Here is a 72,089-nt window from a genome sequence, read left to right as displayed (position 1 = left end):
TAAAATATCAGAAAACCGGTGTTAAAAATAACCAAATTTAACTTACTAGCCACTACATTCCTGTGCTAAGTAATTGTGCAAGACACAATTACTAAACGTAAATAAAGAAGTTATACAATTATGTATATTATGTATAATAGTAAAAATCTCAGCATTCTGAAAAATATTATAATTTTTTTTTTTATATAAACAAGTCCTTAAAAATGAGTTTATATTTTATAAATATGGTTTTTTTTGTTGCCCAAAATTTAAGGATTTTCTTTAGAAACCTGAAAAAAAATTACATTTTATGTGTATATTTCAAACCAGGGTCTCCACAAACACGCTTAAAACACCAAAAATCGTGGGAAAAATTCATGGAAAAGTCAAAAAAACGGGAAAAAGCGACCACAGTAATCAAAATAGTTGAAATAATTGTGAGTTAAAAAAAGATAATTTCCCGTTCAAGATAATTTTGAGGGATCGATAACTATTTATTTTTAAATTAAAGAAAAATCACAAAATATAAAGTAGATAAAAAACTTTTGTTCTATTATCCATTATGAATGTGAAAAATAGATGTTATTAATTAAATAGCATTAATACTCTATATTTATAATTACCTAGCTTTTGGGTAAGTACTTTTATTATAGCTTTTCCTGTAAGAAGTCTCCTCGCCTTTCCAAGTTCGGTCAATTTTAAAGTTTCAGTACCTGTATAAATGTATATATGAATAACTTGTTTGAAAATATGATATTAATTAATATATTCGTATTTATTTTGTTATTTTAAAATTGAATGCCATATTTAATACAGAGTGGTAGGAAAAAGAAAAGATATGGCAATTAAAATAACAGGAGCATTGATAGAGCCTAAAAAGGTTGAACAAATAAAATAGAGATCAGATTAAAAAAAAAAGGAGCTTAAGCTCAAAATGTAATACTTATTCGCCCAGTTCTTATCTAGTCCTTTGTTTGGTATAGCTGACCAATGACTAATCCATTCTAGAACCCTTAAAAGAAGTCTCCCTTACTTAAAGTAAATTGTTGTTTGAAAAAATATATAAAGCAGTTTTTATCTTTCAAACAAGCCATAAGTTCCATTTACTACTAACTTGTAGCTTTGTAAATTCTTTTATGTTCATTATCATGCGCAGTACTACCTGTAACAAAAAAACAAATAAATTATATAGTTAATCTCACCTGTTTGGTATATTTATCCATAACAGTAACTCTAAAAATAAGATTTATTTGACCAATTAATGAATGCAAAATATAGTATTAACATAATACCCACGTCTTTTAAAACCTTTTGTAGCTACCGCATTTAGTGAGCTTTAAAATGTAGAAAAGGCGTAAATAGGATGTTAAGATCTTAATTAGAAAAAACTCGTTTCAGTGGAATGCCACGAAGTAAATAACCATGTAAAAGAGAATTACAGCTTCAAGCTGTAATTCAGTTTATCAATTACAGCAACACGAACTAGTATAGCATATTATCTATCGAGTCACAAGTATTTGTTACATTGAAACGTCAACAAATAGTAAGAAAAAACAGTTTTAAACTAATTTATTATATTTATCCATAACAGTTACTCAAAAAATGAGATAACTCTGACCAAATCATAAATTAAGTGTTTTTTAAATTTTTTGTCATTATGGTGTAAACAAAATAATATATAAAGAAAATTTTATCGTTCAATCAAATCATAAGTTCTATTTACTACTAATGAATAACGTTGTAAATACTTTGGTTTTCATCTTTAGCCGCCGGAATACCTGTAAAAATAATTTTAAAAATAATTTAGTTATTTAAACTCGGTTTGTTTATTTACAAAATTATAAGTAAATGCAAAATGTTTTATTTACATAAAATTAATCTCTAGCAAGTAGCAACGTTCTTCACAATGAATTTAATAATATTCTATTTTTTTTTTGTAATTGCAATAAAGTTGTATAATTGTATTTTATTATTATTTTTAATTTAAATTAATTCTGTCTTCCACAAAATTTCTCGTGAACTGTTATTTCTTGATGAACCTAATTATATTCAGAACACTTTGAAATCTTTTAAAAATGTTGTTTGAAATACCTAGGATATGTAATAATCTAATATTTTTTTAGTTAGTTTCCATTTACGTTTTAAGATGCTATTGGCCTTAGAAAGTTGATTATTAAAAAACAGATAATTTTATATTCACCTATTATATTAAAAATTTGTTGTTGCAATCGATCTTTTTCTGTCATAATGAATTCTAAATTTGAAAATAAAATTAAGTTGCATGTATCCCTATATTTTCTTGTAATAGAAACTAATATTGTACATATAATTCTTTGTGAAGCATAATAAATATAAAAATTATAATAAATAGTAGTGCTAATCGATTACCTTGTAGTAAGTCAAAGTTGAGAGTTTTTGCATGTTCTGAAATTAAAACGAAAAATTTGTATACTTAATGATTATCAAATGACTGTGCAAAAATATGTTTAAAAAATTCGATGTAAAGTATTACCCGGTACAGTGAACATTTGGTTTAAATAATCTGAAATTAGCAATATAAAAATTGTTGGTTATATATATATATATATATAAATTGTTGGTTATATAAATTGAATTGAATTTATGTTCTATCATAAGTTAGAGAAGAAAAGTAAAGAAAAAATATATGTGTATTAGTAATTCGGAACAAAAAACTTAGCTAAAATAAATTCAAAATCTAATAAAATTACTATGTATTAATTGAATCATATGGCGGAGTAGAATAAGATAAAATAAGTTTATTATCACTGAACATTATCCTTAACCCTTTCACTGTCCTGGGCATGCTTTTATGCTACAATTAATTAAATAATAACGAAACCTTTTTCCAGTATGACGATGGTTGTGACATGTTGCAGTGTGTAAAACACAATAGCAGTGAAAAGGTTAAGATACATTTTTGTTGTTAATTGTACACATTTCTTTTATAACCAAGATTTTTTTTTTGTTATCACATAATTATTATTACTTATTGCCCAGTGATCTGCATTTATCATGACTGTAAGTACATGCACCAATCCATCTAGAACAAATAAAAAAAGGTTTGACTTATAGAAAAGTGCCAAATAAAATCAAAATAAATATAAAAATCATTAGAAAAAATTACACTATACATTAGGCAACTACCCTTATTGGGATAATTAGCCAATTCCTAGAGTCAGGTGAGCTCATAGCAAAAATGCATAGGCGGCCTCCTCTTAAATATAAAAATAAACTTATATTTTCTTTACAAATAATTTGACACTTAGGCAATCATTATAATACAATTATATATTAGCACATTGGTTATTATCTTACTTTCTATATGATCATCTTTATAGTTTGAAGCTTTCAAGATTTGTAAGTCTGTAATAAATGTTTTAAAAAAAAAGTATGTATAAAATGAGTAAAATTTAAAAACTCACAAAGTTAGTCTATATGATTATAAAATATAGCTTACTTGAAATTTCCACCAACTCTATATATTTCACTGTAATGAATAGTTCAATATTAATTTTTTTTAGAGTTTCATCTACCTTGTGTACTTAAGTATAAGACAAAATACTTACTTATACTTATATCTGCCAAAACATTTACGCAGATTAATGACATTAAAACATAGGACATTTTCATTTTTATCTAAAAGAATTAATAAATATAAATGCAATTTATATAAGGCTCGGGTCTTTCGGAATGGTTGAGATGAAAATGTTTTGGTTTTAAAATTGTTTAAATGTATTGTTTTTTTTTTTTTTAGTTATCTTTTAAGAATATGTTTTACGCTAAATTTCCCATTTGCAAAACTTGACTAAGCTATGTTTTCATAAACCATTTGTGTTAGTCCAACTAAATTTGAAAAAATAGGCTCCACTTTTTTGACTCACGGTTAATATACTCGTAATATATTATAATATATTACAGGGTGATCGAACTGGTGATGACACTAATTTTTTTGGAAAATATAAAATGTTTGAAAATTATTTTTTCCTATAATTTAGTTGCTTGTATTTTTTATTATAGTTTTCAATAATTATAGAATTTTTTTGATTTGTCTCTTATACGATAAGAAGATGGACTTCGTTTTTTCCATATGAGAACATAATATGGTTTTTATTCCATAGAAATGTAGTAAAAAAATTACATAAGGTGGATCACTGGGTATAATGTTTATTCAAAGTATTTGTGATATGGATGAACACTTTTATCATAAACAAAGCAGCAAGAAACTACGAAAAACATTCTACTTCTAAGTACATTTTGATTGTCCATATTTCGGCAATACAGATAAGTAAAAACATATTTTCCAGCGCATCGTTGTTAGTTTATTTACAAAGCTGTTTTTTAGCATCGATACTGAGCTAGTACTCCCGTTATGTGTGTTTTTTTTTTGAATCTACAAACACGATTACATGCTTTAATATGGCCCGATTTACTTTAGGTATCCAAAATTATATATGATTTGGTAACTTTGGTGGGTCAAAAGGGGAAATAGTCAACTTCTTCACCCCCAGAACCATAAAAAACCTAAAAATAAATTGTCGGTCAATTTTTAACTTTCTATAACATAGCGAAAAATAATATAATCGAGTCAAAATTGTAATATAATGTTAATCTGACCATGCTCCTATTTACAAATATATTTACTATACTCCCCTGTAGGATTAAATTTCTTAAAAATGGTAAATAAAATATTCAATATCAATTTCGGCTTGAGAGCATATTTACCAGTGCCGTATTTCCCAGTAAACACTATAAGCTAGTGCTTAGGGCGGCAATTTCTCAAGGGCGACAAATAATTTTTAATATTACAATATTTTACTATATATAACTAGAACTGAAAGAAATGCAACTATTTATAAAATGTTTTTAGACTAACGGGATTGTAGTAATATTTATTGTTAAGGTGATTTTCAATTTCAAAATCGTAGTCTATCGCCCTATTATAGCATTGCTGCACTATTTATAAATTTTCCGTTGTCATGTTGTTTTTATACGACTTGACAACAGACAAGTGAATACGACGATCGTAAAATAAGTTAATGGTAATAAATTAGAAAAATATAACATGGGTTGACCGTTGACGATTGTGGGTTTATCTGTATCTAATCATGAAATCAGTTTTTATTTTTAAGTCTATACAATATGCCTATTTCTATAAGTGTGTATACTGGGAAATGGCACTGTGTCTATATCACAAAATATAATATTTAATAAAAACCCAATCATTAGTCGATGCAATCGCGAACGAGCTCATGTGGCATGTTCTATAGTATTATAGTAACGTACGTGTTCGGTGTTAATTTTTTTAGTGCAGATGAAGTTCACACTCCTAATTTGTATGAATATTTGATTTTTTTTATTTTGATTTGTGACTTTTTTAATAAAACTAGTAAAATGAGTGACGGTTGATCACGTTTGAGTGGCTATAAGTATAAAAAAATCGCGGAAGAAAAAAAAATTAAACTAAATAACTTAGTGCAAAAAACCCCAAAAATAGATTCTTTTTTTAAACCAAACATTATTTTAAATGAAGTTGACACTACACAAAAAACGCTCGCTAGTTGCTCAAACTCGGGTACCAGTACTACGGACATCACTTATATTCAAAACGTCACATCCTCAGAAAGTTTTTCAAATAATGATATTGAGAAAGATGATGTACCAATAGTCGATTTAATCAGCGAGGATCCTGCAGAATGGGTAATTAATGATTTAGCAATTGATCGCTTATTACTAAAAGAAATAAAACAAAATATTGACTATGATTTATCGCCAACAAAAGTAAAGTTTGGGAATAAAACGCGATACTTAAAAAAAAGTGTATTTTATCGGAAACTTTTAAATGGAGAACAACAGCTTCGAAAATTTTTAATTTATTCTCGTAGTAAAAATGCATTGTTTTGTATTCCCTTTCGAATGTTTGGAGGTTCTACCAAACTTGCTACAGAAGGTTTAACGGACTGGAGAAATGTTATTAAGGTTGTAAAACAACATGAAGTGTCTAACGAACATACTAACTGTCAAATAGTATTTTTACGTAGGAGTAATAATATTGGGAGAATATATAGTGATCTCTGTGTTCAAATAACCAATGAAATAGATTATTGGAAAAATGTGTTGAAACGGGTTATTGCTGTTATAAAAAAACTGGGAAGTCGCGGTCTTCCATTTAGAGGTTCCATGGAAAAATTTGGAAGCCAAAATAATGGTAATTTTATGATGTGTTTAGAATTAATATCTGAATTTGACCCTTTTCTAAGCAATCATATAGTTCAACATGGAAACCCGGGTAGTGGCCATACATCTTACCTTTCTTCTACGACATGTGTTGAAATAATTACATTAATGACAACACAAGTTACTAATGTAATTATAAAAGAAATTAAAAGTGCAAAATATTTTTCGATTGTGATAGACTCAACTCCTGATATCAGCCACACAGACCAGTTAGCATACGTTATTCGTTACGTTAGAGATGACGGTTTTCCTGTCGAACGCTTCATGTGTTTTTTACCAAATGTTGGGCATAAGTCTGAAGCACTTGAAATGGCTGTAATGTCTTTTTTAACTAAAAATGATATTGATATAAACAATTGTAGAGGCCAGTCGTACGAAAACGCCGCCAATATGTCTGGAATTTACTCGGGTTTACAGGCAAGGATAGTAAAAAAAAACCCTTACGCGTATTACGTACCATGTGCTGCTCACTCGCTAAACTTGGTTGGGACTTGTGTAGCTGAATGCGTGAAAGAAGGTTTATCGTTTTTTAACACAATTCAACATCTTTATTCTTTTTTTTCTGCATCTGCTAAACGATGGGATATTTTAAAGTCTAGCCTAACGCTCGGTAAAAAAGTTGTCAAAAAAGCAGACGGAACTCGGTGGTCTGCTCGGCATGAAGCTTGTGACAGCTTATATCAAAACTATGACGGTGTTATGAGAAGTTTAAGTTTATTAGAAGAAGATGATTTTGAAAAGGCGACGACGCGTTGTGAAACAGCTGGCTTAAGACGTCAACTTGACCGTTTTGAAACAGTTTTTATGACTGTATTTTGGAATGCTATTTTGGAGCGTTTTAATAGCACAAGTAAAGAGCTTCAAAAAGTAAACACAGATTTGGGAAAAGTAGTCGAACTCTATAAATCTTTAATTATCTTCATAACATCTATTCGAAATGATGAATGTTTTAATGAATATGTAATTTTGACAAAAAAAATAAAGAGTGAAGAGTACGAGTTTGATAAAGTAAGGACTAAAAAATGCAAACTTCAAGCAGGCGAGACAAGAGAAAATGAAGTCCATATGACTGGAAGTGATAAATTAAGAATAGAAACATATTTTTCCATACTGGATCGTGTGAAGAGTGAAATTGAAAAGAGATGCGCTGCTTATATTAATACATTTGGCAAATATGACTTTTTGACTAATTTAATACTACTTTCACATGAAGAAATAACTCAAAAAGCTAATAAGCTTCAAGAATTTTATAACGTTGATTTAGAAAAATCATTTGCTTGTGAATGTGTTCATTTTCGAGCATATCTTCAAAGTATAAATAAAAATATTGATGGAGTTAACGAGTTATCAATACTCTTACGCGGTAATAATTTATATACAGTTTTTCCTAATGTAGATATTGTTCTGCGTATGATTTTATGTATGGCAATAACTAACTGTTCAGCCGAGAGTTCTTTTTCTGCGTTAAAACGCATAAAAAATTATTTGAGAGCAAGTATGGAAGGAGATAAACTAAATTCACTGAGTTTATTGACAATTGAAACTGAACTAGTGAACAAAATGGACTTCGATGTCATAGTAGATGATTATGCGACTCAAAAGTCGCGCAGAAAGCCGATAAGTACTAGGCACTAACTATTTCATTTTGAATATAATTTAAAAATTAATTATTTAAGCATTTTTTACTTCCATATTTTTTATTATTATGTTTTATATCATATTTTTTATAATTAAGTTTTTCATATGAACGTATGTAAACATTTTTATAACAGCTGTATATTTTTATTTTACACCAATAAAATTTTAAGTAGTAAAGGAAACAACTATATTTGTATGCTTTAATAACATTTAGACTAGAAAAATATTTATATTAAAAGGCGGCAATTTGTTTAGGGCTTAAAGCGGCACAATGGTTAAATCCGGCACTGATATTTACAACTTTTGAATTCTTACTTATGACCTTGATGTATAATGAAATACGACAAGTAGATTATATGTAATCGAATGTCTATTATGCGAATAAATAAGAAAATTAGAAAAAAATATTGAAAATGTACAATTTTAGTACTTTTGAAGTTTTGAGAGCAATACTTACTTAAACAATATCAACGATAGTTAAACCGACTGCTTCAAGGTTTTTATGACGACTTTTCGAATAGAATCTGCTATGTCGACCAATACAGTGCAATGTAAATATGTTTTTTTAAATTGTTTATGCGAATTTATTAACATAAGCAACATAGTTTTATTTTGATGACAAACATATTTACGTTATTTAGAGGAGTTAAAATTTTTGCTAACCTGTTATTTAATTTACCAAAACAAAAGCAATCGTAGATGCGGTGAGGCATATTAAACATGGTGAGTATTAGGTATGAATCATTTTATTTTCAATACATATATTTTATAAACGTGTTATTTGATTTTATAGGTTTCTCGGATAAAAAAACAGTACTAAACATTTATATTATATAGGGTGATTTACTTATCGTGTACCACTCAACATCTCACTGGGTTTAATTATAAATTGCATTTTTTTTTCCAAAATGTTTTTATAATGTGATCTCAATTCTTCAAAAAATGTTTTGGTTTTACCCCCTCTCAAATTATATGACTTAAAGATTTAATATATATATACCAAAAAAAAAAAAATATAAATATATAGCAACCTATTTTGTAATCAATTAGTTATAATGTATTGATTAGTCATCCATACCTACAAAATATTAACTATTTTTGTAAGCGTTGCATAAGTATTTTAAGTTGTGTTGAAAATTTTGATTTTAAATTATAATAATAATAATCTTTATTTGCTAGTAGTAGAAATGATACAAGGTAGATTAAATAGATAATGAAATTACTAGCTTTGCTCGACACTGAGGTAGAACCTTTTATCGTAGAGCAGAGATACGTATCAAGATGTTAAATAATTATGTAAAATAACAACAACAAAAATACAATTAAACTAGGGAATATGATTATAACAAACTGAAAAAAAGTAATCATAATAATAATAATAAAAAGCAATAAACTGTTTTGGAGTATAGAGGGTATACAATAAGAATAATAATAGTATAATAACCAATATATAGAAATTTTGAAATAAGACATTTTCACAAATTATCATAGAACCAATTTTTTACTCTTTCACTGTAACTTTGGTGGGTCAAAAGTAAAAAAAGTCAACTTCTTGAACCCCAGAACCGAAATAACCTACAAAAAGAATTGGCAGTTTTGCAACTTTCAACTTTATTTTTCTATAGCTTAATAAAAAACTGTCGAATTAAGTCAAAACTGTAATAGAATGTTTAGCAGGCACATCCCTATACACCAATATCCTCAAATCAAAATTTCAATAATTCTACACTCCCCCACAGGACTTATTTTCTTAAAAATGGTATTTGATTTTTAAATTGATATAAAATAAAAAAAATATAATGAAACATGGATTCATATAATTAATACACCAAATATAAAATATAGTTTTAAGAACGGAGAGGTCACAGGTTTACAGGAATTATTATAAATAAAAGTGATAAAATTGAATAAAATCACTTTCAAATAAACGCTTTGATGCTCATTTGTAAATACAGAAACTTAATTTAAAACTTTCTAACTTTTCTGGTTTATTCTGTACTGGCTTGAAAATACTAACTACCGATTTGCATAGAAACGTTTTTCGAAAGTAATTTTATCACTTTCAGATTTAAAAATTCTTGTAAAACTATAACATCCCCGTCCCCACAATTCCCCGACCCAACTATGCTCCGTCCCCACTATGCCCCGACCTCACTGTACTGTTTTTTTCATTTAAATTGTATAGGTACTTATTATAACTACCGAACATAAAACTACCACATTTTTTAAATCATCTAGAAATAATTAACAAAAAATCGCAAAATAAAATCTGTACTGATTTAGGAAACATGTATTTTCTCAAACAGTGATTCAAAGTTAGTAGGATCCGGTTATAATATTCTGTGCTGTAGTCACTAATCACAGTAATGTTGTCTATAAGAATCAGTTAAAATGAATTGTAATTTATATGTTGTCTATTTTTGGATATAACTATGAATTTTGAATATGTTTGTCTAAGAATAATGAATAAAACTATATTTTATATTTGGTATATTTGTGGTGAGCGCTGATTTGAGGTTATTGGTGTATAGGGATATGCCTGCTAAACATTCTATTACAGTTTTGACTCAATTCGATAGTTTTTCGCTATGATAGAAAGTTAAATATTGACCGAAAATTTATTTTTAGGTTTTTGTGGTTCTGGGGGTGAAGAAGTTGGCTTTTTCCCTTTTTGAGTTACCAATCACATATAACTTTGGATACCTAAAGTAAATCGGGCCATAGTAAAACATGTAATCGTTTTTGTAGATACAAAAAAAACAAACATTATGGGAATACTAGCTCGGCGTCGATGCTAAAAAACAGCTTTGTAAATAAACGAACAACGTTGCTATAACGCTGAATGTATCCCCGGGCAAAATGCACCTAAAAATAATCCACAAAAAATTGAACTTCAGAAAAATTTTAGTACATTATTCTCAATTTGAAAAGTTTATGAAATATATGCGTTAAATTTTAAAAGTTGTTATCAGAAAAACGTGAGCTGGAAGGGGGTTAAAACAAAAAAAAAAGTAAGGAAAAACTGAGACCCCATTGCATAAAAACACTACGTTAAGAATAAATATAATTTCTTTCAATATAAACAATGTTATTTCAACCCAGTAATATATTGAGTGGTTTAAGATAAGCTAATCACCCCTGTACTATCACATAACATAACAGTGTAAATAATGTTATTTCACCCTTTTAGTCATACAAATGCATGCAGAACCCTTATAACTTTAATTATTAATATAATATGCATTCAACTTGCGTTATAAAGTTTATTTCAACCTTATGTTAATTCAAATTGTTACCGATTTTTTGTTCTACATGATAATTTACTTGTTATAAATATAACAAACTGGTTTAACTATATAATTTGTATTAAATCTTTTCGCGTTTCTTCCTACTTATTTAATACTAATATCCTATTCCAAGTTCTTGCTCTCACTCCCTCCATTGGCCGCAACCATTATATCCATAGAAAAGTCTAAACAATCAAGAACTTAGTTTTAAAAAAAATTTCCAAACGTGAATATTGTTTTGTATCTATAAATTTAAATCATAATTACCCAGACAACAAAAAAATTCAAAACTCCTGAGTATATTAAAATCGATTTTCACTATTCAAAGAGCTACCCATCAATTAAAGTATTTAAAGTTCAACCATTCATTTTAAAATAAATTTTTGGGCTTATGTTTAAGAAAGTTCAAAAATATCATAGTTTGATGAATTGTGGAATTTAAGTCATTGTTAAATCATTGTCATTAAAAACAAAAAAATTTCATTAGATTTGTCCGCTAATATCAATTACATTTTGAGCATAATATCAAAAATTTACTAAACGTTAGTTTAGATTTTATATTTATGTTATAGAGAAAAAACACGAACACTTACAAAGTATAATATTTGTACGACATTCAATTGATAGAATAACATAAACGCTACAATGTGAATCTGTGGATAGTAGGGTCAAACCAGTATAGTCCAAACACAGTAAGAAAGTAAGAATGTAAGTGAGTATTACCTAGTAGTAGTATTTCATTAGATTGGTCCTCTTACATCAATACCTTATAGATTACATTATTAAAAAAACGTTCATTTAGATTATATTTTTATGTTTCAGAGAAAAATAATGGATGTTCATAGATAAAAAAGACTTATGTCAATATACAAATAACAACAAAAACATTGTACCTAATGACCATTATGTGCTTAGAAATTATTTTTTGGACTAAGGTAGACACGATAAGATTGATCGCCATAATATCAATAATAATTCGCAACAAATGTGTTTAAAATCGTGAACAAAAGCGTTTATTTTATCATTTATTTATTTTATTTTACATATGACAATCGGCTGATAATTATAATGATAATAATGGGAATACTAATGATAATGAAACTACATAATAATAACAATTAATAAGCATATATCAAATAAACTAATTTAGTGCAATATGCAAACTTTAATTATTTATTTAAATCTAATTTTAAAATAAATAAACGATTGATATCTAGTATTATTCGCTACTTAACTCAAGCGGAGTACTGATATCCTCGCGTAGTTGTACATTTAGTTTTTTTTTTGTAACGGCATTTACTTGCCAATATTCGCCTTCAAGTGATTTGTATTTTACAACACCCCCTTTTAGTGTTACCTTACATACATTATCATATGGAATTAAAAAATAAGACGTGTTTGAAGAAATTTTAAGACTAACCCACATTGCTATCAAAGTACAAATCCTATAAACAGGAGACTCCTTGTCAACTTCATCAATCGAGGTGATTTCAGCTAAAAAATCAAAAAGCAGTTGTTAAAAATAAAATCCTTTCAGTGCAAGACACAATTACTAAACGTAAATAAAACAAGTTATACAAATATATTTACTATGTAAAATAGTAAAAATCTCAGCTTTCTGAAAAAAATTATAATTTTTTTTTGTTTACTATTTACACTCAATTAAAATGAGTTTATAATTTATAAATATGTTTTTTTTGTTGCCCAAAATTTAAGAATTTTCTTTAGAAACCTGAAAAATTGTACATTAAATGTGTGAATAGAACACTTCTTGTCAGCTAAAAAAACAGAATACAGTTGTTAAAAATTGCCAAAATTAACAATTATTAGCCACTATTTTTCTTATTTGTGCAATTGATGTTAATTAATTTGACAAAATTATTAAACGTAAATGAAATAAGTAATACAATTATATAAAACATGTATAATTGTAAAAAATCTCAGTAATAAAAAAAAAAATTAAGCATTTTTTTGTATTAATAGTTATTTAAAATGAGTTTGTAATTTATAAAGGTAATTTTTTTGTGTTGTCCAAAATTTTTAAATTATTTAAATATTTTTTTTTAGAAAGCTGAAAAGTTTTACATGTGAACACTTTAAACAGGGGTCACTATAAACACGATTAGAACAAAAGAGCTGAAATTAAAAATTTTATAATAAATATTAAGTATATTTGTAAAAATTATAAATAAACAAAAAATTAAATTTTGTTTAAGTTGTGTTAAGTAGTCTATAAAATACTGTGTTATTGAAAATGAATCATGATGTAAAAATAAATGTTATTAAAAAAAAAAAATAATATTAAATCTTTTTATTTATAATCACCTAATTTTTTGGTAAGCACATTTATAATAGCATCTCCAGTAAGATCTCTTCTCGCCTTTCCAAGTTTGGTCAATTTTAAAGTTTCAGTATCTGCATAAGTGTATAAATAGCTGGTTTGAAAATATAATATTTATTAATATATTCGTATGTATTCTGATTTTTTTAATTTAACACCCTAATAAGTACAAGCAGAGTGGGAAGGAACGCAAAAAATTATGGTAATTGTTAGTTTCGGTACCTACATAAATGTTTATATTAATAACTGGTTCAAAAAGATTAATGTATTCGTAATTATATGTTTTATTTTTAATATTTAATGTCCTAATAAGTACAAACAGAGGGAAGGAACTTACAAAAATTTGAAAATTATAATATCAGGATGAAGCCTAAAATTGATGGAGCCTAGAAGGGGTGAACAAATAAAATAGAGATCAGATTTTAGTAAAAAGGCGCGTATGCTGAAAATGTATTATGTATTCGTTCAATTTTTATCTGATTCTAAGTTTAGTAAGGTTGCAAAAATTACTATTTCATTCTAGAACCCTTAAAACAAGTCTCCCAAACTTATAGTAAATTGTTATGTGAACAATATAATAATATATAAAGCAAATTTTATCTTTCAAATAAGTCATATGTTCTGATTAATACTAACTAGTAGCTTTGTAAATTCTATTGTATTCATCATTATGCACAGTACTACCTCTAACATAATTTCCTGTAACAAATAAATTATATAGTTAGTCAAACCGTGATGTTGTATGTATCCATAGTAGTAACTCAAAAATGAGAATCATTTGACCAATTAATGAATGCAAAATATAATATTAACACAAAACCTATGACTTTTAAAGCCTTTTTAGCTACCGCGTTTATGTGATCTCTAAAATGTAGAGAAGGCGTACATAGGGTGTTAAGATCATTAATAGAAAAAACTCGATGGAGTTGAAGACCATGAAGAAAGAAATCGTGCAGCAGCGGAATACGGTTCCAGGAAAATGACAAAATATGACATTTTTCAACATACAGTGCCAGACCATGGAGATGAGCCAAATACAGAAAAAACCTAAGTTCAATATGTAGTAGGCAACCATCCACTGATAAGGTAATACTAAAAAAATGTTTAGGTCGTAATAGAAGGATCAGAAACCGCTTCTTGAGCATAAGTGTATTCTTAAAAATTGATACACGCCGTTTAAAATAATAACCTAAATATAATAGTGGTAAAATGTTATTAAGGCTCCCCAACTAAAATTTAACTTTTTAGTTATTATTGTGTGAACAAAAGAATTTGATAAGCAAATTGTATTTTTCAAACAAGCAATACTATATATTTACTACCATCTTTGTAAATGTTATTGTTTTCATCAGCATGCGCAGGAGTACCTGTAAAACAAATATTAAAACATTTTTTAGTTAATTAAACCCGGTCTGTTGTATTTATTCATCTCAGTTTCAATTAATCAATGCCAAATATAGTGTTGATTTTAAGTCGATAAAGTCCCTTTCCCCCCTACGCTCAAGAAATAAATTAAAATATATGTGTAATACTGTTACACAAAAAATTTAATTATCTCTAAAAAAAAACCTCAAATTATCAATATAGTACAAAATAAATTGATTATGTAAAAAGTAATACATTAAAATTGTATATTTATATTTACAACAAAGTTTTCTTGTAAGAATTTTTCTCGCATTATTAAATGTGGTACATTTCGAAATTCCATCACCTGCATAAATTTATAAATAAACTGGTTTATAATACAGTATTTAATAATATAATCGTATTTATATTTTATTTTGATATTTAAATCACTAATACGCATTTTTTTCACAAATGTACAAAAATATCGCATACAAAGTACAATATAGAAGTGCAATAATCAGTCAAACAATAATATCTTAAACAATGAACAAAAAACTATACAGTATAGTTCAAATTATAGTATTAGCATTAAGCCAATGGCTCTTAAGGTCCTGATAGCTACCGCATTTATACACAAAGTATAGTGAAGGCCAAGATCTTTAATAGAAAATACTCGTTTCAGTGGAATACTACGAAGTACATAAACCACGTAGAAGAGAATTATAGCGCCTAAATTTTTCATAATAACCAAGGAGATGAGCTCAGTCAAGAAATAAAATAACTTCAGCTTGTAGGTTTCAATAATCCGCGGAAAAAGCAATACTAATGAAAATATATATCATGTCGTCTGCAAAAAAAAAAAACTTCTTGTTTTTGCAAAAGTCCCTCTAATGAGCTAACGAAATAAAGAGGACTAAGGTGGTCCCATTGATAGACGCTTGAGGAGATAGTAGAAGGTTCAGAAACTGCTCTGTTCACTTAAGTGCAATGTTTCCTATCGGAAAGGTAAGATGTGAGGGGTTTCCAATGTCAATTGTTAGCGAAGAGTACAATGATAAATGAAGCGTCATTAGTGCTACGAGTGCTATGATTCAACCAGCTCTTGATAGTATATCAAACAACAAGAACTAGTATCGTATTTTGTCTGTCGAGTCATAAGTATTTGTTAACATAAAACGTCAACAATCTATTACGTTAAAAATGGTATTTTGTGGTAAAATGTTAAAAATTGATAAACGCTGTTCCAAAAATTACTCTAAAAATAATAGTTGTTAAAATTATTATAACAGTAAGTCTCCCCAACTAAACTTTACTAAATTTTTTGTAATTAACTTTGTAATTACTTTTGGTAGTATCTGCAGGATTAGGAATACCTGTAAAAATAATTTTAAAAATAATTTAGTTATTTAAACTCGGTTTGCTGTATTTATCCATAACAGTTTCAATTAATCAATTCTAAATATAGTATTGATATTAAATAAATATTGAATAACTTCATAATTACTTATGGGTTTATCAGCACGGATACCTGAAACAAGAATATAATACAGCTACGTAAACCAGGTTGTTATATTTTTATAAAAGTCACTCAAATAATTGAACTACTTTGACTAATAAGTCAATGAAAAATGTTTTATTAACATAAAATTAATCTCTGGCAAGTAGTAACGTTTGAAAAAATACTTTCTTCACAATGAATTTAATAATAATCTAATTTTTTTATGTGTATTAATTCTGTCTTCGACAAAATTTTTTGTGACCTGTTATTCCTTGATGAACCTAACTATATTCAGTACACTTTGAAATTGTTTAAACATGTATTTGAAATACCTAACATATGTAATAATTTTGTAGCTTGTAGCTTACATTTTCAGGAGCTTATTGGTTCAGAAAGCTGTTTATTAAAAAACTGATCATTTTGTGTTCACCTGTTATCTTAAAAATTTCCCCGTTGCAACCTTTGTTATATTGTTATTAATGTACCATGGGGCATTTGTAATCATTCGTATTGATATATTTTGGAGCGCCTATATTGGTCTTATTGTTAAATGTCTAGCTGGTCCTCCCCCCATATTTGAATTCCATTTGCCCATATTAGTCGTATTATTGACTTAAATATAAGTAATTTAATCTTGAGTGGCAGGTTGAATTTATGATTCAAGTTTATTTGATTTTTTTCTTTTTTCTTTGAAGTGAGGTCCCCAGGTAAGACGTATGTCTAATATTAAATTAACATATTTTGTCTCATTTTGAGTAGTGATAACTGTATTGTTGAGTATTACTGCAGGATATGTTTTAGGACGGAGAGCAAAGGTAACGTGACTGGATTTATTTTTATTTTCCAATTCCTAAACCATGTCTCACAGATGTTAATGTGTTATTGTAAATAGTGAGCCACGTCATTTACACTACTTAAATGCCTTGTGAACATGCAAGTGTTTCGACACGTTGCCGAACCAGTCAAGACATTCAAATAGGAGTAACCATAAGGCTTGTAAAAAGTGTAAAAATGTATCTTTTAAACAAGCCGTAAGTTCTAATTATAACTGGGAGGGGTTTCCAATGTCAATTATTAGCGAAGAGTACAATGATAAATGAAGATAAATGAAGCGTCATTAGTGCTACGAGTGCTATGATTCAACCAGCTCTTGATAGTATATCAAACAACAAGAACTAGTATCGTATTTTGTCTGTCGAGTCATAAGTATTTGTTAACATAAAACGTCAACAATCTATTACGTTAAAAATGGTATTTTGTGGTAAAATTGATAAACGCTGTTCCAAAAATTACTCTAAAAATAATAGTTGTTAAAATTATTATAACAGTAAGTCTCCCCAACTAAACTTTACTAAATTTTTTGTAATTAACTTTGTAATTACTTTTGGTAGTATCTGCAGGATTAGGAATACCTGTAAAAATAATTTTAAAAATAATTTAGTTATTCGAACTCGGTTTGCTGTATTTATCCATAACAGTTTCAATTAATTAATTCTAAATATAGTATTGATATTAAATAAATATTGAATAACTTCATAATTACTTATGGGTTTATCAGCACTTATCCCTGAAACAAGAATATAATACAGCTACGTAAACCAGGTTGTTATATTTTTATAAAAGTCACTCAAATAATTGAACTACTTTGACTAATAAGCCAATGCAAAATGTTTTATTAACATAAAATTAATCTGTGGCAAGTAGTAACGTTTGAAAATAACCAGTACAGTGGGGTCGGGGCAAATTGGGGACGGGGAGGTCAGAGGTTTACAGGAATTTTTAAATCTAAAAGTGATAAAATCACTTTCGAAAAAACGCTTTGATGCAAATCGGTAGTTAGTATTTTCAAGCCAGTACAGTCCAAACCAAGCACAGTATAAACCAGCAAAGTTAGAAAGTTTTAAATGAAGATTCTGTAATCAAAGCAATGAGGAAACGGAGAGGTCACAGGTCTACAAGAATTATAATAAATAAAAGTGATAAAATTGAATAAAATCGCTTTCAAATAAATGCTTTGATGCTCATTTGTAAATACAAAATCTTCATTTAAGACTTTCTAACTTTGCTGGTTTATACTGTGCTTGGTTTGGACTGTACTGGCTTGAAAATACTAACTACCGATTTGCATCGAAGCGTTTTTTCGAAAGTGATTTTATCACTTTCAGATTTAAAAATTCCTGTAAACCTGTGACCTCCCCGTCCCCAATATGCCCCGACCCAACTATGTTCCGTCCCCACTATGCCCCGACCCCACTGTACTGGTTTTTTTTTTTTTGCATAATTTTAGTGGACTAAATAAGAAATATACAATGACTTGTTATATTTTGTTGGAATGGTCGACGATTCATATTCCAATCGTTTGTACTCCATAGTTTAAATTATAATCGCTTATTCTCAATAAAATTAATATTTATGTATTATGTACTTCCATTAAAGCAATCTCACACAAACTATTTATACTTCATAGATTATATTATTTCAAAGCTATATTATACTTCTATTTTACTAGATTGACAGTGTACAAAATAAAATGCAACTAAAAAAACCTTTTCATAGATCCTTAAAATGTAAAGGGTGGGATAGTGAAACGGGTTTTACCATTTAAATACATTAGAAAATCGCCGTTTTACTGCCTCATCCTGTATATTAAATTCTGGTTATTTTCTAAAGAAAAATCTATTTTCTTACATTTAAATTAAAATAAATCGTATACTGGTACTGTGATGGAGAAAACAACAAATTTTACCTACATATATTACTTATTAGTTAAATATTACTAACGTGTATAACCACTAGCAATCGGATGTTCCCTGTTATTTAACAATAACCTTTTATGGAGATTTTAAAAATTGTGTTTTTTTAATAATAGCATAGGAGCAGTATCATGATGTTAAATGTTCACGAGATTTGATCTAGTCATATAATAAAGTATTATCATTTATGACTTAATTATTATTAAAATTTATCTTAATAGTAATAGTACATAGTAATAAAATAATGAAATATTTTTTACAAAATTAGAGCTACAAGTTGATAAACTAAAAAATTAAAATTAGCACGAAGCAGATTATTTAATATTAGACAATTTAAACAATCAAGCGTGAATCTCTTTAAATGAATAACAGTATAACAATATACAAAACATTAGTTTTCCTTTAAAAAAATTGTATAATAAAAAAAACATTTTGAGGCGGTATACTGCATAAAAACCAACACTTAATCTGAATCCAAAAAACAACAGTCCTCTTCATTATTTGCAGGTAGTTGGACATTATATACTCATAGTTACACTTCGGTAAGGTTATATAACGCAGGCTATAAAATAACGAGATAACGACAGTGGTTTTGTCGTATCAGAATCATTAAGTGTCTTAATAAGTACACGGATAGGTTTTTTTCCCAATAAATCGAGTTTCTACTATAATCAGTTACACGATTTAGTCGCCTGTGATATCATGTAATAAACACAATATTATGATACCGATCATTGGGCACTAAACTAATCTAACACGGATAGACGTTACCAACTGAAAAATTTTAGTGTCTGTTCGTTTCTCACATCTGGTACACCGGGTTTTGAGTAAAAAAAAAAAAAAATTGAATTTGTGTAAGCTTAAAGTCAAAAGTGGTACTTGAGCACAAAACCTAATAGTATCATTCTGCATAGATATAAATAAAATTGTTTTAATGATTTGATCAATTTTTTTTAAAGATTTTAGGTGTTTTTGTTAAAATATACGAAATCTGCGAAAACACAGTTTCCCGGCAATTAAAAAAAAACTGTAGTGCCGAATTTTTTTCCCGTTTAATATGTTATGGGTACATATGAGTTCCAACTACTAGCAAATTTTCAACCCAAAAGTTTCAAAATTACCGCTAAAAACCCCAAAAAACAAAAAAAAATGTACCCCCCCTAGGGGGGTGGGAAATGGGTATAGTTTAAGTTTGACACAACTGACGTGTGCGGGCATACCAAATAATTATTTCTTATACATTTCAACTCGATCCGACTCTTTTTCTCGATACTATAGCCAGTAAAAGTTCTAACTTAAAAACTCGTACGGTTTTTTTTTTGTTTTTTCATTTTTCGTCTGTGAAGACTTAAACTTTTTCAACTTTTACCCCCCCAAAGTACAAACTAGACAAAATTTGTGATTTATAGAGTTGCTACTCGAAGGAATTGGTCTAGTATTAAAAAAGTTACAGTGTATACAGCGAAAAAGAAAGCCCACATCAGAGTAAAACCAATACCTTCTCGCTTTGCATCGAAGCTAAAATACTTTCTTCACAATGAATTTAATATTAATCTAATTTTTTTATGTGTATTAATTCTGTCTTCTACAAAATTTTTTGTGTCCTATTATTCCTTGATGAACCTAACTATATTCAGTACACTTTGAAATTGTTTAAACATGTGTTTGAAAAACCTAAGATATGTAACAATCTATTATATTTGTAGTTTGTTTACATTTACGTTTTAAGGGGCTTATTGGCCTTAGAAAGTTGTTATTAAAAAACTAATAATTTTATATTCACCTAATATGTCAAAAATATCCCGTTGCAAAAAATGTTCTTCTGTCACTATGGAATCTAAATTTGAAAATAAAACCAATATTTTACAATATATAATTCTTTGTATTATATTAAAGTGTTAATTGATTACGTTGTAGTTAGTCAAAATTGTGAGTTTCTGCATGTTCTGAAATTAAATCGAAAAATGTATAAACTTATTGATTATCAAGCGACTATGTGAAAATATGTTAAAAAAGTATTACCCGGTACAGTGAACATTTGATTAAAATATTCTGAAAATATCAATAAAAAAATTGTTGGTATTGAATTTAATACTGTATTCTATCATAAACTAGAGTAGAGAAGAATTTTAATATCACATAATTATTATTACTCGTTAAATATTCATCTTTATCTATCATGACTGTAAGTACATGCTCCAATCCATCTAGAACAAACAAATACAAGATCGACCACATTTTGAAGATGCCACTCCCCCCACGTATTAAGAAGTTTTGTGCTGGCAATTTTTTACAAAATATTAAATTAAAGACAATTTTAAGTTTCATAACTTTCAGGTAATAAAGGTAACGAATTTGTAAGACAATATTTGGAGGCGCTGTATCGTGAAAGCCAAACTCGTATTATTATAACATAAATTTGCATGGGCGGCATCCTCTTAAATATAAAAATTAATTTATATTTTTTTTACAAGTAATTTGACACCTAGGCAATCATTGTAATACAATTATATATTAGTACATTGATTATTATCTTACTTTCTATATGATCATCTTTATATTCAGAAGCTTTCTTGATTTGTATGTCTGTAGTAAATGTTTTAAAAAAATAGGTATGTATAAAATTAGTGAAATTTAAAAACTCTCAAAGTTAGTCTATATGATTATAAAATATAACTCACTTGAAATTTCAACCATCTCTATATATTCCACTGTAAAGATTAGTTAAATATTAATTTTTTTAGATTTTCATCTTCGTTGTGTGCTTAAGTATAAATAAAATACTTACTTATACTTATATCTGCCAAAACATTTACGCAGATTAGTGATATTAAAACATAGGCAATTTTCATTTTTATCTAGAAAAATTAATAAATATAAATGCAATTTATATAAGGCTCGGGTCTTCCGGAGTAGTCGAGATGAGAAAGTTTTGGTTTTAAAATTTGTTTTATACATATTTTATGATTTTTGACTAGAGATAACTTAACCTAACCGAAAAATAGTTTTTTTTTATTTATCTAATTCATGTCTTTTAGGATTATTTGAGTTAATTTGAATTACTTGAGTGGGATATTGACATTTTTTTGTCTTAGCATATACACGGAAAAATCGACACCATTTACAATAGACTCCGGTTATCATAACGAAAAAATCAGCTGATTTATCCGATTAGATAGGAGAGATAAGAGATAAGATATTAGCGATATGTTTTTACCAAATACTATACATTACAATACGGGACAGTCAATGATAAGAAATCGCGACATAGCCCCACGAAATCGTAGTGGTTAAACGTTTAGCACACCTCGGATAAATGTCTACCTCGTTGGACCAACAAGTAAACCTTGAGAGAGATGTGTGTTATTGATTAAGTAGCGATTTATGGCAGCTGGTCAAAGTTTAAAATCGCTCCCCTGTAAAATCACTGAAATCGACTTACACACTTATTTACAGTTGTTACACATATATCCTTCTAATGAGGGTGGGGATGGGGATGGGGATGGGATGGGGATGTGGCTGGCAATGGTGGCGGGGATGTTAAATTTTTTAAATTATGTGTTGTTTTCACAACGAACAAACTTTAATAAATAGTAAAATAGATTCAAAAAAACCAAGTGAATGTTTTGCCGATTAAGGCCAATTATTAACATTCTCGTTTTGGTTTTAAAATTGTTTTAGATGTATGGTTTTTTTTTATAGTTATCTTTTAAGAATACGTTTTGCACTAAATTTCCCATTGCAAAACGTGACTAAGCAAAATGCTTGTTACTCTCAATCCATGCTTTTATAGCAAACATTTTTATGATATAATCGAAAAAGAATAATATATTTGGATGAAACATTCTTAGAAAATGTATATTTTAAATTAATAAAAGTACAAGATAAAAAATAGCTTAAACTTGAGGTGTATTTTAAAGATACAATTTTAAAAAAATGTTTCATCATAAATGCTCATTTAAATTTCAAAAACATTATGTTTGTCCATATTTCGGCAATACAGAAAAATAAACTTGTTAGTTTATTTACAAATCTGTTTTTAGCATCGATGCCGAGCTAGTATTCTTATGGTATGTGTTTTTTTTTGTATCTGCAAACACGATACCATGTGTGACTATGACCCGATTTTCATTAGATACTTGAAATTATATGTGATTGGGTCAAAAGTACAACAAAATCTAAAGATCCGTCTTTTATTTGATACACTAACAATTTTGATAATGGTAATCATTTTTTTTTTTTTTTTATACTAATTTTAACTTGTGTTAATATATAATTGATACCACAGAATATCAACATTGGCTTGTGCTTATATATTTACTTTTAGTCTACATTTATTCGAAGAAATGCAAACCAGTAGATAATTTGTTCTGATATTATTATTTTTCAAAATTTGTACTTATATTTTTAATAAAATTATATTTGGTACTTCAACGAGATATGAAAATGCTCTTTCGTGGTTGCAGACTTGGATGAAAAATGTTTCCTATAATTTTAGGTGCTTGTATATTCTACTATAGTTTTTAACACATAGAGAATTGTTATAATAATTTAATATGGTTTTAAATAAATAACTACATAACATGTATCTCACATAAGATGGATCACCCGGTATAAGGTTTATTTAGAGTATCTGCGGTATAGATGAAAACTTTTACCATAAACAAAGCAACAAGAAACTACGAATAATGGTAAATTTTTTTAAAATTACAACTACGTTCTAAGTACATTTTGTTTGTCCATATATTGGCAATACAGTAAAATAAAAACATATTTTGCAGTGCATCTTTGTTAGTTTATTTACAAAACAGTTTTTTAGCATCGACGCCAAGCTAGTATTCCTATGGTGTGTTTTTTTTTGTACCTGCAAACACGATACTATGTTTTTCTATGGCCTGATTTTCATTAGATACTCGAAATTATATGTGATTGGGTCAAAAGTACAAAAAAATCTAACGATCCGGCTTTTATTTGATACTTTAATAACTTTGATAATGATAATTATTTATTTTTTAATACTAATTTTAACTAGTGTTATTATATAATTGATACCACAGAATATGAACATTGGCTTGTGCATATACATTTGATTTTAGTCTAAATTTATTCGAAAAAATGCAAACCAGAAGTAATTTGTTCTGATATTATTATTTTTCGAAATTTATACTTATATTTTTAATAAATAAAAAATATGAGGTAAAAATAAATCTTGAACTTTAAAAAAATTTGCATCATGGACACAAATTTAAAATAAAGATACATATTATGTTTGTATTTAAACGACAATTATTATATCTATTCAAACAATTTATCATAAACTAAGCAACAAGAAACTACGAAAAAACGGTTTTTTTTATTTAAAATTACAACTTTATTCAACTTCTAAGTACATTTTGTTTAGCCATATTTCGGCAATGCAGTAAAATAAAAACATATATTGCAGCGCAATGTTGTTAATTTATTTACAAAACAGTTTTTTAGCACCGATGCCGAGCTAGTATTCCTATGGTGTGTGTTTTTTTAACTGTAAACACGATAATATGTTATTCTATGGCCCGATTTTTATAAGATACTCGAAATTATATGTGATTGGTTCAATAGTAGAAAAAGTCTACTTAATCACGCACAGAATCGATAAAAATCTAAAAAAAAAATGATTAGTTTTTCAACTTTTGACGTTAGCTTTCTATAAAATAGCGGAAAACTATCGAATTAAGACAACATTTTAATAGAATGTTTATCAGGCATGTCCCTATTCTCAGATATCCTTAAATCCAAATTTAAATAATTCTGCACTCCCTGCAGGATTTAATTTTAAAAAAAATGGTATTTAGTTTTAAAACTGATTTAAAATAAAAAAATTTAAAGAAATTTGGATTTATATGTTTAATATAACAAGAATAAATTATAATTTTGTATAATATTATTAGATAAACGTGTTTAAAATTCATCTATTTCTTTTTGAATGCGTACTTACAGCTTTTGAAGTCTGATAGTATTACTTGGAATAGTTGATTAAATGTTATCGAAGGTCTAATGCGGAAAAATAATTAAAATTCATTAAAACATATTAAAAGTTTACAGTTTTACCATTTTTAACATTTTGGTAGTATTACTTACTTAAAAAACTGCAACGATAGTCAAGCCTGCTGCTGCAAAGGTTTACTTACGACTTGCCGAATGGCCTTTATTGTGTCGTCCAAAAAAATAAAATCTAGAAATGTTTTTCAAAATTGTTTATGCGAATTTATTTACACAAGCAACATTCGATATTTACATTAATCTTAAGCGGAATATAACTGAGTTTGCATCAACAGTAACTTTGCATCAACATGTTTTTGTGTGACTCAGAATAATAAACCAACAAGCACCAATGCATACAGTGTGAATCACTTTGTCAGTAATACTTTAGTAACCATTTTAGTAGCTCGGTGACGTTATTTCTGGGATTCATTTTGTTTACATTAATCTGAAGCGGAATATAACTTATGTATATATATATAAAGTATATGAGTACTGAAAAATGTATGGTGATACTATTGAGTTTGCAACAACATGTTTTTATGTGATTCAGAATAATAACACAACAAGTACCTATGCATACGGTGTGAATTGTTATATATAATATATAATTATAGCACAAAACACTTGTTTAACAAACAAATCGTTTTTATGTATACAACGTTTAACCCTTATTAAAATTAAAGTATAAACCTAAGACTGACTCTTTAAGTGTGAGGGGTAAAAAACAATAATATGAACAGTTGAGATCACATTCTTATTAAACCCTATGAAATATTCAGTGGTTCACGATGAAATCATTACCCTGAATTGGACATTATTTGACATTGGTCAAACTTTTTTCCTTAAGGGGAAAAAAATCTGAAAATTAATTTTGACGGTAGTAAATTTTAAGTTTAACCAAACCACAACAAAAACTAAAACATCTATATATAATTTTTATTAAAAAGTTAATTTCGGGCTGATGTGTAAGAAAGGTTAAGAATATCATCATTTGATAAAGTAAGGCAAAAGTAGAGAGAAATAAGGTCCAGTGTTTACAGATACATATACAAGTATCGATAAAATCTTTGTAACTAATGACAATTATTATTTGAATGAAAATTATTTTTTAATATTAGGTTGGATTCGTTTAGGGTTAATCGTCTGTCTATGAAAATGTATTACCATAGACACCCATGTATGGTAATTAACAATATGATGACAATATTTTCAATATCTGTGAGTTCATCACTTTGTCAGTAATACCATAGTATTCATTTTAGGAGCTCGGGGACGTTATTTATGGGGTTCATTTTTCTGAGTTTCAATTTTCTGTGGATAATTTTTAGGTGATATTTTGCCCAAGGATATATTCAGCGTTATAGCAACGTTGTTAGTTTATTTACAAAGCTGTTTTTTAGCATCGATACCGAGCTGGTATTCCTATGATGCGTGATTTTTTTATCTACATTATTATATGTAACTTTGGTGGTTCAAAAGTAAAAAAAAGTCAACTTCTTGAATCCCAGAACCGTAATAACCTACAAAACGAATTGGCGGTTTTGCAATTTTAAATTTTAACTTTCTATAACTTAATAAAAAACTGTCGAATTAAGTCAAAACTGTAATAGAATGTTTAGCAGGCACATCCCTATACACCAATATCCTCAAATCAAAATTTCAATTATTCTACACTCCCCCACAGGACTTATTTTCTTAAAAATGGTATTTTTAAAGATTTGAGTAATCGAATAGTTGTATAATAATATACACTTCGAGTTAGATTGTAATTTCTACTTTTATTCTGATCCAATTTAACGAAAAAACCTAAAGATAGAAAATAAAATTATAGAAAAAGTAGGAATTGTAAAGTATAATGTAGAAAAACAAATCGTTAACAATTTGTAATAACATAAGGTTGAAATAAACTTTATAACGCAAGTTGAATGGATATTATATTAATAATACAAGTTATAAGTGTTCTGCATGCATTTGTATGACTAAAAGGGTAAAATAACATTGTTTATATTGAAAGAAATTATGATTTATTCTTTACGTAGTGTTTTTATGCAATGGGGTCTCAATTTTTCCTTACTTTTTTTTTTGTTTTAACCCCCTTCCAGCTCACGTTTTTCTGATAACAACTTTTAAAATTTAACGCATATATTTCATAAACTTTTCAAATTGAGAATAATGTACTAAAATTTTTCTGAAGTTCAATTTTTTGTGGATTATTTTTAGGTATATTTTTCCCGGGATACATTCAGCGTTATAGCAACGTTGTACGTTTATTTACAAAGCTGTTTTTTAGCATCGAAGCCGAGCTAGTATTCCCATAATGTTTGTTTTTTTTGTATCTACAAAAACGATTACATGTTTTACTATGGCCCGATTTACTTTAGGTATCCAAAATTATATGTGATTGGTAACTCAAAAAGGGAAAAAGCCAACTTCTTCACCCCCAGAACCACAAAAACCTAAAAATAAATTGTCGGTCAATATTTAACTTTCTATAACATAGCGAAAAACTATCGAATTGAGTCAAAACTGTAATAGAATGTTTAGCAGTTATATCCCTATACACCAATATCCTCAAATCAGCGCTCACCACAAATATACCAAATATTAAATATAGTTTTATTCATTATTCTTAGACAAACATATTCAAAATTCATAGTTATATCCAAAAATAGACAACATATAAATTACAATTCATTTTAACTGGTTCTTATAGACAACATTACTGTGATTAGTGACTACAGCACAGAATATTATAACCGGATCCTACTAACTTTGAATCACTGTTTGAGAAAATACATATTTCCTAAATCAGTACAGATTTTATTTGTAATTTTTTGTTAATTATTTCAAGATGATTTAAAAAAAGTGGTAGTATTATGTTCGTTAGTTATAATAAGTACCTATATAATTTAAATTAAAAAAATTATCAGGGCAACAATACGGTATGTAAGGTATCAAGGTTCAAAAATGCGAGAATATAAATGGTATAAACATTTAGGTATATAAATGATAAAACCAAATATTTTTAATATTTTGTTTTCACTTTATTTGTATTGTAAATTTTAAATTTCACTTAAAACGTCTTCTTCATTCCCGTACAAAGTCTAGATATACATTTATTATATCATTTGTTGTCTTGGTTTGTGTTATAATCTTTTATGTTTTAAAATAATAAGACATAATTTGTCAATTTTTACAAACAAATGTGTATAGTTTTATTTAGGTTTTTTAATTTAATGTAAATTGTTATCTTCTTTGATTGAGGCAGTAAAAACAAATAAAAAAAGGACCGTTTTTTTTGTAACAAATTTATTTTTGATGTTCGTGTTTGAGTGCATTGTAGAACGTTATTGTTATAAAAACTGTGTCGAGTAACTATTTTTTTTTAATTTACAACAGTTAATGTACTGCGATTTTCTAATTAGGAAATATTTTATAATAATAACATAATATTATAAGGAGTTTTTGTATAATAATTTATCGTGTGAATTGTTATCTAATATTGTATTGTTGTTTTTTTTTTTCAAAACCAAGCTGTTTTTCACAGCAACTGTTGTAATGTAAACAAATGGTAGGTTCCTATAGGTATAACAAAACTTTGAATATAATAAGAATCTTCGTATTTTACAAACACAATTTGTATGGTTTTATTATTTTTTATTTATCGAAAACGAGGTGTTTTTCATAACATATTTTGTTTTGCAGTTGTATTTGTATTTGAATGTTTGACCTATTTTATTTCTTTAACAGTAGATCGACAACATCATAATGATTCTATAATCATATATATATATATATTATTTTTAAAGATTTGAGTATTCGAATAGTTGTATTATAATATACATTTCGAATTAGATTGTAATTTCTACTTTTATCCTGATCCAATTAATGAAAAAAAACCTAAAGATAGAAAATAAAATTATAGAAATAGTAGGAATTGTAAATTATAATGTAGAACAACAAATCGTTAGCAATTTGTAATAACATAAGGTTGAAATAAACTTAATAACGCAAATTAAACGCATATTATATAAATAATACAAGTTATAAGTGTTTTGCATGCATTTGTATGACTAAAAGGGTGAAATAACATTATTTATATTGTTATGTTATGTGATAATACAGGGGTGATTAACTTATCTTAAACCACTCAATATCTTAATGAGTTAAATAAGAAATTATATTTATTCTTTACGTAGTGTTTTTATGCAATGGGGTCTCAATTTGTCCTTATTTTTTTTTGTTTTAACCCCCTTCCAGCTCACGTTTTTCTAACAACAACTTTTAAAATTTAACGCATATATTTCATAAACTTTCCAAACTGAGAATAATGTACTAAAATTTTTGCTGAAGTTCAATTTTTTGTGGATAATTTTTAGGTGATATTTTGCCCAAGGATATATTCAGCGTTATAGCAACGTTGTTAGTTTATTTACAAAGCTGTTTTTAGCATCGATACCGAGCTGGTATTCCTATGATGCGTGATTTTTTTATCTACATTATTATATGTAACTTTGGTGGTTCAAAAGTAAAAAAAAGTCAACTTCTTGAATCCCAGAACCGTAATAACCTACAAAACGAATTGGCGGTTTTGCAATTTTAAATTTTAACTTTCTATAACTTAATAAAAAACTGTCGAATTAAGTCAAAACTGTAATAGAATGTTTAGCAGGCATATCCCCATACACCAATATCCTCAAATCAAAATTTCAATAATTCTACACTCCCCCACATGATTTATTTTCTTAAAAATGGTATTTAAAATATAATGAAACATGGATTCATATAATTATTATACCAAATATAAAATATAGTTTTATTCATTATTCTTAGACAAACATATTTAAAATTCATCTATCTCTGTTTGAAAGCATACCAACAACGTTTGAAGTCTTGTAGTACTAATTACCTATGGATTTGATGTATACTAACCAGTTATTGAATTCACAAAAACAAAATCCGTCGTAGAGGCGGTGGGGCATATTAGACACGGGCTTTATGAGGTACAAATCCTTTACTTTCAATACATTTTTTTTATAAACGTTTTATAAGCATCGATTCATTAATTTTAAAGTGATTTTATCCTGGAGGACTAGTACTGTGGTGTATAGGCATAATGGAATCAAACCATAGATAGCACAGAGAGGTCACGAGTCAACAAAATGCTTTGATGCTTATTTGCAAATACAGCACCTCATTTTAATACTTTCTAACTTTGCTGGTTTACAATGTACTTTGTTTGGACTTTACTGGCTTGAAAATACTAATAACTGATTCGCATCGAAGCGTTTATGCGAAAGTGATTCTAGCCCTCTCAAATATAATAATTCCTGTAAACCTGTGACCTCCCCATCCCCACTATGCCTACTGTAATTAGTGGCTACAGCACAAAATATAATAATCAGATCCTACTAATTTAAAATCAATGTTTCAGGAAATTCATGTATCATAAATCAGTAAAGATTTTATTTGTGATTTTTTGTTTATTATTTCATGTTTATGAAAAAGTAGTAGTATCATGTTCGTATTTGTAATAAGTAATAAATGCAAATTTAATAACATATTTTTAAATATTGTACCATCAAGGTTCTAAAATGCGAGAAAAATAATTGTATAAACATTTAGGTATATAAATAACAAAATCAAATATTTTGAATATTTTGTATTTCACTTTATTTGTATTGTACATTTTTAATTTCAATCATAACTTCTTTTACAATCCCGTACAAAGTCTAGATATACATTTATTAGAGCATTTGTTTATTTGGTTTGTGTTAAATTTGTTTAAGTTTTAACATAATAAGAATTGTCAATTTTTACAACAAATTTGTATTGTATTATTTAGGTTTTTTTATTTAAAGTAAGTTATTGTCTTTTTCGATTGAGGCAGTGTTATTGTTATTGTATTTTTTTATCAAAACCAAGCTATTTTCCACAACGACTGTTGTAATGTAAACAAATGATAGCTATGTTCCTGTAGGTTTTACAAACTTTGAATATTATAAGAATCTTCGAGGTTTTACAAAAACAATTTGTATGGTTTTATTATTTTTTATTTATCGAAAACGAGGTGTTTTTCTTAGCACATTTTGTTTTGCAGTTGTTTGCACCGAGAATCTTGAAGGGTTTGAAATTACTTGTATTTCAAAATCAGTATTTATTATACTGATGTATTTGATTTGAATTTTTTCTGATTTTGCATAAATTCATACAGAGGAGCTTAATTTACAATAATAAAAACTTAAATATGTAATATACGTAGAACAATACAAACAAATACAAAAGTACATTTTATTAGTAAAAAAGTAAATACTAAAGTCTGCCGTTACTGCAGGCAAATTGTCAGAAAGTGAATTGTTACAAAAATCGTAAGCACCCAGTTTAAATCTTATAACTGAATAAATTAGGTGTAATTAAAATTAAAAAAATTGGATAGCAAACGAATGTGCACACTAATACAAATACATGTGTCAACAGATATTCACATGCAATAATTTGATAAATAAGGAATTTTATTCCTCATGTCTAGATTTATATGTTAATTTAAGCAATTACAAAACAAGTTAATACAAGTTTTATTTTAAAACGTAGTACGATTTTAATTTTTTTAATCATTATATCACAAACGTTTTCATATAATTAAGTAAAAACGGATATTTCTTTAAAATAACTGAAATAATACAAAATAATAAGTCACTTTTTCAACTTTCGGGAAAATACTATAATAGTTGTATAGAAAAGTTTAAAAATACAATAATTAATGGTTTTTAATTGATATCAAAATGTTATAAATTAGTGTCATCCATGGATTGATATATATAGCACTCGGGTACACTATAGCTTGTCACTTTGTGTAATACCTATTTTAGAAACGAAAAACATCAGGGTTCTAAAATGCGAGAAAATAAGTGGTATAAACACTTAGGTACAAAAATAATAAAACAAAATATTTTTAATATTTTCTATTTAACTTTATTTGTATTGTAAATTTAGATGTATCTAGTGATACAATTATTATAGCATTTATTTACTTGGTGTGTATTAAAATCTTTATATTTTAATGTGATAAGAATTGTCAATTTTTACAAAAGAATGTGTATTGCTATATTATTGTCATTTTTAATTGAAAATAAATTGTTATCTGCTTCCATTGAGGCAGTGTAAACAAATGAAAATACGAACTATTTTTTTGTAACAAATTTTGTATTGATGCTTGTGTTTAAATGCTTTGTAGAAAGTTATTGTTAAAATAACTGTGGCGAGTACCTATTTTTTTTTAAATTTACGTACAGTTAATTTATGGCATTTTCCTAAATCAAAAATGTTTTATAATTATAACTTATGTCAAGGAGTTTTGTAAAATCATTTATCGTGTAAATTCTAATCCAATATTGTGATACTGTTTTTTATCAAAACCAAGCTATTTTCCACAACGACTGTTGTAATGTAAACAAATGATAGCTATGTTCCTGTAGGTTTTACAAACTTTGAATATTATAAGAATCTTCGAGGTTTTACAAAAACAATTTGTATTGTTTTATTATTTATTTTTTCTCATCTCTCAACAACAAACCATGTCTCATTGAAGACCTAATCTCCAGAAAAAAATTCAAACTCGTCCTAGACAGTAAAACTAGCCTCACTCACGACTTAAGAACTTATATTTCTTATAAATCATTGTTTTACTGAACTAGCGTCATCCTTTAATTTAATAGCATATAATTAGTTGTTTGGTTGTCCACCACATATGTGCCAGCCATAACCTCTAAATTGGTGCCCACGTATCACGCACGTGTTTTCCAAGACGCTCGTTTTTTTTTTTTCGTTTTCTCTTCTCTCGTGTTACGCGTACGCTGTACATTGCAGTGCTTTTGCTAATATGCCGAACGATGTTGTTGATATTTCCTATGTGGAAGACAACGTGGTCTCCACACCACCGCCGCAAGGTGACATCACCGGATTGGCGCACGTGCGTCTGCCGGGGTTTTGGTGCCACTCGCCGCTACAATAGTTTGCGCACGCCGAAGCCATCTTCAACAAACTACACATCCGTTCTGAATTGTTACGAGTCAACCGCGTAGACCTGGCGCTCGACGAACACGTCGCGGCGGCGGAAGCTGCAATACTTTTCACCTCGTCAAGTTCTTGACGTTTGTTTACATGCTAAGGAACATGTCAGCTCACACTCTTGTCAGCCACTAATTCACATTTTTTGACCTACCCGTCGTAGTGACTACCGTACAAGGCCGGCAGTTTGATCTCATCTTTTCAACGCTCCGAAGACTTCATTTGGTACCCAACACAAATGGACAACGCCTTAGCACCCACAGACAAATGGGATGGTCGAGCGTTTCCGCAGAACTCTTAAGGAAACCCTCACCTCATAAGAGTCCACACGCTGGTTTATCAATTTACCCGTGGTCTTACTTTCTCTACGAAACAATGTCAAAGACGACATCGTTACCAGTCCAGCGCAAATGGTGTACGCTATAACTGTTTCACCTAGCGGCCGGTCAGCACCAGCAGTCAGCTTCCGTCACCTCACCCAGTCACTCGCCTTCGGCCACAACGCATGATGTCAACATTTCCATATGTTACCGAAACTTATCTTTGTTTCCTCTTCCACTGTTTATGTTTTATGTGTTATTATATTTCTTATAAATCATTGTTTTACTGAACTAGTGTCATCCTCTAATTAAATAGCATATAATTAGTGGTTTGGTTGTCCACCACCCACGTGCCAGCCATTTTCTCTAAAGTATCAACACGTGACAAAATTCATTTTTTTTTTAATAAATATAGGTTGTTCGTCACATATTTGTAAATAATGTGTGACCTTTTGTGTTCAATCGAGTGGTCCTAAGGAAACATCGGTACTTTTCTCAATACCATAAAAATAAATTCTAAATTAACGTTTATAATTTTTAGCTTAAGCCATTTTTGGTATTTTTTTTTTTAATGTTACACATTATGTGTTTTTTATTATTGTATCATACTTCCTATTTTATTGTACTTTTTATGCGATATTTTCAAACTAAAACATAAATACAAATATATTAACACTTTTATTTAATAACCAGGTTATGTATAAATTATAGGTTCTATTAATGCCCCTGATATTCTAATCACCATATCTTTTCACGTTTCCTCCCACTCTACTTGTGCTCATTAGGGTGTTACATTTAAAGTATAAAAATAAATACGAATATATTAATAAATATTATATTTTTAAACCAGTTTTTGATACTTATATTTATGCGGGTATTGAAATTTTAGCATTAATTAATTGGAACTGTAATGGATAAATATAACAAACTGGTTTAACTATATAATTTGTACAAAATCTTTTACTAATATCCTATTCCAAGTTCTTGCTCTCACTCCCTCCTTTGGCCGCAACCATTCTATCCATAGAAAAGTCTGAACAATCAATAACTTAGTTTTAAACAAATTTTCCTAAAGTGAATATTGTTTTGTATCTATAAATTTAAATCATAATTACCCAGACAACAAAAAAATTCAAAACTCCTGAATATATTATAATCGATTTTCACTATTCAAAGGGCTACCCATCAATTAAAGTATTTAAAGTTCAACCATTTATTTTAAAATAAATTTTCGGGCTTATGTTTAAGAAAGTTCAAAAATATCATAGTTTGATGAATTGTAGAATTGAAGTCATTAAATCATTGTCATTAAAAACAAAAAAATTTCATTAGATTTGTTCGCTAATATCAATTACATTTTGAGCATAATATCAAAAATTTACTTAACGTTAATTTAGATTTTATATTTATGTTATGGAGAAAAAAAACGAAGACTTACAAAATATAATATATGTACGATATTCAATTGATAGAATAACATAAACGCTACAATGTGAATCTGTGGATAGTAGGGTCAAACCAGTATAGTCCAAACACAGTAAGAAAGTAAGAATGTAAGTGAGTATTACCTAGTAGTAGTATTTCATTAGATTGGTCCTCTTACATCAATACCTTATAGATTACATTATTAAAAAAACGTTCATTTAGAACTTATTTTTATGTTTTAGAGAAGAATAACGGATGTTCACAGATAATAAAAGACTTATTTCAATACACAAATATCAACAAAAACATTGTACCTAATGACAATTATGTGCTTAAAAATTATTTTGTTGCATTAGGGTAGACACGATAAGGTTGATCGCCATGATATCAATAATAATTCGCAACAAATGTGTTTAAAATCGTGAACAAAAGCGTTTATTTTATCATTTATTTATTTTATTTTACATATGACAATCGGCTGATAATTATAATGATAATAATGGGAATACTAATAATAATGAAACTACATAATAATAACAATAAATAAGCATATATCAAATAAACTAATTTAGTGCAATATGCAAACTTTAATTATTTATTTAAATATAATTTTAAAATAAATAAACGATTGATATCTAGTATTATTCGCTACTAAACACAAGCAGAGTACTGATATCCTCGCGTAGTTGTACATTTAGTTTTTTTTTTGTAAAGGCATTTACTTGCCAATATTCGCCTTCAAGTGATCTATATTTTACAACACGTCTGACTTCACCCCTTATTTCTACTACCATACATACATCATCATATGGATTTATAATATAATACGTGTTTAAAAACATTTTAAGACTAACCCACATTGCTATCAAAGTACAAATCCTATGAGCAGCTTTCTCCTTGTCAACTTCATTATTCGAGGTGATTTCAGCTAAAAAATCAAAAAGCAGTTGTTAAAAAAATACCAAATTTAACTTATAATTGACTATATTCCTTTCAGTGCAAGACACAATTACTAAACGTAAATAAAACAAGTTATACAAATATATTTACTATGTATAATAGTAAAAATCTAAGCTTTCTGAAAAAAATTATAATTTTTTTTTGTTTATTATTTACACTCAATAAAAATGAGTTTATAATTTATAAATTTGTTTTTTTTTGTTGCCCAAAATTTAAGAATTTTCTTTAGAAAGCTGAAAAATTGTACATTAAATGTGTAAACAGAATACTTCTTGTCAACCGAGATGATATCAGCTAAAAAAACAGAATACAGTTGTTAAAAATTGCCAAAATTAACAATTATTAGCCATTTTTTTTTTGTGCAATTGATGTTAATTAATTTGACACAATTATTAAACGTAAATGAAATAAGTAATACAATTATATAAAATATGTATAATTGTAAAAAATCTCAGTATTAAAAGAAAAAATTATGTTTTTTTTTTGTATTAATAGTTATTTAAAATGAGTTTGTAATTTATAAAGGTAATTTTTTTGTGTTGTCCAAAATTTTAAAATTATTTAAATGTTTTTATTAGAAAGCTGAAAAGTTTTACATGTGAAAATTATAAACAGGGGTCACTATAAACACAATTAAAAAAAAAAGAGGTGAAATTAAAAATTGTATAATAAATATTAAGTATATTTGTAAAAATTATAAAGAAACAAAAAATGTTGTGTTAAGTAGTCTATAAAATACTGTGTTATTTAAAATTAATCATGCTGTAAAATTAAATGTTATTAAAAAAATAAATAATATTAAATCTTTTTATTTATAATCACCTAATTTTTTGGTAAGCACATTTATAATAGCATCTCCAGTAAGACCTCTTCTCGCCTTTCCAAGTTCGGTCAATTTTAAAGTTTCAGTACCTGCATAAGTGTATAAATAGCTGGTTTGAAAATATAATATTTATTTATATATTCGTTTGTATTTTGATTTTTTTAATTTAACACCCTAATAGATACAATCAGAGTGGGAAGGAACGCAAAAAATTATGAAAATTATTAGTTTCGGTACCTGCATAAATATTTATATAAAAAACTGGTTTGAAAAGATTAATATTTTCGTAATTATTTGTTTTATTTTTAAAATTTAATGCCCTAATTAGTACATACAGAGGAAAGGAACGTACAAAAATTTGAAAATTATAATATCAGGATGAAGCCTAAAATTGATGGAGCCTAGAAGGGGTGAACAAATAAAATAGAGATCAGATTTTTGTAAAAAGGCGCGTATGCTCAAAATGTATTATGTATTCGTTCAATTTTTATCTGATTCTAAGTTTGGTAAGGTTGCCAAATTACTATTTCATTCTAGAACCCTTAAAACAAGTCTCCCCAACTTATAGTAAATTGTTATGTGAACAATATAATAATATACAGGGTGGGGCGGAGCCGACTGACGAGTTTTGAGGGGCTATAAATAACGAACAGTCAAACTTAGAGATAAACGGTTTGTTTTATTAAAATTATTAACAAGTACCGTTTTTTGGGTTGAGTTTTGAAAATTACATCACCAAGATGGCGACCGTCAGAAGCAATACATTGTTGCAGGCGTTTTCGATAGTTTTCGTGTGATTTTCGGCACGTTTCTATAGGAATAGCCGCGATTTCTTCGGTTATCCTGACCTTCAGGTCTTCTAACGTATGCGGGTGATGTTTAAAAACCTTCTCCTTTAGTAAGCCCCAGAGAAAAAAATCGCACATGCTCAAATCGGGGGAGCGCGCCGGCCAGACCACGTCACCCCTGTGTGAGACTAACCGCCCCGGAAACATTTGTCGCAAAACGGTCAGTGAATTACGAGCTGTAATTCGGCTGTAGCCCCATTTTGTTGAAACCACACATCTCCCAATTCATGATCTTCAGCCATTTCCTCCAAATTGTGCTGCAGATAAGTTGTCAACATTAAAACATACCGAGCAGAAGTGACTGTGACGGTCCTGTTCCCCTCCTCAAAAAGTATGGGCCGATCACCCCAAATTGGGATACAGCACACCACACTGTCACTTTAGGAGAATGGAGGGCATTTCCCGTGGGTTATTTTCAGCCCAGTAGCGAAAATTCTGTTTGTTTACAGCCTCAGAAAGATGGAAATGGGCCTCGTCGCTACAAAAAAAAGTTGCTGTCGAAACGTGCCGAAAAGCTCACGAAAAATTCCAAAAACGCCTGCAACAATGTATTGCTGCTGACGGTGACCATCTTGGGGATGTAGCTTTTAAAACTTAACCCAAAAAACGGTACTTGTTAATAATTTTAATAAAACAAACCGCTTATCTTTAAGTTTTACTGTTCGTTATTTATAGCCCCTCAAAACTCGTCAGTCGGCTCCGCCCCACTCTGTATAAAGCAAATTTTATCTTTCAAATAAGCCATAAGTTCTGATTAATACTAACTAGTAGCTTTGTAAATTCTATTGTATTCATCATCATGCACAGTACTACCTGTAACATAATTTCCTGTAACAAATAAATTATATAGTTAGTCAAACCGTGATGTTGTATGTATCCATAGTAGTAACTCAAAAATGAGAATCATTTGACCAATTAATGAATGCAAAATATAATATTAACACAAAACCTATGACTTTTAAAGCCTTTTTAGCTACCGCGTTTAAGTGATCTCTAAAATGTAGAGAAGGCGTACATAAGGTGTTAAGATCATTAATAGAAAAAACTCGATGGAGTTGAATACCGTGAATAAAGAAGTCGTGCAGTAGCGGAATACGGTTCCAGGAAAATGACAAAATATGACATTTTTCAACATACAGTGTCAGACCATTGAGATGAGCCAAATACAGAAAAAACCTAAGTTCAATATGTAGTAGGCAACCATCCACTGATAAGGTAATACTAAAAAAATGTTTATGTCGTAATAGAAGGATCAGAAACCGCTTCTTGAGCATAAGTGTATTCTTAAAAATTGATACACGCCGTTCAAAATAATACCCTAAATATAATAGTGGTAAAATGTTATTAAGGCTCCCCAACTAAAAATTAACTTTTTAGTTATTATTGTGTGAACAAAAGAATTTGATAAGCAAATTGTATCTTTCAAACAAGCAATATTATATATTTACTACCATCTTTGTAAATGTTATCGTTTTCATCAGCATGCGCAGGAGTACCTGTAAAACAAATATTAAAACATTTTTTAGTTAACTAAACCCGGTCTGTTGTATTTATTCATCTCAGTTTCAATTAATCAATGCCAAATATAGTGTTGATTTTAGTCGATAAAGCCCCATCCCCCTCCGCTCAAGGAATAAATTAAAATATATGTGTTATACTGTTACACAAAAAAAGTTATTTATCTCTAAAAAAAACCCACAAATTATCAATATAGTACAAATAAATTGATTATGTAAAAAGTAATACTTTAAAATTGTATATTTATATTTACAACAAAGTTTTTTTGTAAGAATTTTTCTCGCATTATTAAATGTGGTACATTTCGAAATTCCATCACCTGCATAAATTTATAAATAAACTGGTTTATAATACAGTATTTAATAATATAATCGTACTTATGTTTTATTTTGATATTTAAATCACTAATACGCATTTTTTTCACAAATGTACAAAAATATCGCATACAAAGTACAATATAGAAGTGCAATAATCAGTCAAACAATAATATCTTAAACGATGAACAAAAAACTATACAGTATAGTTCAAATTAAAGTATTAGCATTAAGCCGATGGCTCTTAAGGTCCTGATAGCTACCGCATTTATACACAAAATATAGCGGCAAGGTATATACTACGAAGCACATAAACCACGTAGAAGAGAATTATAGCTCCTAAAAATTTTCATAATAACCAAGGAGATGAGCCCAGTCAAGAAATCAAATAACTTCAGCTTGTAGGTTTCAATAATCCGCGGAAAAAGCAATACTAATGAAAATATATATCATGTCGTCTGCAAAAAAAAAAACTTCTTGTTTTTGCAAAAGTCCATCTAATGAGCTAACGAAATAAAGAGGACTAAGGTGGTCCCATTGATAGACGCTTGAGGAGATAGTAGAAGGTTCAGAAACTGCTCTGTTCACTTAAGTGCAATGTTTCCTATCGGAAAGGTAAGATGTGAGGGGTTTCCAATGTCAATTATTAGCGTAGAGTACAATGATAAATGAAGCGTTATTAGTGCAACGAGTGCTATGATTCAACCAGCTCTTGATAGTATATCAAACAACAAGAACTAATATCGTATTTTGTCTGTCGAGTCATAAGTATTTGTTAACATAAAACGTCAACAATCTATTACGTTAAAAATGGTATTTTGTGGTAAAATGTTAAAAATTGATAAACGCTGTTCCAAAAATTACTCTAAATATAATAGTTGTTAAAATTATTATAACAGTAAGTCTCCCCAACTAAACTTTACTAAATTTTTTGTAATTAACTTTGTAATTACTTTTGGTAGTATCTGCAGGATTAGGAATACCTGTAAAAATAATTTTAAAAATAATTTAGTTATTTAAACTCGGTTTGCTGTATTTATCCATAACAGTTTCAATTAATCAATTCTAAATATAGTATTGATATTAAATAAATATTGAATAACTTCATAATTACTTATGGGTTTATCAGCACGGATACCTGAAACAAGAATATAATACAGCTACGTAAACCAGGTTGTTATATTTTTATAAAAGTCACTCAAATAATTGAACTACTTTGACTAATAAGCCAATGCAAAATGTTTTATTAACATAAAATTAATCTCTGGCAAATAGTAACGTTTGAAAAAATACTTTCTTCACAATGAATTTAATAATAATCTAATTTTTTTATGTGTATTAATTCTGTCTTCTACAACATTTTTTGTGACCTATTATTCCTTGATGAACCTAACTATATTCAGTACACTTTGAAATTGTTTAAACATGTGTTTGAAATACCTAACATATGTAATATTTTTGTAGCTTGTAGCTTACATTTTCAGGTGCTTATTGGTTCAGAAAGCTGTTTATTAAAAAACTGATAATTTTGTGTTCACCTGTTATCTTAAAAATTTCCCCGTTGCAACCTTTGTTATATTGTTATTAATGTACCAAGGGGCATTTGTAATCATTCGTATTGATATATTTTGGAGCGCCTATATTGGTCTTATTGTTAAATGTCTAGCTGGTCCTCCCCCCATATTTGAATTCCATTTGCCCATATTAGTCGTATTATTGACTTAAATATAAGTAATTTAATCTTGAGTAGCAGGTTTAATTTATGATTCAAGTTTATTTGATTTTTTTCTTTTTTCTTTAAAGTGAGGTCCCCAGGTAAGACGTATGTCTAATATTAAATTAACATATTTTGTCTCATTTTGAGTAGTGCTAACTGTATTGTTGAGTATTACTGCAGGATATGTTGTAGGACGGAGAGCAAAGGTAACGTGACTGGTTTATTTTTATTTTCCAATTCCTAAACCATGTCTCACAGATGTTAATATGTTATTGTAAATAGTGAGCCACGTCGTTTACACTATTTAAACGCCTTGCGAACATGCAAGTGTTTCGAAACGTTGCCGAACCAGTCAAGACATTCAAATAGGAGTAACCATAAGGCTTGTAAATAGTGTAAAAATGTATCTTTTAAACAAGCCGTAATTTCTAATTATAACTGCGAGGGATTTCCAATGTCCATTATTAGCGTAGAGTACAATGATAAATGAAGCGTTATTAGTGCTACGAGTGCTATGATTCAACCAGCTCTTGATAGTATATCAAACAACAAGAACTAGTATCGTATTTTGTCTGTCGAGTCATAAGTATTTGTTAACATAAAACGTCAACAATCTATTACGTTAAAAATGGTATTTTGTGGTAAAATGTTAAAAATTGATAAACGCTGTTCCAAAAATTACTCTAAAAATAATAGTTGTTAAAATTATTATAACAGTAAGTCTCCCCAACTAAACTTTACTAATTTTTTTAGTAATTAACTTTGTAATTACTTTTGGTAGTATCTGCAGGATTAGGAATACCTGTAAAAATAATTTTAAAAATAATTTAGTTATTTAAACTCGGTTTGCTGTATTTATCCATAACAGTTTCAATTAATCAATGCTAAACATAGTATTAATATTAAATAACTGTTGAATAACTTTGTAATTACTTTTGGGTTTATCAGCACGGATACCTGAAACAAGAATATAATACAGCTACGTAAACCAGGTTGTTATATTTTTATAAAAGTCACTCAAATAATTGAACTACTTTGACTAATAAGTCAATGCAAAATGTTTTATTAACATAAAATTAATCTCTGGCAAATAGTAACGTTTGAAAAAATACTTTCTTCACAATGAATTTAATAATAATCTAATTTTTTTATGTGTATTAATTCTGTCTTCTACAACATTTTTTGTGACCTTGTGACTTTATTATTCCTTGATGAACCTAACTATATTCAGTACACTTTAAAATTGTTTAAACATGTGTTTGAAAAACCTAAGATATGTAACAATCTAATATTTTTGTAGTTTGTTTACATTTACGTTTTAAGGGGCTTATTGGCCTTAGAAAGTTGTTTATTAAAAAACTGATAATTTTATAATCACCTAATATGTTAAAAATATCCTGTTGCAAAAAATGTTCTTCTGTCATTATGGAATCTAAATTTGAAAATAAAACCAATATTTTACAATATATAATTCTTTGTATTATATTAAAGTGTTAATTGATTACGTTGTAGGTAGTCAAAAATGTGAGTTTCTGCATGTTCTGAAATTAAATCGAAAAATGTATATACTTATTGATTATCAAGCGACTATGTGAAAATATGTTAAAAAGTATTACCCGGTACAGTGAACATTTGATTAAAATATCCTGAAAATATTAATAAAAAAATTGTTGGTATTGAATTTAATACTCTATTCTATCATAAACTAGAGTAGAGAAGAATTTTAATATCACATAATTATTATTACTCGTTGCATAATTATCTTTATCTATCATAACTGTAAGTACATGCTCCAATCCATCTAGAACAAACAAATACAAGATCGACCTTTAGAAAAGTTCCAAATAAAATTAAAATTAATAAAAAAAATCATTAGAAAAAATTACACCATGCATTAGGCAACTACCCCTGTTAGGGTAAATAATCAATTTTTAGAGTCAAGTGTGCTCATAGTAAATTATAGTAACTTTTAGTAAAGGCTCGTGCCCCCATGCGACAGTGCACAGATCCAATCAAAATATAAAACTACCACATTTTGAAGATGCCACTCCCCTCACGTATGAAGAAGTTTTGTGCTGGCAATTTTTTACAAAATCTTAAATTAAAGTTAATGTTAAGTTTCATAACTTTCAGGTGATAAAGGTAACTTTTTTGTAAGACAATTTTTGGAGGCGCTGTATCATGAAAGCCAAACTCGTATTATTATAACAAAAAATTGCATGGGCGGCATCCTCTTAAATATAAAAATAAATTTATATTTTATTTACAAGTAATTTGACACCTAGGCAATCATTGTAATACAATTATATATTAGTACATTGATTATTATCTTACTTTTTATATGATCATCTTTATAGTCAGAAGCTTTCTTGATTTGTATGTCTGTAGTAAATGTTTTAAAAAAAATAGGTATGTGTAAAATTAGTGAAATTTAAAAACTCTCAAAGTTAGTCTATATGATTATAAAATATAACTCACTTGAAATTTCAACCATCTCTATATATTCCACTGTAAAGAATAGTTAAATATTATTTTTTTTTAGATTTTAATCTACGTTGTGTGCTTAAGTATAAATAAAATACTTACTTATACTTATATCTGCCAAAACATTTACGCAGATTAGTGATATTAAAACATAGGAAATTTTCATTTTTATCTAGAAAAATTAATAAATTTAAAGCAATTGATATAAGGCTCGGGTCTTCCGTAGTAGTCGTGATGAGAAAGTTTTGGTTTTAAAATTTGTTTTATACATATTTTATGATTTTTGACTAGAGATAACTTAACCTAACCGAAAAATAGTTTTTTGTTATTTATCTAATTCATGTCTTTTAGGATTATTTGAGTTAATTTCAATTACTTGAGTGGGATATTGACATTTTTTTGTCTTAGCATATACACGGAAAAATCGACACCATTTACAATCGACTCCGGTTATCATAACGAAAAAATCAGCTGATTTATCCGATTAGATAGGAGAGATAAGAGATAAGATATTAGCGATATGTTTTTACCAATTACTATACATTACAATACGGGACAGTCAATGATAAGAAATCGCGACATAGCCCCACGAAATCGTAGTGGTTAGGTGAGACGTTTAGCACACCTCGGATAAATGTCTACCTCGTTGGACCAACAAGTAAACCTTGAGAGAGATGTGAGTTATTGATTCAGTAGCGATTTATGGCAGCTGGTCAAAGTTTAAAATCGCTCCTCTGTAAAATCACTGAAATCGACTTACACACTTATTCACAGTTGTTACACATATATCCTTCTATAGCCTTATATATCCTTCTAATGAGGGTGGGGATGGGGATGTGGCTGGCAATGGTGGCGGGGATGTTAAATTTTTTAAATTATGTGTTGTTTTCACAACGAACAAACTTTAATAGTAAAATAGATTCAAAAAAACCAAGTGAATGTTTTGCCGATTAAGGCCAATTATTAACATTCTCGTTTTGGTTTTAAAATTATTTTAGATGTATGGTTTTTTTTTATAGTTATCTTTTAAGAATACGTTTTGCACTAAATTTCCCATTGCAAAACGTGACTAAGCAAAATGCTTGTTACTCTCAATCCATGCTTTTATAGCAAACATTTTTATGATATAATCGAAAAAGAATAATATATTTGGATGAAACGTTCTTAGAAAATTTATATTTTAAATTAATAAAAGTACAAGATGAAAAATAGCTTAAACTTGAGGTGTATTTTAAAGATACAATTTTAAAAAAATGTTTCATCATAAATGCTCATTTAAATTTCAAAAACATTATGTTTGTCCATATTTCGGCAATACAGAAAAATAAACTTGTTAGTTTATTTACAAATCTGTTTTTAGCATCGATGCCGAGCTAGTATTCTTATGGTGTGTGTTTTTTTTGTATCTGCAAACACGATACCATGTGTGACTATGACCCGATTTTCATTAGATACTCGAAATTATATGTGATTGGGTCAAAAGTACAAAAAAATCTAAAGATCCGGCTTTTATTTGATACACTAACAATTTTGATAATGGTAATCATTTTTTTTTTATATACTAATTTTAACTTGTGTTAATATATAATTGATACCACAGAATATCAACATTGGCTTGTGCTTATATATTTACTTTTAGTCTACATTTATTGAAGAAATGCAAACCAGTAGATAATTTGTTTATTATTAAAATTATATTTGGTACTTCAACGAGATATGAAAATGTCTTTCGTGGTTGCAGACTTGGATGAAAAATGTTTCCTATAATTATAAGTGCTTGATATTCTACTATAGTTTTCAACACATATAGAATGTTATAATAATTTAATATGGTATTTAAACAAATAACTACATAACATGTATCTCACATAAGATGGATCACCGGTATAAGGTTTATTTAGAGTATCTGCGGTATAGATGAAACTTTACCATAAACAACAAGAAACTACGAATAATGGTAAATTTTTTTAAAATAACAACACGTTCTAAGTACATTTTGTTTAGCCATATATTGGCAATGCAGTAAAATAAAAACATATATTGCAGCGCAATGTTGTTAATTTATTTACAAAACAGTTTTTTAGCACCGACGCCAAGCTAGTATTCCTATGGTGTGTGTTTTTTTTGTATCTGCAAACACGATACCATGTTTTTCTATGGCCCGATTTTTATTAGACACCCGAAATTATATGTGATTGGTTCAAAAGTTGAAAAAGTCTACTTAATCACGCACAGAACCGATAAAAATCTAAAAAAAAAAAATGATTAGTTTTTCAACTTTTGCCGTTAGCTTTCTATAAAATAGCGGAAAACTATCGAATTAAGACAAAATTTTAATAGAATGTTTATCAGGCATGACCCTATTCTCAGATATCCTTGAATCCAAATTTAAATAATTCTGCACTCCCTGCAGGATTTAATTTTTAAAAAAATGGTATTTAGTTTTAAAACTGATTTAAAATAAAAAAATTTAAAGAAATTTGGATTTATATGTTTAATATAACAAGAATAAATTATAATTTTGTATATTATTATTAGATAAACGTGTTTAAAATTCATCTATTTCTGTTTGAAAGCGTACTTACAGCTTTTGAAGTCTGATAGTATTACTTGGAATAGTTGATTAAATGTTATCGAAGGTCTAATGCGGAAAAATAATTAAAATTTATTAAAACATATTAAAAGTTTACAGTTTTACCATTTTTGACATTTTGGTAGTATTACTTACTTAAAAAACTGCAACGATAGTCAAACCGGCTGCTGCAAAGGTTTACTTACGACTTGCCGAATGGCCTTTATTGTGTCGTCCAAAAAAATAAAATCTAGAAATGTTTTTCAAAATTGTTTATGCGAATTTATTTACACAAGCAACATTCGATATTTACATTAATCTAAAGCGGAATATAACTGAGTTTGCATCAACAGTAACTTTGCATCAACATGTTTTTGTGTGACTCAGAATAATAAACCAACAAGCACCAATGCATACAGTGTGAATCACTTTGTCAGTAATACTTAAGTAACCATTTTAGTAGCTCGGTGACGTTATTTCTGGGATTCATTTTGTTTACATTAATCTGAAGCGGAATATAACTTATGTATATATATAAAGTATATGAGTACTGAAAATTGTATGGTGATACTATTGAGTTTGCAACAACATGTTTTTATGTGATTCAGAATAATAACACAACAAGTACCTATGCATACGGTGTGAATTGTTATTTATAATATATAATTATAGCACAAAACACTTGTTTAACAAACAAATCGTTTTTATGTATACAACGTTTAACCCTTATTAAAATTAAAGTATAAACCTAAGACTGACTCTTTAAGTGTGAGGGGTAAAAAACAATAATATGAACAGTTGAGATCACATTCTTATTAAACCCTATGAAATATTCAGTGGTTCACGATGAAATCATTACCCTGAATTGGACATTATTTGACATTGGTCAAACTTTTTTCCTTAAGGGGAAAAAAATCTGAAAATTAATTTTGACGGTAGTAAATTTTAAGTTTAACCAAACCACAACAAAAATTAAAACATCTAGTAATAATTTTTATTAAAAAATTAATTTTGGCCTGATGTGTAAGAAAGGTTAAGAATATCATCATTTGATAAAGTAAGGCAAAAATAGAGAGAAATAAGGTCCAGTGTTTACAGATACATATACAAGTATCGATAAAATCTTTGTAACTAATGACAATTATTATTTGATTGAAAATTATTTTTTAATATTAGGTTGGATTCGTTTAGGGTTAATCGTCTGTCTATGAAAATGTATTACCATAGATACCCATGATATGGTAATTAACAATATGATGACAATATTTTCAATATCTGTGAGTTCATCACTTTGTCAGTAATACTTAAGTAATCATTTTAGGAGCTCGGGGACGTTATTTGTGGGGTTCATTTTTTCTGAGTTTTAATTTTCTGTGGATAATTTTTAGGTGATATTTTGCCCAAGGATACATTCAGCGTTATAGCAACGTTGTTAGTTTATTTACAAAGCTGTTTTTTAGCATCGATACCGAGCTGGTATTCCTATGATGTGTGTTTTTTTTTATCTACAAAATTATATGTGATTTTGTAACTTTGGTGGTTCAAAAGTAAAAAAAGTCAACTTCTTGAACCCCAGAACCGAAATAACCTACAAAAAGAATTGGCGGTTTTGCAACTTTCAACTTTAACTTTCTATAACTTAATAAAAAACTGTCGAATTAAGTCAAAACTGTAATAGAATGTTTAGCAGGCATATCCCTATACACCAATATCCTCAAATCAAAATTTCAATTATTCTACACTTCCCCACAGGATTTATTTTCTTAAAAATGGTATTTTTAAAGATTTGAGTAATCGAATAGTTTTATAATAATATACACTTCGAATTAGATTGTAATTTCTACTTTTATTCTGATCCAATTTAACGAAAAAACCTAAAGATAGAAAATAAAATTATAGAAAAAGTAGGAATTGTAAAGTATAATGTAGAAAAACAAATCGTTAACAATTTGTAATAACATAAGGTTGAAATAAACTTTATAACGCAAGTTGAATGCATATTAATAATACAAGTTATAAGGGTTCTGCATGCATTTGTATGACTAAAAGGGTGAAATAACATTATTTATATTGTTATGTTATGTGATAATATAGGGGTGATTAACTTATCTTAAACCACTCAATATCTTACTGAGTTAAATAAGAAATTATTTTTATTCTTTACGTAGTGTTTTTATGCAATGGGGTCTCAATTTGTCCTTATTTTTTTTTTGTTTTAACCCCCTTCCAGCTCACGTTTTTCTGATAACAACTTTTAAAATTTAACGCATATATTTCATAAACTTTTCAAATTGAGAATAATGTACTAAAATTTTTGCTGAAGTTCAATTTTTTGTGGATTATCTTTATGTGTTTTTTTCCCGGGGATACATTCAGCGTTATAGCAACGTTGTTCGTTTATTTACAAAGCTGTTTTTTAGCATCGACGCCGAGCTAGTTTTCCCATAATGTTTGTTTTTTTTGTATCTACAAAAACGATTACATGTTTTACTATGGCCCGATTTACTTTAGGTATCCAAAATTATATGTGATTGGTAACTCAAAAAGTAAAAAAGCCAACTTCTTCACCCCCAGAACCACAAAAACCTAAAAATAAATTGTCGGTCAATATTTAACTTTCTATAACATAGCGAAAAACTTTCGAATTGAGTCAAAACTGTAATAGAATGTTTAGCAGGCATATCCCTATACACTAATATCCTCAAATCAGCGCTCACCACAAATATACCAAATATAAAATAAAGTTTTATTCATTATTCTTAGACAAACATATTCAAAATTCATAGTTATATCCAAAAATAGACAACATATAAATTACAATTCATTTTAACTGGTTCTTATAGACAACATTACTGTGATTAGTGATTACAGCACAGAATATTATAACCGGATCCTACTAACTTTAAATCACTATTTGAGAAAATACATATTTCCTAAATCAGTACAGATTTTATTTGTAATTTTTTGTTAATTATTTCAAGATGATTTAAAAAAAGTGTTAGTATTATGTTCGTTAGTTATAATAAGTACCTATACAATTGTTACACTTTATTTGTATTGTAAATTTTAAATTTCACTTAAAACGTCGTTTTCATTTCCGTACAAAGTCTTGGTTTGTGTTATAATCTTTTATGTTTTAAAATAATAAGATATAAATTGTCAATTTTTACAAACAACTTCTTCACCCCCAGAACCACAAAAACCTAAAAATAAATTGTCGGTCAATATTTAACTTTCTATATCATAGCGAAAAACTATCGAATTGAGTCAAAACTGTAATAGAATGTTTAGCAGGCATATCCCTATACACCAATATCCTCAAATCAAAATTTCAATAATTCTACACTCCCCCACAGAATTTATTTTCTTAAAAATGGTATTTGATTTTTAAATTGATTTAAAATAAAAATTATAATGAAACAGGGATTCATATTATTAATATACCAAATATAAAATATAGTTTTAGGAACGGAGAGGTCACAGGTTTACAGGAATTATTATAAATAAAAGTGATAAAATTGAATAAAATCACTTTCAAATATACGCTTTGATGCTCATTTGTAAATACAGAACCTTCGTTTGAAACTTTCTAACTTTGCTGGTTTATTCTGTGCTTGGTTTGGACTGTACTGGCTTGAAAATACTAACTACCGATTTGCATCGACGTTTTTTCGAAAGTGATTTTATCACTTTTAGATTTAAAAATTCCTGTATACCTGTGACCTCCCCATCCCCAATATGCCCCGACCAACTATGTTCCGTCCCCACTATGCACCGACCCCACTGTACTGGTTTTTTTTTTTTTGCAAAAACTTAGTGGACCAAATAACACATATACAATGTCTTGTTATATTTTGTTGGAATGGTCGACGATTCATGTCCCAATCGTTTGTACTCCATAGTTTAAATTATAATCGCTTATTCTCAATAAAATTAATATTTACGTATTATATACTTCCATTAAAGCAATCTCACACAAACTATTTATACTTCATAGATTATATTATTTCAAAGCTATATTATACTTCTATTTTACTAGATTGACAATGTACAAAATAAAATGCAACTAAAAAAACCTTTTCATAGATCCTTTGAATGTAAAGTGTGGGATAGTGAAACAGGTTTTCCCATTTAAATACATTAGAAAATAGCTGTTTTACTGCCCCACCCAAAAAACTAAAAAAACTTAAACCCCCTCTAGGGGGTTGGGAAACGGATTTAATTTTTATTTGATACAATTCACGTGTGCGGGCATACCAGATAAGTATTTTTTATACATTTCAATTCAATCCGACTCTTTAAAATAAACTCCAACATTTTTATGATATAATCAAAATTGAAAAATGTTTTGGACGAAAAAGTCCTTAGATAATGAATTATATATATATAAGTTTATTTTTTATTATAAGACTAATTAAAAGTACAAGATGAAAAATAGGTTGAACTTGAGTTGTATTTTAAAGATACAAAATCAAAAATTTGAATACAATTTTGCATCATGGTAGTGCATTTAAAATTCAATATATTGTATTGTTGTTATTTTGTTTACAAAGCTGTTTTTTAGCATCGATGCTGAGCTAGTATTCCTATTATGTGTGTTTCTTTGTACCTGGAAACACGATAACATGTTTTACTATGGCCCGATTTACTTTAGGTATGTCGAATTGCTTATATGATGTCGACCTATAAAATGCAATATAAATATGTTTTTGTGAATTTATTAACATACGCAACATAGTCATTGTTCGTTTTGACTAACATATTTACATTATTCTTAAGCGTAGTTTTAACGTTTTACTAACCAGTTATTGAATTTACAAAAACAAAAGCCATCGTTGAGGCGGGGGGACATATTAGACATAAGGAGTATTAGCCATTAGGTATGAATCACTATATATTCAATACATTTTTTTTATAAACATGTTATTTGGTTTTATAGGTTTCTGCGATAATAACAATACTACAAATATGTATACATACAGGCCCTGTAATTATTACAGGGTGATTTTTTTTTATCATAGGCCACTTAATATCTCATAGGGTTAAATAAGAAATTACATTTTTTTTATGTTGTTTTTATACATTGTACCAAATCTTAATTTTTCAAATTTTTTTTAGTTCGACCTCTTCCTTACTTAGTTTTTCTTTAAAGCGCCTTTTTAAACTTAAACGGTAACGCATATATTCCATAAGCTTTTTAAATTTAGAAAACGTTCAAAAAATTTGAATGGTTGATAACCAGTTTTGGACAAGTATTTTTTAAGTGATGAGAGTTTAGAAAACAGGGTGGAAAATGAAGTGGGTTGGGAAAATTCCGGCAGTTAAAAAAAATACTACACTCCACCTTTCCTCCTGCACTGATAAAAAAAAATCATGTACAGGGTCCGGCAAAAAAACCTCCCTTATTTAGAAATGGCACTGTGTGAGTTGTGGTGGTGGTACAACGGTGGAGGGGGTATCGATCGATAGCTGTATACATGCCATTTTCTTCTGACCTAACCTAAACCAATTGCTAGGAATCATGATGAGGGAGAAGTCTGGTTCCAACAAGACGGTGCCACAGGTTACACTTCGCGGCGCTCCCTAGCAATCTTGAGAGAGGTGTTTCCTGGACGTCTTCTCTCTTTGCGAGGAGACATCACCTAACCGCCAAGGTCACTTGATTTATCCCCTTGTGGTTTGGCGACTTAAGAAGGCAATCGAACAGGCAGTGGCTGCCATTACACCGGAAATGACACGAAGAGCTATGGCCATTCTCGAAAGTTAAAAGTGTAACCTGTGGTACCGTCTTGTTGGAACCAGACTTCTCCCTTATCATGGTTCCTAGTAAACTGGTTTAGGTAAGGTCATAAGAAAATGGCATGTATACAGCTATCGATCGATACCCCCTCCACTGTTGTACCACCACCACAACTCATACAGTGCCATTTCGAAATGAGGGAGGTTTTTTTGCCGGACCCTGTATATAATACATATTAGCTAACTTGTATGTATATATAGTTAATCGACCTTTGCATTAACATGTTTTTATGTGATTACGAACAATAAATAACAAGCACCCATGTGAACTAAGTGGTACAGTGTGTAAAATATGTGTCTTACATAAGATGGATCACTCGGTATAATGTTTATTTAGAGTATGTGCGGTATTGATGAAAACTTTTAACATACACAAAGCATCAAGAAACTACGAACAATGTTTTTTTTAATTTTAAATTACGAATACGTTTCTACTTCTAAGTAAGTTTTGGTTGTCCATATTTCGGCAATACAGTGAAATAAAAACATGTTTTGCAGCGTTGTTAGTTTATTTACAAAGCTATTTTTTTTAGCATCGATGCCGAGCTAGTAGAATTCCTATGATGTGTGTTTTTTTTGTATCTGCTAACAAGTTACCATAATATAGTATGGCCCAATTTACTTTAGAAATCCGAAATTATATGTGATTTGGTGACTTTGGAGGGTCAAAAGTAAAATAAGTCAACTTCTTCACCACCAGAACGAAAAAAAATCTTTAAAAAAAGGTTGTCGGTTTTTCAACTTTTTATAACTTAGCGAAAAACTGTTGAATCGAGTCAAAATTGTAAAGAATGTTTATCAGCCATGCCCCTATACTCAAATAACCTCAAATCTAAATTTTTAATATTTCTGCACTCCTTTGCAGGATTTAATTTTTAATAAATGGTATTTGGTATGAAAATTGATTTAATATACAATTTTAATAGTATTACTTACTTATGACCTTGATGTATAGTGAAATAGGACTAATGGATTAAATATTATCGAAGGTCTATAAGCTGAAAAAATATGAAAATTAGAAAGTTATATTGAAAGTGTACAATTAAACTACCTTTGAAGTTTTGATAATATTACTTACTAAAACAATTGCAATGATAGTTAAACCGACTGCTTCAAGAGTTTTTTTACGACTTGTCGAATAGAATCTATTATGTCGACGGAAACAATGCAATGTAAATAGGTTTTTCAGAATTGTTTTTGCGAATACTATTAACATAAGCAACATAGTCATTTTTTTGTTTTGACTAACATATTTACATTATTCGGAAGCCGAGTTTAAATTTTTACGAACCAGTTATTGAAATAACAAAAACAAAAGCCATCGTTGAGGCGGTGGGGCATACGGACACGGGTTGTATTTGGTATGAATCTCTTTATTTTCATTACATTTTTTTATAAACATGTTATTTGGCATTATAGGTTTCTGCGATAATAACAATACTACAAATATGTATACATACAGGGTAATTTTTTTATCATAGGCCACTTAATATCTCATAGGATCGGCCATGTCCACATTACTCCATGTTTGCGTGACTTCACAATAACATGGTATTTGCGGGTAGTTTTATTTTTCCAAATGTAAATAGACAAATAAGTTAAACTAATGTTGACAATACGAATAGCAGTATTAGCCGACCTTAGCGCACAGCCTACAATATCACTGAGAGCCGTTTCAGGTACCTACTAAAAAAATATATAAGAAAAGTGAAACATTAGTTATTTAATATTTTCATTAAGGAAATGTTAGGGTTAACTTACTCATCTGTACAGCGTATAGCGAAACAAAATAAGTTTCATGCTTACAGATACATTTATGTTCAGCACTTGCAGTTTAGTGATTTTAACGTCGTCTTGAGTATGTTGCCAAAATAATTATTAAATTGGAAGAAGAACCGTCATTTTTGTCAAATATATTGTGGACCGAAGAGGCGAAGTTTTATAATAACGGTACTGTTTATTCGCACAACAGACATTTCTGTAGCGAAACGAACCCACACAGTATATTGCAAAATAAAACTTAACAAGTGCGTTTAAGCGTCAATGTGTGGTGTGGCATCATTGACTGTCATATAATTGGTCCTTATTTTTATCAAGATAATCTTAATGCTAGGAAATATCTAGGGTTTTTGAAAAATTATTTACCATCACTTTTGGAAAATTTACCACTCCAGAAGCGGCTAAATATATTTTGGCAATAGGACGGAGCTCCAGCCTATAATGCGAAAACTGAACAAAAATACTTATCTAATACATTTGAAATTTGATGGATGGGTACGAAAGCGAAGGTAACAATGGCCAGCAAGATCGCCTGATTTTAACAGTCATGGATTTTTATTTTTGTGGCTTCCTTAAGAACGAGGTCATAAAACCCCTATATTTGATGTAGACACTTAAAAAAAATAAAATAAAATATATATGTTCAAATTTACTGGACACGATTTTGAAAAAGGTAATAGCTGATAAGGTAAAAAACAGTTATCACTTTGTTTGGATACGAATCGACAACATTTTGAGCATTTATTACAAAAATAAATAATTATACTTTTATTTTTTGTGTTGAAAAATCGTATTGTTGACTTATATTTCACATAGTTGAACTAATAAAATCTGTGATAACAATTATGCACAATCATTGGCGGCTACAGCTATACTCTGTATTAATTCTCCAAACTTAAGTGTTTTAAAAATTTACTTTTTGGTCAATATTGTGTAAACAAAAAATATATAAAGAAAATTTTATCAATCAAGCAAGTAATACGTCTTTTATACTACTAACGAATATCTTTGTAAATATTATTGTTTTCATAATCTTGCGGTGTACAATCTATAACAAAAAAGCAAATCAGGTATACAGTTAATCAAACCCCGTTTGTTGTATTTATTCATAACAGTTTCAATTAATAAAACAAACAAATTTTAATTTCTCTAAAAATGAATTGATTGTGTTATCCAGATAGAATTATCCTGTAATAATTATTATCTTTCAATTTGTATTTTTATATTTACCTAATATACTAAGTTTTTTAGAAAACACAAATTAATGTATAAAGAAAATTTGATCGTTTAAACAAATCATAAGTTCATTTTACTACTAATGAATAACTTTGTAATTACTTTGGTTTTCATCATCAGCCGCTGGAATACCTGTAAAAATAATTTTAAAAATAATTTAGTTATTCAAACTCAGTTTGCTGTATTTATCCATAACAGTTTCAATTAATCAACGCTAAACATAGTATTAATATTAAATAACTGTTGAATAACTTCGTAATTACGAATTTTGGGTTTATCAGCAGGGATACCTGAAACAAGAATATAATACAGCTACGTAAACCCGGTTGTTATATTAATTTATAACAGTCATTCGAAAAATGAAATTACTTTGACCAATAAGTCAATGCAAAATGTTTTATTAATATAAAATTAATCTCTAGCAAGTAGTAACGTCTGAAGTAATTCTTTCTTCACAATCAATTTAATAATAATCTAATTTTTTTATGTGTATTAATTCTGTCTTCCACAAAATTTTTGGTGACCTATTATTCCTTGATGAACCTAATTATATTCAGTACACTTCGAAATTGTTTAAAGATGTGTTTGAAAAACCTAAGATATGTAACAATCTAATATTTTTGTAGTTTGTTTACATTTACGTTTTAAGGGGCTTATTGGCCTTAGAAAGTTGTTTATTAAAAAACTGATAATTTTATATTCACCTATTATCTTAAAAATTTCCCGTTGCAATCTATTTTCTTCTGTCATTATGGAATCTAAATTTGAAAATAAAACCAATATGTACAATATATAAATCTTTGAAAGATATAAAAGTGTTAATTGATTACGTTGTAGTAATTCAAAAGTGTGAGTTTCTGCATGTTCTGAAATTAAAGCGAAAAATGTATATACTTATTGATTATCAAGCGACTATGTGAAAATATGTTAAAAAAGTATTACCCGGTACAGTGAACATTTGATTTAAATATACTGAAAATAGCAATAAAAAAATTGTTGGTATTGAATTTAATACTCTATTCTATCATAAAGTAGAGTAGAAAAGTTAAGAAAAAATAATATGTGTGTTAGTAATTCGAAATAAAATGGCTAGCTCTATAATATTAAATAAGTTTGAAACCTTATGAAATAACAATGGCTGTATTGAATCACATGGGGAGTAGAATAAGACGAAATAAGATTATTATCCCTGAACATTAGCCTTAAACCTTTCACTGTCCTGGACGTGCTATTATGCCACAATCAAATGAAGAAGTACAGGTTACCAGTATAGTGACGGTTGGGACGTGTTGCAGTGTGTAAAACACAATGGCAGTGAAAGGGTCAAAAATATATTTTATTGTTCTTTCTATAGGTACATTTCTTCTATAACCAAGATTTTTAATATCACATAATTATTATTACTCATTGCATAGTGATCTTTATCTATTATGACTGTAAGTACATGCTCTAATCCATCTAAAACAAACAAATACAAGTTTGACGTTTAGAAAAGTTCCAAATAAAATAAAAATTAATAAAAAAAAATCATTAGAAAAAATTACACCATGCATTAAGCAACTACCCTTATTGGGATAATTAGCCAATTCCTGGAGTCAGGTGAGCTCATAGTAAAAATGCATGGGCGGCCTCCTCTTAAATATAAAAATAAACTTATATTTTATTTACAAGTAATTTGACACCTATGCAATCATTGTAATACAATTATATATTAGTACATTGATTATTATCTTACTTTCTATATGATCATCTTTATAGTTAGAAGCTTTCCGAATTTGTAAATCTGTAGTAAATGTTTAAAAAAAATTGGTATGTATAAAATTAGTGAAATTTAAAAACTCTCAAAGTTAGTCTATATGATTATAAAATATAACTTACTTGAAATTTCAACCATCTCTATATATTTCACTGTAAAGAATAGCTAAATATTAATTTTTTTTAGATTTTCATCTACGTTGTGTGCTTAAGTATAAAAAAAATACTTACTTATACTTATATCTGCCAAAACATTTACGCAGATTAATGATATTAAAACATAGTAAATTTTCATTTTTATCTAGAAAAAAAAAAATATAAATTCAATTTATATAAGTCGGGTCTTCCGGAGTAGTCGAGATGAGAAAGTTTTGGTTTTAAAATTTCTTTTTTTATATATATTTTATGATTTTTGACTAGAGATGTGGGATAACTTAATCTAACCGAAAAATAGTTTTTTTTTTATTTATCTAGTTGATGTTTTTTAGGATTATTTGAGTTAATTTCAATTACTTGTGTGGGATATTGACATTTTTTTGTCTTAGCACATGCACGGAAAAATCGACACCATTTACAATCGACTCCGGTTATCATAACAAAAAAATCAGCTGATTTATCCGATAAGATAGGAGAGATAGGATAAGATAAGATAGTCTAAGATGTATAGGCAACCACTATGATTTCAGGGGGCATACTTTTGTCGCGATTTCTTATCATTGACTGTCTCGTATTGTAATGTATAGTATTTGTTTTTACTTTGGAACACAACTGACCGGAAAAATCGACACCGACATCGAAAATGTATCTTTATATATCTATAACAACAGTGAATAAGTGTGCAAGTAGAATTTTGGTCAACATTTTTTAAGTACGCTACGATGTAGTCCAGGACGTTTAGCACACCTCGGATAAATGTCTACCTCGTTGGACCAACAAGTAAACCTTGAGAGAGATGTGAGTTATTGGTTAAGTAGCGATTTATGGCAGCTGGTCAAAGTTTAAAATCGCTCCCTTTTAAAATCACTGAAATCGACTTGCACACTTATTCACAGTTGTTACAGATATATCCTTCTATAACCTTATATATCCTTCTTATGAGGGTGGGGATAGGGATGGGGATGGGGATGGGGCTGGGAATGGTGGCGGGGATGTTAATTTTTTTTAACTATGTGTTGTTTTCACAACGAACAAGCTTGAATGAATGGTTAAATTGATTCAAAATAACCAAGTGAATGTTTTGCCAATAAATCGATTAAGGCCAATTATTAAAAAACGACTAAAAAACCTTTGGCCACAACATAAAATAATCATCAGCTACATTTCGAGTACCGTGGTTATCATCGTTACAAACTGTGTGTTTATTTTTGGGTTAGCAACGAAAACAATTTCAAGTGATATCAAGGCGTACGCGGAACGAGAATTAAAAATGTATCCTCGTGGTGTTAAAATATGATATGTAATACCTATGTGAAAACCTTTAATAGAGCCTTGCAAATTGCAAACATTTTATTTTTAAGATGTATTGTGTATATAAGGCTCGGGTCTTTCGGAGTGGTCGAGATGAGAATGTTTTGGTTTCAAAATTGTTTAAGATGTATTGTTTTTTTTTTTATAGTTATCTTTTAAGAATACGTTTTACACTAAATTTCCTATTGCAAATCTTGACTAAGCAAAATGCTTGTTGCTCTCAATTCATATGGCTTTTTTTGCAATTATTTTTATGATATAATCGAAAAAGAATAATGATTTGGATGAAACGTTCTTAGAAAATTTATATTTTAAATTAATAAAAGTACAAGATGAAAAATAGCTTAAACTTGAGGTGTATTTTAAAGATACAATTAAAAAAAATGTTTCATCATAAATAGTCATTTAAATTTCAAAAACATTATGTTTGTCCATATTTCGGCAATACAGAAAAATAAACTTGTTAGTTTATTTACAAATCTGTTTTTAGCATCGATGCCGAGCTAGTATTCCTATGGTGTGTGTTTTTTTTTTGTATCTGCAAACACGGTACCATGTTTGACTATGACCCGGTTTACTTTAGATACTCTTAGATGGATAGAAATCGAATGTGATTCGGTGACTTTGGTGGGTCAAAAGTGGAAAAAGTCAACATCTCCACCCCCAGAACCACAAAAACCCTAAAAAATAAATTGTCAGTCAATTTTTAACTTTCTATAACATAGCGAAAAGCTATCGAATTGAGTCAAAATTGTAATATAATATTTTTCTGGCATGCTTGTACTCACAAATATCCTCAAATCCATATTTCAATTATTTTTCACTCTCCGAAGGATTAAATTTAAAAAAATGGTATTTGGTTTTAAATTGATTAAACATTATAAAGAAACATGGATGCAAATGTTTAGTATACTAAATATAGAATATCGTTTTTAAATTATTCTTAGATAAACGTTTTTAAAGGTCACCCATATTTGTTTAAAAGCGTACTTACAACTTTTGAAGTCTGATAGTATTACTTACTTATGATCTTGATGTATAATGAAATAGGACAAGTGGATTATATGTAATCGAATGTCTATATGCGGAAAAAATTAGAAAATTAGAAAAATATTTTGAAAATGTACAATTTTACTACTTTTGAAGTTTTGAGAATATTCCTTACTTAAACAATATCAACGATAGTTAAACCCGACTGCTTTAAGGTTTTGGTAACGACTTTTCGAATAGAATCTGTTATGTCGAGCAATACAGTGCAATGTAAATATGTTTTTCAAAACTGTTTATGCGAATTTATTAACATAAGCAGCATAGTCTTATTTTGATAACTAACATATTTACATTATTTAGAGGAGTTTAAATTTTTACTAGCCTGCTATTGAATTTACAAAAACAACAGCAATCGTAGAGGTGATGAGGCATGTTACACACGGTGAGTATTAGAATATATGAAACACTTTATTTTTAAAACTTATTTTTTATTAACGTGTTATTTGATTTTATAGGTTTCTCGGGTAAAAAACAATACTATACATATATATATATATATATAAATACGTATATTGTTCATCGCTATCTATTGTAAATATGTATATAAAGTATACATACAAAATATATACAGGGTGTAATGTAAAGTTCTACCGAGCTTCAAATGAGACATTCAGGATGCTCTATGGGTACAATAAATGGTATTCATTTTTTTTTTATTTTAAAATTAAATGTTTTAAATAAAACTCGTATCTCATTAAAAAATTGTCTTACAAAAAAATTATTTTAGGTTTGAAATCGGTAGAAGAAATTTTGTTGAATTGATATGTAACGTGACTTTTTGGTATCTGGCCACACATACGTCCACAGGGTGGCCAGCATGTGACGTAAACCAACATATGGCACATGCGGCAGATAATTTAATATAAAATAATTCTAAGGAAGCCTCTGAATTGAGAATAAAATTCAAACTGATAATGATGTGTCACTTGCCATATGTTGGTTTCGGTCACATGCCGGCCACTCAGTGGCCACTCGGTAGACGCAAATGTGGCCAGATACCAAAATAATAAATTCCGAAATAATTTTTTTCGTATGACTATTTTTTTAATGAGATGCGAGTTCTATTTTAATTAATTTTTAAATAAAAAAAAAATGACTACCATTTATTGTACTCAATGTCTCATTTCAAGCTTGGTAGAACTTTATATTATACCCTGTATATATTAGGGAACTTTGCATCAACATATATTATGTGTTCAGTGTTCCAACCATGTTAGAGTTAAAATATATGTATATTCTAAGACTACGCCACAACAAGTGCTACAAGTTATACACTACAATGCTAAAAATCAATTCAAACCGAAGCTGAATACATTGAAATATACATAAACATTTAGCACAGTAGACTCCGCTTTTTGGACTCACCGTTAATCTACTGTATTATAATAATAATTACAGGTTGATCCATCTGGTTTAAACACTTATTTTCTTGAAAAATATTAAATTTTTAAAAATTATTTTTTCTCATACTTGCATGTATATATTTTACTATATTTTTCAATACATTGACTATTTTTTTTCTTTATCCCTTATACGTAAAATAAGTATGGACTTATAAATAAAGCAGCAATAAACTACGAATATTTTTGTAAAAAACGACTACGTTCAGTCCACAGCTAAAACAAAAAAAAACTGAATAACTTCTATCTGAAAATTTAACTCATAATAAATTACCCAGAAAGCACAAAAATTAAAAACTTTTCAATAAACCATCACTGATTTACGCTTTTCAAAGTGTTATTCAGCAATTAAATTAATCTGAAGTCTGACAATTGTTTTGCATTAATTTTATCCGGTATTATTTTATTCTCGATTTAGATTTGCAATATATTTGAAATGTATTGAACTCTTTCAATTATACTTCGATGTATGTATACAAAGGGAACAAAACGATTAGGCTATTATCGCTGGCATGTAAAATAATGACAAAAATCATACTCCAAAGAATGGACAATAAGCGATTACCAAGACGAATACCACTTTTGATCAAATAAGCGACTTGCTGCATAAATATAAAATCATTTAAGTAAAATGTTTTAAGTGGATAATCCCATGAAGGTATTGGACTTTTTTTTTAATTAGTTGATTTATTACGAAAAAAAAATAGATTATGACCCGTTTAATATATTTTTCAATATTAGGACAGTTTTAAATTTCATCCTTTGTACGTTAAATAAGTTTGGACTTCATGTTTGCGAAATGTTGTGTGTGGAGGACTGATTGTCGATAAGAGGTTTATTCTTAGGTGGCATTGCGGCTTTATCTAGTCTACCGTTCCAGAGGTCACAAAGGTCGTGCAGTGCCTGGAGCCGAACACTTGATAATTGTGTGAACCAATTCATTTTGACAATTTTTAGCAGTTTTAAGATAGTAACTTTCGTATGATTGAAATGAAAACTTTACACAAAAGCGTGAATGCATTTCCAAGAACTAAAATAACTAGAAGAACTAGAATAAAATCCGTCGCGAGAATTGAGAAAGGTAGTGTACGCGACGATGACCGCGATGAACTGCTAACCTTGTTAGAGTTAAAATGAATATTCTAAGACGGCGCCAATACAAGTAACACAACTCATTTACTACAATCAATTCAATTAGAAGCTAAATATATTAAAATATGATAATTGTCACACACCACTTGTATTAGGCCAACAACATTTAGCACAGTGGAATCTGCTTTTTGGATTCACGGTTAATATACTGTATTATAATATTTTTTACAGTGTGATCCATCTGGTGTAGGACACTCATTTTCTTAGATTGAAATTGAAAATATTTTTTTGTCGAACATGGCTAAAACCATGTTTCTATTTGTTTTTTAAGGTTCTTATAAAATTGAATATTGGTCTGTTGATAATTCAAGCCATAAAACCTAATCCGGTCAAAATAAAACCATAGGTACGCAATAATAATAATAATAATTTTTAAGCATCAAAATATGTGTATATAACGATTATAATAAAAACTGTTTATTTAAGAAAAAATATTATTAATTTATATATCATTATATTATTAATTGACAATCCAGATGTTAGTGCAATAGGCAAAAATGATTTATTTATTTGTTTATAATTTTAAAGAAATATACATTTGATTACCAGCCTAAAATGTCAATCTTTGAATTTCTCAAATCGTGGAATTAGGGACTCGTCGAGTAGCTGTACATTTAATTCTTTTATTTTACTACTAATTTTATTGACATTCACTTGCCAATACTTGCTCTCAAATTCTACGTATTTTACAGCATTAAAGGCTTTATCATAAACTACACAAAGAAACTGATGTATACTATAATACGTTTTTGAAAAAGTTTTTAAACTCATCCACATTGCTATCAAACTACAAATTGTAGAAAAAGACAAGATGTATGTCAACCGGGACGATTTCAGCTAAAAAAAAAAAAAAATAGTTGTTATAAATTGATAAATTTAGCTTATTAGTCGCTATTTTTTTTTTGTGCACAATTATTAAACGTAAATAAAACAAATAATACAATTTTATATAATATGTATTTTGGTTAAATTTTAAACCAACGTGTTTCAAAAAATAAAAACTACAAATTAAAATTCGTTAAAAATAAATTGATCGTGTTATTTATAATAAATCATGCTATAAAAAATAGATAGTATTAAAAAATAAATAACATTAAATCTATTTATAATCACCTAATTTTTGAGTTAGTACTTTTATTATAGTATTTCCAGTAAGAAGTCTTCTCGCCTTTCCAAGTTCGGTCAATTTTAAAGTTTCAGTACCTGCATAAGTGTACAAAGAGCTGGTTTGAAAATATGATATTTATTAATATACTCGTATGTATTTCGATATTTTTAAATTAAACACCGTAATAAGTACAAACAGAGTGGAAAGGAACACAAAAAGTTATGGTAATTATTATATAAGGAGCACAGAAGGGGTGAACAAATAAAACAGAGATCAGATTTTAGTCAAAAGTGCATAGGCTCAAAATATATTATGTATTCGTTCAATTATTATGTAGTCCATTGTTTGGTAAGGGAGCTAAATGACTACTCGATTCTAGAACCCTTAAAAGAAATCTCCCCCAACTCAATTGTTGTGTGGACAATAAAAAATATACAAAGCAAATCGTATCTTTAAACAAGCCATAAGTTCTATTTACTACTAACGAGTAGCTCTGTAAATTTGTTTATATCCATCATCATGCGCTGGAATACCTGTAACAAAAATATAAAAACAATTATACACACAAAGTTAATCAAACCCGAATGTTATATTTATCCATAAAAATAACTTTAAAAATTAGATTAATTTGACAAGTAAGTTAATGCAAAATCAAGTATTAACATACAGGCCCTGTAAGCTACTGTATTTAAGTCATCTTTAGTAATATAAATTCGATGGAGTGGAATACCACGAAGAACGTAATCGGGCAAGAGCGGATTATGGTCCCTAGAAAATATAAAAAAATTGACATTTTTCTACATACAGTGATAGACCATAGAGATGAGCCAAATAAAGAAAAAAATTAGGTTCAGTAAGTAGAAAGAATCAGAAAGCAATTCATGAGAATAATGTATTGTTAAAAAACGCTGTTCAAAATATTACCGTAAGTATAAAAGTCGTTATGTATTATAATATCTCCCAAACTAAAAGTTGTGAACTAATTGTGTGAAAAAAAGAATATATAAAGCAAATTGTATCTTTCAAATATATCTTTCAGTTATTTGAACCCAGTTGTTGTATTTATCCATAACAGTCACTTGATTACTTTGACTAACTAATCGAAGCTAAATTTATTATTAACATAACATTATTCTCTAGCAATGTTTGAATTAATGCCTTCATTACACTGAATTTTATAATAATCTAATTTTTTATGTTTATTTATTTTGTTTTTTGTATTTAATTGGCTATCACATTTAAGTGTTTTAAAATTTTACTTTATTGTTATTATTGTGTAAACAAAATAACATATAAAGAAAATTGTATTGTTCAATCAAGCTATAAGCTCTATTTATAACTAACGAATAACTTTGTAAGGGCAGCAACAGCTGCGAAAGATATATGTTCGAAAGAACGATGCAATGAGGTATGAGTATGAAAGAATGCTGTAAAACCAATCTTAGGGTTTTGATTACTAAATACGAAGATAAGTTATTATGTCTCCTCAACTAAAAGTTTACTTTACTGTAATTATTAAATGAACAAAAGAATACATAAAGCAAACTATATCTTTCAAACAAGACATGAGTTAAATATACTTCTAACTTTTGGTTGTATCAGCAGGCATAGGAATACCTGTAACATAAATATAAAACGATTAAATAGTTTTTTAAACCCAGTTATTATAATTATCCATAACAGTCACTCGAAAAATCAGATTTCTTTGACCGACTAATCAATGCAGACTTTAAATGAAATCTTTCTTCACACTAAATTTTAAAATAATCTAATTCTTTATGTTAATTTATATTGTCCTTTGTATTCCACAAAAGTTCTTGTAAGCTTATATTCCTTGATGAACCTAATTATATTCCGTATTGTTTGAAATTGTTTAAACATTTGTTTGAAATACCTAATAAATGTAATTACCTGATATTTTTGTAGTTTGTTCAAACTCACGTTTCATGGTGCTTATTGACCTTTAAAAATTGTGTACTAAAATAATAAAAAAATTGTATTCACCTATTGTCAGAAATATTGTCCGTTGCAAAATACATGTTTGTGTCGTTATGGAATCTAAATTTTAAAATAAAATAAACTTGTATGTAAATATTTTCTTGTAATAGAAACCAATATTATACATATAATTCTGTGTGAATCAGTATAAATATAAAATTTGAATTATATAAAAATGAGAATTGATTACCATGTAGATAGTCAAAGTTATGAGTTTCTGCAAGTTCTGAAATTAAAGCAAAAACTTTGTATGTATACTTATTGATTATCAAACGACTGTGGAAATATTTCCAAAAAATGCGATTATAATTATTACCCGGTACAGTGAACATGAGATTCATATCTTCTGGAATTAGAAATACATAAATTAATGATATTGAATTTAATTTTCTAGTTTCTAGCTTATTAGTATAGTCTAGAGTAGAAACGTTAAAAAAAATATATTTGTGTGTTAGAAATTCGAAATAAAAAATGGCTAGCTCTATTATATTAAATAAGTTTGAAACCTTATGAAATGACATGGGCTGTATTGAATCATATGGGGGAGTAGAATAAGATAAAATAAGAATTGGGGTACATTTTTCCGCTGGACATTTTTCCGAAAACCCAATTTCTTGATGGATACGTTTACAATCACTCGCGATATTATGGTGCTGCGTGATTGCTGGTGTCGAAGAGTGCGTTCGAAGGAGTGCAACGATCAATTCCAGGTGCCGAAATAATAATTTTTTAAAGGTGTCGATAAGTCTCCGCATGAACATCTACCAAATTACAATGAGTGTGAAGCCGATCAAAGAATATGGAATTAACAATTTCGGGCCTCGAAAATCATATCCGATTTTGAGTTAGCCATATTGAATGCTTGTGAAGCGGGTTTTCCTGGTGTTCAGATGACTTGCTATTTCTTCCACCTGAAGCAATCACTTTACCGAAAAATTAAGGAAAAGGGCCTTCAAATTCAATATAACGACGCCAATGTCTGAAACCAATCGTCTGCAGACACATATGATAGCAGCATTGGCTTTTATTCCAGTGGAGCAAGTTTCTGGGGTTTTCCACATTTTAGAAGATGAAGTTGACGATGATTTCCTGCCAATTCTTCAATATTTTGGTGAAACTTACGTTTCGGTCGAACCACGAGAGGCAGAATCACTATTTACCAGTACTGTAGAATTAGTACGACGACGCGCTAATTGGAGATCACAAAACCAAAAATCTAAGCGAGGGATGGCATAATGGGTTCAATATTGTCGTCGGAAAAGCACATCCGGACTTGTATTCATTATTGACAGAGTTGCAGAAAGAGCAGGCTTATCAGAGAGCGTTATTGCCGAATTTTTATCTAAAACTAATGTGAATTTAACATGTGTTAAACTAAGAATGGAAACTAATAGGCGAAAGCTGCACTTCAACAGAAGTGGTTGGTCGTCGACTACGGCGAATCGTTGAATCATATGAGGAACATGCTTAAGGGGGGCACACAAGTCTAATATTTGAGAAACTTGGTTCATAATATCTACTTATTACTGTAAATTACATTGTACAAAAATACAAAATAATTTATAAGTGATATCAGAATAGAATTTCTTGTTTTTTTTTTTCGGAAAAAATTTGCGGAATCTTGTCAATGCGGAAAAATGTCCATACATTACTTTTTTTTTTTTTTGTTATCACATAATTATTATTACTTATATTATAGCGATCTTCATGTATCATGACTGTAATTAAATGCTCCAATCCATCTAGAATAAACAAATAAAGGTTTGGCCTTTAGAAAAGTTCCAAATAAAATCAAAATTAACATGAAAATCATTAGAAAAAAATACACCATACATCAAGCAACTCCCCCTGTCGTGGAGAGGGGGTGGTAAGTAGTCGATTCCTAGAGTTAAATGTGCTCATAGTAAACTATAGTAATTTTCAATGACGCCTCGGGCATATGTGCTATAATGCATAATATCCAATCGAATATATAATACAGGTAAGATTATCTACACTTCATGCAGATACATCAAAACATGGATATGTCCTGATAATTATATGATTATTTCCCATCTATAATCTCCTTGCGATTTATGATGATAGTCTTAATTATATGTTCTGGTCATATGTTTTTTAGTAGTTTTTTACTATGTGGTCTTAATCGATTTACTGTCAACATTTAATAATACTCATTTCTCATAAACCAATTTCTATGATTCGTCAGTAAATAAGTGCCTACCTAACAAGTTTATTTGACTATCGTTATATATTTTTATATCTTTATACATCCTTAAACTTGATGTATCTGCATGAAGTGAGGATACTCTTAACTTTATTTTCAAAATGACCTCCGGTCATATGACATATCCATGTCAAAACTACCACTTTAAGAGGATGCCATTTATTAAAATTGGGGTGTTGAAAATGTTTACAAAACTTTAACTTAAAGACACAGATAAAGTTCTTAATTTTCAGGTGATATAGGTAACTTTCCTGTTACACAACTTTTATAGCCGCTATATCAAGAAAGTTAAATCGTGCTTTTATACTGTTGAATTACATGTGCGGCGTTCTCTTAAATATAAAAATAAATTAAATTTTGATTTAAAAATAGTTTGACAATTTGGCAAACACTGAACAACAATAATTATATGTTAGTATAATATAAATTATTATCTTACTTCCTATAGAATCATCGTTATAGTTAGAAGCTTCCTGTATTTGCAAGTCTGTAGAAAATATTTTTAAAAAATAGGTATATATAAGTATAGTAAAATGAAAAAAGAGGTTAGTCTGGATGATTTTAAAAAATATTACTTACTTGTATTTTCAACGGTCTTTATATATTCTGCTGTAAAAAAAGTTAAATATTATTTTATTTTAGATTTTTAACTACGTTGTGTGGAAGTATGAAAATATATACTTATACTTATATCTGCCAAAACATTTACGCAGATTAATGATAATAAAATACAGGAAATTTTCATTTTTATCTGGAAAATTTAATAAACATAAATGCAATTTATAAGATGCTCAGCCGCCTCCGGAGTGGTCGAGATGAGGAGGTTTTGGTATTACATTTTATTTTATGTTTTTCGACTAGACATAACTGTCGTATATCAAGTAGACCTGCCATATTTTTCGAGGGATAAATCGAGTAAATAAATTGTAAAACATAAAGTCGTGTTTTGATTATATAAAAGATTATTTTGCTATAAAACCCTCATCTTGGGCTAAGTATATATTGTAATACTCGTAGCAAAATTTATTAAAAAATATTTAAGTATCAGTTTTGCTCAAAAATATTGTTAATGCACGCTGTGTTTGTCTAAAAAAAATATAGCTTGGTCTAAAATATAATAATGTCTGTTGAAATTTGTTCACACGATAGCTTTTAGCTTTTTAATATAGCTGCGTAAGAGCGTAAACCGGTATTGTTTTTCTTCGATACATGGTCAATTTTGATAAGTTTTTTTAGACTTATGTTTTATAAATAAAAAATAATTGAAACTAAAAAAAAAAATCAACATTGGCATATGCTTACATTTTTATATTTAGTCTAAATTTGTTTCGAAAAAATGTATATACCTTGCATATAATGCATATTAACTTCTGCATATAACCGATAATTTTTCAAAAATGTTATTTATATTTAATAAAGTAAAGCTATAGGGCCTAATCACTGTCAATACGCCATACGAATATTTTTTATTTCATAAAGTAAAAATGCGAGATACAAAAAAACTTGAACTAAAAATGTGTTTAAAAAACACCAAATCAAAAATTTAAATTAGGCACCATGAACACGTATTTAAAATTAAGGTGCATTAGGTTTATATTTATCTAATTTTTGATTACCATCGTACTCAAAATTTTTTGTGGCAATTATTAATTCTATTAAAAAATGTCAACCGACGTGTTTTGAATGGGTTTATTTATGTATTTTCTATGAGCTATATTCCGGAAAACCATAGAACAAAAACGCATTTTGCAGCGCAACGTTGTTAATTTATTTTCATAACTGTTTTTTAACATTAATGCAGAGATGAAAAGGTATAAGTGTTTCGATGATGTCTGTTTTTTTTGTTGTAACTGCAAACACGTTATAATATTTTCCTACGATTCGATTTACTTTAGGTATCCGAAATTTTGTACAAGAATGAGTTACTTTGGTGGGTCAAAAGTAGAAAAAGTCAACTTTGTGAACCCCAGAACCGAAATAACCTACAAAAAAATTGTCAGTTTTTCAACTTTCAACGTTAACTTTCTATAACATAGCGGAAAACTGTCGAATTGAGTCAAAATTGTAAGAAAATGTTTATCAAGCATGCCCCTATACATAAAAAAATAATCCAAATTTTAAGAATTCTGCACTCCCTCGAAGGATTTGATTTTTAGAAAATGGTGTTTAGTTTTAAAATATCTTTAAAATGCATCCATCTCTTTTGAAAGGTACTTACAACTTTTGAAGTTTTTGTAGTATTACTTACTTAAACAACTGCAATGATAGTTGAACCGACTGTTTCAATGGTTTTCTTACAACTTGTCGAACAAAATCTGTTTTGTCGACCGAAACAATGCAATGTAAATATGTTTTTCAAATTTGTATTTGCTAATTTATTAACATAAGCAATATAGTCATTTTCGTTTTGACTAACATATTTACATTATTCCTAAGCAGAGTTTAAACGTTTTACTAACCTGTTATTGATTTTACAAAAACCATGTGTTTTGATCTTTAAAACCACAAAACAAACGCCAGAGTAAAGGCGGGGGAGAGCATATTAGGCACGGTGAGTATTAGGTATGAATCACCTTGATATTTAGGTTACTTTTTAGTAGAATATATTTATTTTCTCACGTTGGACTATAGGTTCTTTTTGGTCCAAATTTTAAAATAACAAAATATGTAAATTACAAAAAGCTTAAAGTTTTAAGAATCAATGATAATAGTAAATACTGTAAAAATAATAGTAGTATAATAATAGATTCTGTACAAATTTATCAAATGTAGGTCAAATCAAGATTATCATTTCAAGTACCGAATATGCGAACGCAGTAAAGCGGTTTTGGTTTTAGTCCACTAGTAGTACATCATTAGGATCCGCTTGTTAGACTTACTATTAATCTACTGTATTATAATATGTTACAGGTCAATCCATATGGTTTCAAACACTCATTTTCTTGGAAAATAAAAAAATATTGAAAATTATATTTTTCTCATACGTGCATGTACATAATATTTCAGTATATTTTCCAATGCATGGACTCTTTTACCGTTATACCTTATACGTAAAACAAGTCTGGACTTTTTTTTCCAAATAGGAACATATTATTATGTTGTTAGTTTATGTAGACAAAAAATGTACACAAATGTTAGCATAATCATTTTTTTTATCAACCTGTTCATTTACTATGGCTTTGTAAATATATTACATTTCCTATTATATTAAAAAAAACAGTAACTTTCATAACTATTTCAAAACATTTCATTGTGCCTGATTACCCGTTTTTCTCGTCTATGAGACAATGCATACACAACCATGAGGTTGATGGTCTACTGGATTTTGGAAAACTGAAGACATATGACAGTTATAAGGAGTAATGTAATATCTTTGCTAAGTGAAATATGACTTCAAAAAACAGGAAATTAACAATAAGATGGAAGTTAAAAATTAAAACGCTGAAATATTTTTACATTTTTTGTCTACTATTGAATAAAAACCATAAGTTCTCATTCGGAAAAAACGTCCATACTTCTTATACGTATAAGTGATATAAGTAAAATTTCTCTCAGTGTTTAAACAATAGACAAATATATAAGCACCTAGAAGTGAAGAAAAAAATAATTTTCAAAATATTCATTATATTTTGAGAAACAACAAACACCAATGCATACAGTGTGAACTTTTATAAGCAAAGCAGTAAGAAACTACAAAACATTTTTTTTTTATGTAAAATTACTACTACGTTCAGTTAAGAGCAAAAAAAAAATTTGCCTAAAATTAAATTTACTTTGTATCTGTGAATTTAACTCATAATTACCCAGACAGCACACAAATTCCAATATGTTATAATTGATTTACGCAATTCAAAGGGTTGCTCATCAATTAAAATAATTTTAAGTCAGACAATTGATTGCATTAATTTTATACGGTATTATTAGGATTAGGATTTGCGTTATATTTGAAATTTATTTTTAATTAACACTTTCAGATACTTAAAAAAATTATTTTTTTCTTATACTTGTAGGTACATATTTTTCTATATTTTTCAATATTTAGAATATTTTTTATCTTCAACCCTTATATGAAAAACAAGTATCGCATTTGGGTTTTTAAATAGGAACGTATGTTTTTGCAAAAACAGTAACTTTGCATTAACATGTTTTTGTGTGATTCAGAACAATAAAACAACAAACACCAATGCATACAGTGTGAACTTTTATAAATAATATATAATTATAGCGCAAAACACTTGTTTAAGAAAAAATCGTTTTAATGTGTCCAACGGTCTAACCCATATTAGAGTTATAATATAAATATAAGACTGCCTCTTTAAATGTGAGGGGTAAAAACAAAAATGTGAACAATTGAATTCACATTGTACAAAAACAATATAAATAACCGAAAAGTTTTTCAGCTGAGTCTGCAACCACGAAAGAGCATTTTCATGTCTCGTTGAAGTACCGAATAAATTTAGAGTAGTTGTGGAATTATGGATAATGATATAGTATATTAACAAGCAGGGGGGGGGGGGTTTCTGAACAATGTCATTAGCATTGAAATGTAATGAACATACAAAAGCTACAACAACACCAACTCCTTTTATCTCGAGAAAAACTAAATATTTAATATTTGTTACCTTTATCTACATTAATAGGTTTATGACTGAATTCTCAATTCCCATTTTTTTCTCAATTCCTCATTTAAAGGAAATTTGTGAAGATGGATGTGTGGATTTTTGACGAGACGTTTGCGTCTACTGCCACTTAAACATCCATCAAAAACACAAAGTGGCATTTTACAATATATTTAAGTATACAAAATAAGTACGGCACACTGAACAGTAAACTCTGAATATAATATACTCTTTATAGAGTCTTAATAGTTGATTATTCTCTAATTTAGTTCTATTTATTATATATATAATTTACAAACTAAAGTTTTGGCGGGCATATAATTTCCTGATAA

The 72,089-nt window shown here is 28.4% G+C and overlaps 1 protein-coding gene across 1 annotated transcript; it reads right to left on the bottom strand.

Annotated features, from left to right (window-relative positions):
* Positions 1–13,470: 13,470 nt before the first annotated feature.
* LOC126839858 (uncharacterized) lies at positions 13,471–56,733 on the bottom strand. Its single transcript, XM_050575276.1, has 12 exons — positions 56,720–56,733; positions 42,862–42,915; positions 42,731–42,760; positions 42,620–42,655; positions 42,493–42,546; positions 42,048–42,071; positions 41,887–41,916; positions 40,512–40,535; positions 40,351–40,380; positions 39,017–39,061; positions 14,137–14,199; positions 13,471–13,574 (listed from the first exon to the last, which is right to left on the bottom strand). Exons 2-12 carry the CDS (start codon positions 42,887–42,889, stop codon positions 13,471–13,473), a joined length of 468 nt encoding a protein of 155 aa, XP_050431233.1. The 5' UTR covers positions 42,890–42,915; positions 56,720–56,733.
* Between the last annotated feature and the right edge of the window lie 15,356 nt (positions 56,734–72,089).

This window comes from Adelges cooleyi, unplaced genomic scaffold, assembly GCF_023614345.1.
Source record: "Adelges cooleyi isolate 19-005CV unplaced genomic scaffold, UGA_ACOO_1.1 ACOO_flye_CR_arks_rails_tigmint_CR_PRNA_308, whole genome shotgun sequence".
NCBI lineage: Eukaryota > Metazoa > Arthropoda > Insecta > Hemiptera > Adelgidae > Adelges > Adelges cooleyi.
This window is presented reverse-complemented; position numbering and strand designations above follow the sequence as displayed.

Excerpts from the sequence above, each read along its gene's own strand:
- LOC126839858 (XM_050575276.1), bottom strand. The coding sequence starts at position 42,889 with ATGATAGATAAAGATAATTATGCAACGA. Across the intron at positions 42,547-42,619 it reads CATTTTTGACTACCTACAAC|ATTCCATAATGACAGAAGAA; the intron begins GTAATCAATTAA and ends TTTCAAATTTAG. Across the intron at positions 41,917-42,047 it reads CCGTGCTGATAAACCCAAAA|GTATTCCTAATCCTGCAGAT; the intron begins GTAATTACAAAG and ends TTATTTTTACAG.